Below are 71,838 nucleotides of genomic sequence, written 5' to 3'. Positions count from 1 at the left end.
GTGTGCGAACTGCTTGACTTGGGATACAAAGGCAATTTCTGGACCTTTGAGAAGAAGGTGGTGGGTGGAACCTACACCAAATGCAGGCTAGACAGGGCTCTGGTAAATGCGGAATGGCTGGCTAAGTATCCTCTCGCATCGGTGGCGCACCTAACGGAGGTTACCTCAGATCACTCACCATTGCTGCTTGAGCTGGGTGGCAGGAATGCCGAGTGTGTCCATCGACCCTTCAAGTATGAGGTAATGTGGGAGACTCATGAAAACTTTCACGACATGATCTCTACGGGGTGGGGAGCTGGCCCTCCCTATACTACGGTCGAAGAGCTTCGCGACAAGCTGCATGGTCTAGCAAAAGACCTAGGTGGTTGGAATCGTGACACTTTTGGGAGTGTTCGCAGAGAAATAAAGAAGCTTAAGCTGAGTCTCGAGGAGCTCAAGAATGACCCCTCCAGAGTTGGCCTGTCACATGCACAGCTAAAGATTAACGAACGATTAATAGAGATGTACCACAGGGAGGAGATTATGTGGCGACAACGAGCCAGGGCTGACTGGCTATCGAGTGGGGACCAAAACAAAAAGTTTTTCCATATGAGAGCTAGCCTCCGACGCAAAGATAATATGATCAAGGCGCTGCAAAACTCCTTAGGGGTGGAGATTTCTGATCCGGAGGAGCTGAAGAGCCTTGCAACTGATTTCTACCAGTCTTTATACCTTTGTGAAGGTGTGTATAACATGAATGCGGTGTTGGACCATGTGCAGCGCAAGGTGACAGCAGAGATGAATGCAAGTCTATGTGGGCCATACACTAAAGAGGATGTTAAAAATCCCTACTCCAGATGTTCCCTACAAAAGCCCCGGGGCCTGACGGTTTTCCTGCCCATTTTTATCAACGCCATTGGGAAGTATGTGGGGATGAAGTCACAAATATTGATCTCAGAATTGTGATAGGTGTGGAGAGTCCAGAGTCTATCAATGATACGGTATTGGTTTTGATTCCCAAGGTAACGAACCCCCACGATTCTTGCTCAGTTTAGGCCCATAAGCTTATGTAATCTCCTGTACAATATTGCCTCTAAGGTCATCGCGAACAGGCCAAAAGTCATGATTCCAGGAATTATCTCTGAGGAACAGTCCGCCTTTGTCCCTGGGAGGCTCATCACAAACAATATTATTTGTGCTTATGAATGTTTGCACTTTATGAAGCGGTCGAGAGCAAAATCCAATAGCTATTGTGCACTGAAGCTTGACATGATGAAGGCGTATGATAGATTGGAGTGGGCTTATCTAAAGGGAATGATGATCAAATTGGGTTTTGACCAACAGTGGATTGATATTGTCATGGTATGGTCTCATCATTTTCGTTTTCAGTTTGCTTCAATGGAGAAAAATTAGAAGCTTTCAAACCAACTCGAGGTACCCGGTAGGGAGACCCTATCCCCCCTACTTATTCTTGATCGCAGTAGAGGGCCTTTCGTGCCTCCTCAAATCAAGTTCTCATTCATCTCTAACAGGTATTCAGATGGCTCCTACGGCTCCAATCGTTAACCATCTCTTGTTTGTAGATGATAGCCTGCTGCTCTTCAAGGCTAGTGAGGAGGGATCAACCTTGGTGTCAAACCTACTTGATACCTATTGCAATGCTTCTGGACAGAGGATAAACAATGAGAAATCTTTGATTTTCTTCAGCAGGGGATGTCCGCCGCAGATGAGAGAAACTGTCAAGAACAACCTGCAGGTACACAATGAGTCTCTTAGCGAACGCTATCTTGGCATGCCCACTGACGTTGGCCTCAGGCTGTGGTGATTTGTATCCGGAAGGCGCAGCGGTGACGGATCGTCCGCTCTTTATGGAGCTAACGCTGTTGGCATTTGTTTATTTTTTATTTTTTTGGGCTTGATGTGCTGTTTGCCTTAGTAATGATCTCTGTATGGTGTTGGTTGCTTTGTATACAAAGCGGGGAAAACCCTTTTTTGGTACATCGGGCCGAACTACGACATCAAGCTGCCGGTGTGAAAAATGGTGCAATTCTTCATCGACTTTTTCGACACGACACAACATCGACACACCGTCCCTACAAGGGATGCCTCAAGCGACGGATCATCATCGAAACGCCGCCGCAACGTCAACGCCGACACTTCATCACCAAGGTCTTCATCAACATGGTCTTTATCAATATCTTCACCAACACACCGCCTCCGTCTCGTACACATGATGGAGACGTAGCGTCCTCTAACAGATTTTTCTGCAAGACCCGTCACGACGACGGCAATGAACACGTCATCCATGGTGGCACGACTGCATTGACATGGCGTCACTACAGTGATGACCCTACATGGCCACACGGTTTCGGCAAAACTGATGTATGCTCGATGGGTTTCCTCCGGTCCTGACAAAACCGTTGGACTCATCGTCGTTGGCACCCCCTGGCATCCATTAGGTACATCGTCCACGTCTGCAGCTCCGTCATGGCACATCTTTTTGCGCCTTCGGCTTTGTGCGGCTTCATCATCCATGACGATCACATATCGACCACGACTACATCATCATGATCAGCTACCTCGACATCGACATTAGTGTCTACGTCTACAACAACTCATCGGCAACAACTCTAGTCAACAGTGTATGCGTCGCCACTAGCGTCCACGCCACTTCGCTGTGACTGCGGGAGGGAATAGAGGAGAAAGCGGGAAGGCTCCCGAAGGGGACGCAGACACCGTCCTATGTGCCGACCCATCAAAGACACAATTGATGATGGCGCTGCAAAGAGGACGACATAAATATAAGACTTCAAATTCAGTCGCAATCGTCCGCTTTACTCCCGTTACGATCGAGGGGGAATGTTAGAATATAATAGAAGTGACCATACTATCGTCCCCATAATCAATATATGACTTGCCCTCTACTTCAAGTCTTTCTCCCCTCACGTGTATCCGATATATATCCCTACAAGAGTTAGATCAATATAACACAATGACATAATATTCAACCATCTATATTTTCCACAATGCGGTCACGTGGCTTGCGGAGAACGAGGCCTACGAAACACAAAGATCAGTCGGACGATTTGACCACTTTCCCATCCACAAACCCGATTCAGAAGTTCCTGTGGGCCGATTCAGAAGGAGAAAACAACGCCGCATCAGAACCTACTGAGCATCGTTAAAACATGATATTTGATCAACATGTTGCCTCCTAAGTAAGTTGCCTCCGTTGAAGAAATGAGTTCCAACAAGAGAAACTGGGTTTCTGAACCAAACAAGTTGCCCCGCTGGTTCTCCGTACGCCATCGCCCATGTCCTGCGCCCACTTGCACTTGCACTTTCACTTGCACCTGACTTCGATAGGACCCAAGCTACCTTCGCACGGCCATATGGTTCCTTGGGGGATCGAACGGCAGGCTACCCAGGAGCTAGCAGAAGGAGGACCTGCCCTTGCTATTGAGTAAATAGGCAATTTTCCGAATAGATTAATCCATGAAATAATTACTAACATGGCATTGACTAGGTTCATGACATGTTGATCACGGAGTATACTAGCAAGTACTACACATATAGCAGAAACATCTACGCATACAGGCAGTACTACTAGTGCACACAGAAACAGGAGAGAGATAAACATATCATACCCTCCGATCGGCCAATTGGCCGTAGCAGTAGCGGTGGCGGCGGCAGCATCCTCTGCCGCCTTCTTCTCGGCTTCGGCCTTCTCGCGGACGAGACGGTCAGCTTTGCTTGGTGAAGACATGGCGATGACGAGGGCGACGCGGACGTAGACGAAGCAGACGGACGGAGGCGAGCAGAAGGCGGCAGAGGATGCTGCCGCCGCCACCGCTGCTGCTACGGCCAATTGGCCGATCGGAGGGTATGATATGTTTACCTCTCTCCTGTTTTTGTCTGCACTAGTAGTACTGCCTGTATGCGTAGATGTTTCTGCTATATGTGTAGTACTTGCTAGTATACTCCGTGATCAGTATGTCATGAACCTAGTCAATGCCATGTTAGTAATTATTTCATGGATTAATCTACTCGAAAAATTGCCTATTTACTCAACAATCCAAAAACATAATTTGTGTAGGAATTTTTCGAGTAATGGTTTTGCTGCTGCACTGAAACCGGATAAGTTTACCGGTACTTTTTTCAAGCGTTGGCAAACGAGAACCACCTTATGGCTCACGGCTATGAACGTGTTCTAGGTAGCCGGTGTCACTCCTACGGAAACTATCACTCCTGAACAGGAGAAGATGTTTAAGGAGGCCACCGTCCTATTCCTTGGAGCAGTTATTAGCGTGATCGGAGATAAGCTGGTTGATGCATATTTACATATGCATGTTGCCAAGGACTTGTGGGAGGCGCTCGAATCTAAATTCGGGGCCACCGATGCTGGGAGTGAGATGTATGTTATGGAGCAGTTCCACGATTACAAGATGGTTGACAACCGTTCTTTATTGGAACAGGCTCATGAGATAATATGCATAGCTAAAGAACTTGAGGTTCTTAAGTGCAATTTGCCGGGCAAGTTTGTCGAGGGCTGTATAATTGCTAAGCTCCCTAATTCCTGGAGGAACTTTGCTACTACTCTGAAACATCACAGGCATGAGTTCTCAGTAGAGGACATCATCGGCCATCTGAGTGTTGAGCAGAACTCGAGAGCAAAGGACTCCAATGGAAAAGAGGTGGAAAGCTCTTCTGCTGCCAATATGGTACATCAGAGGAACCTCAATTCCCACAAGCCCAAGGGAAAGAATTCTGTCCAACAGAATACCGACTTCAAGAAGAAGGGAAAGAAGCCCTTCAAGAAGAATAAGAAGGGAGATGGCTGCTATACTTGTGGTTCAGAGGAACATTGGGCGAACAAGTGCCCAAACAAGTACAAGAAGCCGCCGCAGGACTCCAAGTCTGTCAATATGATTGTGGGCAACAATGAAAGTGGTGCATCTGGGTACGGTAATTTACTTACTGTATTTACAGTTTGTCAGTCCACCGATTGGTGGGTGGACACGGGTGCAAATATTCATGTGTGTGCTGACTTATCATTGTTCTCTTCTTATCAGGCCACCGGTAGCGGGTCCGTATTGATGGGGAATGGCATGAGTGCTTCTGTTCTTGGTGTTGGCATGGTCGATCTGAAGTTTACTTCGGGAAGGATCGTGCAGCTGAAGAACGTGCAACATGTCCCCGCCATCAAGAAGAACCTCGTTAGTGGCTCCCTTCTGTGTAGAGAAGGGTTTAAGTTGGTATTCGAGTCTAATAAAGTAGTAGTTACGAAATATGGACTTTTCGTTGGAAAAGATTATGAGTGCAGAGGTCTGTTCCGCCTTTCTCTTGCAGATTTTTGTAATAAAGTCGTGAACAATATTCATTCGAGTGTTAATGAATCTGAAGTTTGGCATTCACGTCTTTGTCACATAAGTTTCGGTGTTATGTCGCGGCTAGCAAAACTGAATTTAATCCCAACTTTCACTTTAGCCAAAGGTTCTAAGTGTCATTCGTGTGTGCAAGCAAAGCAACCTCGCAAGCCTCACAAGGCTGCAGAGGAGAGACACTTGGCACCATTAGAACTCATACATTCTGATCTTTGTGAGATGAATGGTCTGTTGACTAAAGGTGGAAAGAAATACTTCATGACATTGATAGATGATTCCACTAGATTTTGCTATGTGTATCTGTTAAATACTAAAGATGAGGCTCTACACTACTTTAAAATCTATAAGGCAGAAGTTGAGAATCAACTTGAAAATAAAATTAAACGAGTCCGATCTGATCGTGGTGGAGAGTAATTCTCAAACGAATTTGATTCATTTTGTGTGGAACATGACATTATTCATGAGAGGACGCCTCCCTATTCACCCCAATCAAACGGGTTTGCCGAGCGAAAAAACCGTACTCTAACTGATTTGGTTAACGCCATGTTAGATACATCAGGTTTATCCAAGGCATGGTGGGGGAGGCTATATTGACCGTGTGTCATGTCCTGAATAAAGTTCCTACAAAAGATAATGAGGTCACTCCCTACGAGGAGTGGTCGAAGAGAAGGACGACACTCTCGTACTTACGTACTTGGGGCTGCTTGGCGAAAGTCAATGTACCGATCCCCAAGAAGCGTAAGCTTGGACCAAAGACTGTGGACTGCGTTAATTTGGGATACGCTAAGAATAGCGTAGGCTATAGATTTCTAGTAGTGAAATCTGAGGTACCTGACATGAAGGTCGGTACAATAATGGAGTCGAGGGATGCTACATTCTTTGAGGATATATTTCCCATGAGAGATATGCAAAGCACTTCTAGACAGGAATCTGAGATAACTCCTGAGCCTGCCATTCCTATGGAATACTATGAACAAACACATGATGACAATCCTGAGGAGGATGACGAGGAAGCCTGTGGTAGGGGCAAGAGACAAAGTACTGCAAAGACCTTTGGTGATGATTTCTTCGTATACCTCGTGGATGATAATCCCACTTCTATTTCAGAAGCGTATGCTTCTCCAGATGCTGATTACTGGAAAGCTGCAGTCTGTAGCGAGATGGATTCCATCATGGCTAATGGGACATGGGAAATCACTGATCGTCCCTATGGTTGCAAACCATTGGGATGCAAGTGGGTGTTCAAAAAGAAGCTTAGGCCCGATGGTACGATTGAAAAGTACAAGGCTAGGCTTGTTGCCAAGGGCTATGCCCAGAAAGAAGAAGAAGATTTCTTCGATACTTATTCACCTGTGGCTAGACTAACCACCATTCGAGTACTACTCTCATTGGCGGCCTCTCATGGTCTTCTCGTTCATCAAATGGACGTTAAGACAGTTTTCCTGAATGGAGAGCTAAATGAGGAAATCTATATGCAACAGCCAGATGGCTTTGTGATAGAAGGTCAGGAAGGAAAGGTGTGTAAGTTGTTGAAATCTTTATATGGTCTGAGACAAGCACCTAACCAATGGCATGAGAAGTTTAATACAACTCTGACATCTGTTGGCTTCGTTGTTAATGAAGCTGACAAATGTGTATACTATCGCCATGGTGGGGGCGAAGGAGTTATATTGTGCTTGTATGTTGATGACATACTTATATTTGGAACCAACCTCAAAGTAATTGAGGAGGTTAAGTCTTTTCTGTCTCAAAACATTGAGATGAAGGACCTTGGGGTGGCTGATGTTATCTTGAACATCAAGCTATTGAGAGATGATGAGGGTGGGATTACACTTCTGCGATCCCACTATGTTGAGAAGATTTTGAGTCGCTTGGATATTCAGACTGCAAAATTTCTCAAACACCATATGATCCTAGTGTGCTTATTCGAAAGTTTAAAGGCACAGCTATAGATCAATTGAGATTCTCTCAAATTATCGGTTCGCTTATGTACCTAGCTAGCGCAACGAGGCCTAACATCGCGTTTGCTGTGAGCAAACTTAGCCGGTTTGTTGCAAATCCGGGCGATGTTCATTGGCGTGCTGTTGAAAGAATTATGCGCTACTTGAAAGGTACTGTCAACCACGGGCTTCACTATACGGGATTCCCATCGGTACTTGAAGGGTATAGTGATGCGAATTGGATCTCTGATGCTGATGAGATGAAGGCCACTACTGGGTATATGTTTACTCTTGGGGGTGGTGTTGTTTCCTAGAAGTCTTGCAAGCAAACGATCTTAACGAGATCGACAATGGAAGCAGAATTAACAGCATTAGACACATCTGGTGTCGAAGCAGAATTTCTTCGAGATCTTTTGATGGACTTACCTGTGGTTGAGAAGCCGGTTCCGGCTATCCTTATGAACTGCGATAATCAAACAGTTATTGTTAAAGTGAAGAGTTCAAAGGACAATATGAAGTCCAACAAACATATAAGAATGAGATTGAAGTCTGTCAGACGTTTGAGAAACTCCGGAGTGATAGCGTTGGATTACATCCAAACGGCTAAGAATCTGGCAGATCCCTTTACTAAAGGGCTATCACGTGTTGTGATAGACGGTGCATCGAGGGAGATGGGTATGAGACCCACATGAGTTGCCATGGCAGTAACCCAACCTATATGATCGGAGATCCCGTGAAGTAAGACCTGGGAAAACAAGCCAGTGGTGAACTGAGGAGAGTAACTTTACTAACCCACTCCGTTGGAGATGCAATACTCTCGGATACTGTATGGTAGGATGACTACTGTCTTAATGTGGTCTAAAGCTTATATGTAAGCAAGATGCTATCCTACAGAGCGATCTTTGGAGGAACACACCTATATGAGCTTGACTGCTGGTCACAGTCTATGAGATTTGGGTGATCTCTAGTAAACTCATGAATAGGCCAGGATTGTGACTAATATGCTCCACCTGAGGGGTCACCTTCGGCGGCCTAGTACTAGTAAGACTTGTGGTGAAGCTCCTTTACGCCAAACTGACAATTCAAGGCATAGTCCATTGTTCAGTTGTAAAGGGGTGTAGCTACTTGCTCTAGGTGAAGCTCAACCTTAACAAGTCATCACTGAAATGCTGGTATATTAAAACAGTGATTGGAACGAGAGAACACGATGTGCCCTTGAGATCTGGTGGGGGATTGTTGAAATTGGCAATGGGCTTTAGGCCCATTAGAGAATTTCAGAAAAATCTCCAAGGGCCCATGTAGGTGGTGGCATGACAAGGTGGTGGGAAGTTTAGTCCCACCCCGCTAGTGGAGGAGAAGTTGGACCCCTTTATAAGGGTTTCTCTTCCACATGCTATTGGAGAGTGAGAAGAGAAGGTGCCCTCGCGCACTCCTCCTCCGTCGCCCGCCTCGCCACGCCACGCCTCGCCTCGCCTCGCCACGACGCGCCGCGGGAATGAGCCGAGTCGAGCTCATACCTACGCGGTTATTTTTGCCGGTCAGGAACGGAGAATACGTAACGGACACGACACGATCCGAGACGTCGGATCGTGGGCTCGTCTACGTCCGCGTCGCCCTCGTCATCGCCATCGCCATGTCTTCACCAAGCGAAGCTGACCGTCTCGTCCGCGAGAAGGCCGAAGCCGAGAAGAAGGCGGCAGAGTGGGCTCGTCTACGTCCGCGTCGTCCTCGTCATCGCCATGTCTTCACCAAGCGAAGCTGACCGTCTCGTCCGCGAGAAGGCCGAAGCCGAGAAGAAGGCGGCAGAGGATGCTGCCGCCGCCACCGCTGCTGCTACGGCCAATTGGCCGATCGGAGGGTATGATATGTTTATCTCTCTCTTGTTTCTGTCTGCACTAGTAGTACTGCCTGTATGCGTAGATGTTTCTGCTATATGTGTAGTACTTGCTAGCATACTCCGTGATCAACATGTTATGAACCTAGTCAATGCCATGTTAGTAATTATTTCATGGATTAATCTACTCGGAAAATTGCCTATTTACTCAACACTTGCCCTCATTTTTCTTCCTTTCATGGGGTATATACCATATACGCCGTGACACTGGTTGATGTGGAGTATTGACACACAATCCTTCCATCCATTCGCTCGTGCACACCTTGTGCTCAATTAATTTACATTGCGCACAGCTAGGGAGAGGGCATCTCGCTCGCTCGATGATGATGATGATACAAATAAACACACAAAGTACGTGCAGCTACACGTTGATCCACGACGTACAAGTACACATGCATATCTCGTCCGATGGACAGACGGATGGCTGCTAAACACATTTAACTTCCGGGGGCGAAGTTGGTGGCGAAGGCCCACGCGTTGTTGTTCACTGGGTCGGCGATGTGGTCGAAGAGGTTCTCAACCGGTCCCTTTCCGGTGACGATGGCCTGCACGAAGAAGCCGAACATGGAGAACATGGCGAGGCGGCCGTTCTTGAGCTCCTTGACCTTGAGCTCGGCGGCTGTGTCGGGGTCGTCGGCGAGGCCAAGTGGGTCGAAGGCGCCACCCGGGTAGATGATGTCGAGGCCCTCACCGAGGGGTCCGCCACCAACACGGTAGCCCTCGATGAAGCCCATGAGCACCACCTGGCATGCCCAGATGGCGAGGATGCTCTGCGCGTGCACCAGGTTGGGGTTGCCCAGGTAGTCGAGGCCGCCCTCGGAGAAGATCTGCGCGCCGGCCTTGAACCAGACAGCCTCGCCGAACTTGATGCCGTTCTTGGACAGGATCTCGGGGAACACGCACCCGAGGGCTCCGAGCATCGCCCACCGCGAGTGGATCACCTCCAGCTCCCTGTTCTTGGCGAAGGTCTCTGGGTCAGCCGACAATCCCGCGGTGTCCCACCCGTAGTCGCCGGGGAACTCGCCGGTCAGGTACGACGGGGTCTGCTCGGAGAACGGGCCCAGGTACTTGGGACGGTCAGGGCCGTACCTACACATTCATCCATCCATCCATGAGCAAGGTGTGCATTAGTCGAATGACACGACGTATGCTCGGGGGCAGAGTCAGGGAGAAGAGAAGCATGCATGGGGAATACTCCTACTAGTAGCACGTACCAGATGCTCTGGGGCGCGCTCTTGACGGTCCGGCGCATGGTGATGCGGCCGCCGAAGTCGCCGACGCTGCGGACGAGGTCATCGCGCCGCGGGGCGGTGCCGAGGAAGCTGGTCGTCTGGTGCAGCGCCGACGCGGCCATTTCGCTGGTGGCTGGGGCTGCCTGCGAGCTCAGTGAGATCAACTGGAGGATGGTGTGTGTGTGTGTGTGTTTGGGTGGAGATGTCCGGTGCGCGAGGTGGATCTTTATACGGCGGCTGAGGTGCGCCGGGCGCAACTGGTGGATGCGGGGCGCGACACGTCCGCGCCACCCCATTGGCCGCCGTGATGCCTCCGGATATGGGTCGGCATCCGGCGTCCCCGGCGTGGCCACTCGCCGGCCGCCACCTGGGGGCACACCGGATTTGCTCACCCACGGAAACTAAATCAGAGAATACACACTCTTCCGTACACTAGTAATCGTGTACTAGCAATGCACGTGTTGTCTGATAGAGCAAAATTCAAATACTAAAATCATAAGAGCTTTAGAGCATAAAACTTGTCCACTCACTGAAAAATAAATTCATACTCCTACTATACATGACATCAAGGACATCTAAGGCTAAGGACATATTCTAGAAAGTCCAGTACTTACAAGTTACAAGTGGTAATCTCATCTCCTCTTGCTTTTGGAGAAAATTAGTTTCCGAACCACCCTTTCAATCCAAATAGCATGTTGTGTGTTGTCGCTACATGATCATAAAAAACATCATCTGTAATACTCTAGTACAACTTGAATTGATTTATTATTTCCGTCTAGAAACTCAAGTGTTTTTTCATCGCGGTTACACAAGGATTGGTGCAAATAAAGGACCAAAGAGACTTTCTTTCGACGGCCAAAAGAACATGGTCTTGCTTATTATGTTTCAAAATTGACTATTGATATATAAATGTATTCTTGATAATCAAAATATAAAACAAGAAACTTTTTGATTGAATTGTTCATCACAAGAGCTAGGATTAACCCTGGAGCGTCATACAACGAAACAGATACAAGTTGGATAGCTGATCTAAACAATAAATATCTATTACACCATCGACTAACAAAAACAAATAAAAACTCCAAAAGCTAGCCACCATTGACTTGTGTCATGGATTTGGTCCTCGAAGAGATATGCCCATGCATGATGATCAGAGTTTTGCACCAAGTTAAGACAATCTGATGCTATGATCACCTTCTTCTACTGATCTTACTGCAAGACTATTCCTTGTATATCTATCCATTTACTAATGCCTAGTCTGATTCCAGTTGACAAGTGGGTCGTAGTTGAGAAAAAATGCCTAGTCTGATTCCAGTTGACAAGTGGGTCGTAGTTGAGAAAAAGGACGGATGGACGTGTTGGTGGTGCCTAGCGACCGGGGCGACCCGGGCGACTCAGGAGACGCCGGAACCACCATCGAAGAGGGGGAGATCAGGCGAACCACATCGCCGTCCGATCTGGGGATCCTTGCGAGTGAACTATCTTCTGCGGGGAAGGAGCAGCGGCTTCAGATCTCGCCGACGGTGCAGGTCAACAACCGCATCAAATGGAAGGCTTCATTTTCAGAGGTTGGCAAAACAGTTTGAAGGAAGGTATGATAGTTTTCCACCCGGATTCAAGATGGATGACACTCAGGGACGAGGAGGACGACATTCTCGCTGGTCGTCATCTTCAAGAGGGAGAGCTGATCAGGGAAGGTGCACATTTTCTAGTCGGCGTTTATTCTGTCATTTGTGTTTCTCACATTTTGCAGGGTATACCGATAAATCAAGAAGATTTGCAGCCAATTGATGTGTCCTCGGATGAGGAAGAGAGATGCAAACCGAGACAAAACCCACCTAGGGTTGGGGGGAGGTTCTGGGTACTTGCAGGAGAGGACGACGACGAGGAGGAGCAGCCATCACCGCATGAACCGCAGGAATTGCAGGACCGATGGCTGCCAGAAGATCCTAAAATATCTGTCAAACCTGCTTTGATGAAGAGACGGGTCGATCAACAGAAGAAGTCAGGTATGATTAAGCCTTGGAAAGGTCCATTGCCCAAGATATCTTTGGAACCATTGAGGATTTTAGATTTCATCCCCTCGGAGTCCTGGACTACCGTTCTGCATAGGAAGAACAAGAAGAGCAGAGCAGGGACGGTGCAGCCGCCGGCGGCCGTCGAGGAGCTGACGATCCATGAAAACCGTAACGCTCGTTTGAACTACCTGATTGGACAAAGCGGGCCTTATGATAGTAATCCAGAGATGGGCTCATTAGAACTTGGGTGTATGGCCCAGGTAGAGTCTCAATTCGATAATGCTGGATCGGTTGCGCTGGCGTCGGTTCATGCGGGATCGGTGTCGGATTCTAAGGACCTGGCTATCGATGGGTATAGGGCCCAGGTGGTAATACCTGTTGTAGACTCGGCCACGTTGGACAGTGCTATTAGTGGGTATAAGGCCCAGGACCTAGCTCTTTCGACAGGCAATATCGTGCAGAGGATTACGCTGGGCGGCGTAGATCCAATCGCGGTGCCTTCTCCCCTTGACGACATCCCATGCACCACGTCGACTGTCTCTAGGGTTCTTCGGCGGCTCAACCACGGCTTCCCGCCCTTGGGAACAGGCCGTGCAACTCGGGTGCCGCCCCTTCCGACTGGAGATACGGTTATGGCGGGCAGGGGGGGCTACCAAACAGCCGCCGGCAATGCAGCCTAGACCGCCGGGACAAGGGGACAGAGCAACACCAGTACCGGTTCCGCAGGTCGCGAGAAGCTCTCATGCTGCTGCGCAGGCGGGGAGACAGCCCGGGGCAGCCGGTCAGGTGGGGGAGCCACCGGAGCATCGGTCTCAGCAACGAGGACGTTGGGGCACTGATGGAGGTAACATGTATGGGGACGGTCAATTCCGCGGCTCATCATCATATGGTGGTGGGCGAGGTCATGCGCCAATGAACAATATGACTGCTAACCAGGGTTTTACGGCACCACCAGGCAAGTTTGTGCCGGGGACGTCGGGTCCTTCGTATCACAAGAGAGGTGCCTTTCGACAGAATTGGGCGGGCAGAGGGGGGTGGTAGAAAGCCGAGGCCTCCTATGCCTGCTCAAGAGGCGGTGACAGAGATTGCTGAGGCCGCTAGGGAGTCTGTGCCAGAGCCAGTGAATGAGGCGGCTCATCCTGGACTAGCTGATCAGAATCCTACGGTGGCAAAAGGAGATGGGGGGGACAGACCCTCCAAGTGGGCTCGCAAGAAAGAGAAGATGGTGTGTTACCGTTGCAGTGAGGCGGGACACTTTGTGTCTGAATGCAAGGCGGAGCTATGTGTGTATTGTCTTAAGCCTACGCATGGTTTCGCTAAATGCCCTCTCACGATTGGACCTATGCCGGTTGTGACCATTTATGGTGTTTCGAGTCAAGAATTGATGTTCTTTGAGTCGCCAGCGGTGACGGCGACACTTCATACACCAGATGCTGGATTCACGGGTACGGTGACGGTAACTCGGGGGAGCTTGATTGTGGAGCAGGTGGTGCAACAGCTCAAGGAGCTTGTATCATCGACCTTCAGGTGGGAACCGGTTTTGATTTTAGATAATGTCTTTAAGGTCGTTTTTCCTACTAAGGAGGATTTGGCTCGTCTGCTTAAGTTCGGTATGTGCAGAGTGGCTAGCACAAGCTGCGTGCTTGAATTTGATGCCTTGAAGTGTGAGGAGCCCAAGGGTGTCCCTCTACCTCAGATTTGGGTACACTTTGCTGGAGCTCCTTCCAGGGCTATGAATGATTTTAGAGTTGTATGGAGTTTGGGTTCGCTTATTGGCAAAACAGAAGAGGTGGATATGGTGTTCACTAGAGCCAAAGGCATTGCGAGGATGCTGGTGAGTGTGCTAGATATTCAGCTTATTCCAGATGACGTTATTTGGACATATGAAGGGATGTGTTACACTCTCCAATTGGAAATCGAGAGCCCTACTCTTTTTGATGCAACGGACATAGATAAAGATACCAATATGGCTGATGGGGATGATGCGGATGGTGCCAAGGATAATGCGGATACTGCAAATGATTCAGGGCCTAAGTTCTCTTCTCAGAACAATGCACAATCGCCATCTACTCAGTCTAGGCAATACTCAGGCACGGGTACAAAACAATTGGTCTCTGCTTCCGATCTCGCCTTGCGGTTTGGTTCTTTCGAGCCTGCATCTGCGCCGGCAAAATTTAGGTCGGCGTGCATGGACACCTACTCGCGGGCGAGACAGCCGAGGTTTATGGGGAAAAATCCTCGGAGCAACATTGGTATTCTGCAGTCTACTAATAAGTTGCAACCAGTTTCCCTGGAAACGTCTTTGACGGAAGCAAAGTTGGTTGGTAACTAACATGGGCGCTTTCATTCGGCTTTGGAGGCTGAACCTGTTCGCTCTTCTGGTGGGATCATGGCTAATCAGGTGCTTCAGAACCTTCATGCTGTTAACTTGCCGAGAGGTGCGATACAGCCGGAGTCTACCATGGCGCAGCTAGCTGCTGCACCGGTTGTTACCATGGCGGCAGCGGACGGGCCACTAGCGGCAGATTCGAACAGCTATCTGGGCTGAAACACGATCTCAAAAAAGCCAGAAACTGTTGGAAATATGCCCTAGAGGCAATAATAAATTAGTTATTATTATATTTCTTAGTTCATGATAATCGTTTATTATCCATGCTATAATTGTATTGATTGGAAACACAATACTTGTGTGGATACATAGACAAAACACTGTCCCTAGTAAGCCTCTAGTTGACTAGCTCGTTGATCAAAGATGGTCAAGGTTTCCTGGCCATAGGCAAGTGTTGTCACTTGATAACGGGATCACATCATTAGGAGAATCATGTGATGGACTAGACCCAAACTAATAGACGTAGCATGTTGATCGTGTCATTTTGTTGCTACTGTTTTCTGCGTGTCAAGTATTTGTTCCTATGACCATGAGATCATATAACTCACGGACACCGGAGGAATGCTTTGTGTGTATCAAACGTCGCAACGTAACTGGGTGACTATAAAGATGCTCTACAGGTATCTCCGAAGGTGTTCGTTGAGTTAGTATGGATCGAGACTGGGATTTGTCACTCCGTGTGACGGAGAGGTATCTCGGGGCCCATTCGGTAATACAACATCACACACAAGCCTTGCAAGCAATGTGACTTAGTGTAAGTTGCGGGATCTTGTATTACGGAACGAGTAAAGAGACTTGCCGGTAAACGAGATTGAAATAGGTATGCGGATACTAACGATCGAATCTCGGGCAAGTAGCATACCGAAGGACAAAGGGGATTATATGAATCCTTGGCACTGAGGTTCAAACGATAAGATCTTCGTAGAATATGTAGGATCCAATATGGGCATCCAGGTCCCGCTATTGGATATTGGCCGAGGAGTCTCTCGGGTCATGTCTACATAGTTCTCGAACCCGCAGGGTCTGCACACTTAAGGTTCGACGTTGTTTTATGCGTATTTGAGTTATATGGTTGGTTACCGTTGTTCGGAGTCCCGGATGAGATCACGGACATCACGAGGGTTTCCGAAATGGTCCGGAAACGAAGATTGATATATAGGATGACCTCATTTGATTACCGGAAGGTTTTCGGAGTTACCGGGAATGTACCGGGAATGACGAATGGGTTCCGGGAGTTCACCGGGGGGGCAACCCACCCCGGGGAAGCCCATAGGCCTTGAGGGTGGCACACCAGCCCTTAGTGGGCTGGTGGGACAGCCCAAAAGGACTCTATGCGCCAAGGAGAAGAAAATCAAGAGAGAAAGAAAAAAAAAAAGGAGGAGGTGGGAAGGAAGGGGGACTCCCTCCCACCAAACCTAGTCCAACTCGGTTTGGGGGGGAGAGTCCTCCCCCTTGGACTAGGCCGACCCCCTTGGGGCTCCTTGAGCCCCAAGGCAAGGTCCCCTCCCTCCCACCTATATATACGAAGGTTTTAGGGCTGATTTGAGACGACTTTTCCACGGCAGCCCGACCACATACCTCCACGGTTTTTCCTCTAGATCGCGTTTCTGCGGAGCTCGAGCGGAGCCCTGCTGAGACAAGGTCATCACCAACCTCCGGAACGCCGTCACGCTGCCGAAGAACTCTTCTACCTCTCCGTCTCTCTTGCTGGATCAAGAAGGCCGAGATCATCGTCGAGCTGTACGTGTGCTGAACGCGGAGGTGCCGTCCGTTCGGTACTAGATCGTGGGACTGATCGCGGGATTGTTCGCGGGGCGGATCGAGGGACGTGAGGACGTTCCACTACATCAACCGCGTTCACTAACGCTTCTGCTGTACGATCTACAAGGGTACGTAGATCACTCATCCCCTCTCGTAGATGGACATCACCATGATAGGTCTTCGTGCGCGTAGGAAAATTTTTGTTTCCCATGCGAAGTTTCCCAACAGAAACATGAAGCTAATATTATGCTTATTCGAACAGCTATCTGGGCTGAAGATTAACTTTCATAAAAGTGAACTCTTCTGTTTTGGAGACACGCAAAAACAGAACAACTCACTTACAACCAACTTTTTGGGTGTGAGGGTGGTACGTTACCATTTACGTACTTAGGGATACCTATTCACTACCGAAAGTTAACTATCAAGGAATGGAAGTGTATCGAGGATCGGTTTGAGAAAAAATTGAGCTGAAGGGCAAGCTACTATCCTATGGAGGACGTTTGGTTTTAGTTAACTCAGTGTTGACGAGCATGCCAATGTTTCTTCTATCCTTCTTTGAAGTACCAGTTGGGGTGCGAAAAAGGTTGGATTTTTACCGATCCCGATTCTTCTGGCAATGTGATGAGATCAAGACCAAATATAGGCTGGCTAAATGGGATATTATTTGTAGGCCAAAGGATCAGGGAGGTTTGGGGATTGAAAATTTAGAGGTGAAGAACAGGTGTCTGCTCAGCAAGTGGTTGTTGAGACTCTCAGTGGAAGCTCAAGGTATGTGGATACAACTACTTAAGAGCAAGTATCTACAGCAAAAAACCTTAGCCCAGGTCACCATGAGACCTGGTGATTCACCTTTTTGGGAAGGCCTAATGAGGACAAAAACGGCATTTTTAACAGGACTAAATTCATCATAGGCAATGGTGAATCTACTAGATTCTGGGGGGATACTTGGCTAGGTGACGAACCACTATCTCTTCAGTATCCGCAGCTGTATAATATTGCCCAGCGCAGACAGACGTCCGTTGCGGCAGTGTTAAGTGAGACTCCTCTCAACATTCAGTTTCGCAGATCCCTAATTGGCAATAGATGGGTTACATGGTTACATCTAGTCAGAAAGTTAATGGATGTTAGTGTTTCTGATGATCCTGATTGTATTATTTGGAGGCTGACCTCCAATGGTACATTCTCGATCAAATCAATGTATGACCATTGTATTGATAATTCAATTATCCCAAAATCAAGGCATATTTGGAAGGTCAAAGTTCCCCTTAAGATAAAAATCTTTTTGTGGTTTCTTCACAAAGGAGTTGTTTTAACTAAGGATAACTTGGCCAAGCGAAATTGGAAAGGAAACCAACGATGTAGCTTTTGTCAGTCGCCTGAATCAATTAAACACCTCTTTCTGGACTGCCCTATGGCTAAAATCTTATGGCGCTCTATACATATCACTTTTAACATTTCGCCGCCTACTAGCATTCACATGTTATTTGGGACATGGCTGGATGAGGTTAATGTTTCTTTCGCCAAACTATTTAGAGTTGGAATATCTGCACTTTTGTGGGCTATATGGAATTGTAGAAATGACCTTGTTTTTAACAGACAACAATGTATCAACTTTTTGCAGGTCACCTTCAGGGCTACCGCCTTTGGTCCTTACTCACTCCTGTGGTAACCAGGGAGCCTTTGGTTACTGGGTGTGCCCGATGAGAGATGGTAGCTCAGGCTATCTTCAACCGATTTGGATGGCGTCATGCTGATAGAATAGGGATTTAGTCAACTACGCCTATTTTTTCCATCGGTTTTGGCGTTAATCGCCATGTAATTTATTTTCGCAGCTTTTCGGTCTACTTTGTACTTTGTGTCGAACTGTTACTGTACTTAATAAATGGCTGCATGCATCCCTCGATGCAGAGGCCGGGGCAATGCCTCCTTTTCGGAAAAAAACTAATGCCTAGTCTGTAATTTCAGACATGAAACATGTCCAATGCCTAAATATACATTTCTTTGTTCAATCAGATATCCAATCAAGAACTAGTGAACTGAACTTTGTGTTGTCATGGTAGCAAAACATTAACCTAAATGCTTACAAGCACACATATGAAAGATAAACAAGAATAGAAGAATAAAGTACCATAGTATTCCCTCCAATTCATGCATAATTCTTATCAGGAAATTTGAATTAAAACCACGGCAAGAATTATGGAAAGGACAGAGTAGAGATGTATTGTCCTCCCATCTATAACGACAAGAGCCAGAATCAACGATGTTATAACCCCCCTCTCCCCTCTTCAATGTTTGGACGTTGACATATTCCCTTATGTTTGGCATTCATTTTGGAAACGTCACACTTTAAAATACAACTTCACATTATGTAAGCTATATGTGAACCAAGATCAAGATTCAAAAAGGTGTATGCTAGATTTGTAACAAACCATTCACCTTTAATTATATCCGGCAAATATTTAGTTCATACGATTACCTTGCTTGAAGAAAAGCTTGCAAATTTAAGACCTGCTAGTGCTATCCACTCTTTCTTGTCTTCACATAGACAAAATTCATTTCAGAAACATGAAATATCTTTATAAAGATACAGTCATTAGTATCAAAAGCTTGCAGACGAAACTCTATAGAACTCCTGAATGTATTCTATAGCGAACATATGCTGCAACACAACACTGACTAATCTAAAGACCAATGTTGGCATACAAGATGGGTGCAGCTCTCTAAAAATTTCAACGTCAACCTGTCAAAAGTCTAAATTATTACTTCTCTGTTAAGGTGCACGCCATACTCATGTACTTTTTTATTCAGAATTTCTACTTATTGTTATTCAGAAGTCATTATCCAGAATTCCTACGTATTTTTATTAATAAGTAAAGATAACAAACAATGTTGTTTATTTGTCATTAATAATTAAAGATAAGAAAAAAAACATGTACACACTGCAGATATAACCAAACTAATGCAATAAGACAATGTATGGGACATACCAATATTTCAAGTCTTGTAAGACCACAACAAGAGAGCAATCAGTCTAAGATTGATACTTCATGAGAACTACTGGGGAGGGACTCGGGAGTGCTATAAACTAACTTCATTATGCTCCTTCCTGTGAGGATTGCTTTTATATGCTAAGAGAGACCCTTGTCTCTTACTAACACAAAGTTTAAGCTCAACTCATCCTAGAGAGAAAAGTGAAGTATAACCGTTAGGCTGCAATATAGATGCAGATATATCTCATTCTCACATAAACAGGAATTATGTGCACCATGAGCACAAAAAAAGTTTTCATGATAAAGACGACCTTATGTTTCTATACAGAAAATACGCATAAAAAGGATACATGAGCATGCATTTCACAATGAGGCAAACTCTTACATCACGTTTCTGTTCACGAAATTTTCAGATGTACAAAGTCGGTCATTGATCTTACTACCATTTACACTTCCAAGTGTCCGTCTGTTATTCTCCACATAGAGCATTATAAGAAGGATAACAAATTCGATAAGTATGAGCTGAAGTGTTACAACTGGAAGTAAATAAAACATTAATGGAGATGTACTGGCTTGTTTTACGCTTTGAAGAACATATTTGTTGAAGCAGGCATGACTCCTTAAAAACTGTACTTACCTTTTACCTGAACTTGATAGTATATTTTTATCAATATTAATGTGTTTTAAATCTGGATAGTCTCATCTAATGCTGGTTTCCGAATGTGATATGAATTGGTAGTGAAGCTGCAACAATAAAGAGTAAAATAGATTTAATGGTTTTAGTAGAGGGACTTCATAAAATATTTCTTTCTTCCGTGTAGTAGAGTCCAAGCTTTATACCAACGCGATTACAATTTGCATAATTACTTGCTTCCATGTAGTACAGTAGGGCATCTTAAGATCACTGACCAATATCGTTCATGTACACATGGAGTTTTTGCAAGAAAAATATCAAGTGGTTATAGAACTCAAAATACAAATATCTCCATGAGAGACTCATCCATTCTTCACCATAATTGGAGTTTTTTTAAGTTTTTTTAATAACTTTTGGATGCTGAAAGGATTAAGCCATCCTATTGTTAAGGCCTCTAGGGCATTTATATTTGGTCTCAGTTAAGAAGAGTAGTCCAAAATAATGCGCCATTGATGAATTCAAGATGTAATTATGCTAATTTAGAATTTCAAAAGAGAAGCAACGTAGTAACTGGTAAGCAGTTTTCCAGGTTCACATATGATAATAGTTAACGATGTTGTGAGGAATGAATAACTACTCAATAATCCTGATTCATGATTTCTTACTTATCACTACATTATTATGGAAAATCTAATGTAAAGTATTTTTCCTTTCAACATAGTTAATGATGCTGCAAAACTTAATGATACTTATCACTCAGGCTATATTACAATTATTCTCGTCATCTCACTCATCAGTATCTCAACTAATATATCGACATGGGAAAACTGGAAACCGGAATACTTTGGCCTTACCTTCTGAATGTTGAACTCCCAAATTCTACATTCTTGTCTTCAGACCCCTGTGTCTTCTGAATCTGTAGGGAATCATAATGGCCAAAACCATGATACAGAACTTGTATTGTATCTTCTTTACCATATTCTTGGCCATATTCAGTGATAGTTATTAAACCACCCACATCTTCATCACGCATGTACACAGTTATTGGCATCCTGTGTAAACAAAGTGATTAATGGTTTTTTCTTACTTCATGGACTCTACAGCTTAAGCGCGTGTTAACCAAGTACTGAGCATACATCACATCAAGAAGGAACCGTTTCTTTGCATTAACATGAGAACTTCTTAGCTATGTAGTTTTAACTGTCACCGGAATTTAGCCAACTTCACTGAATGCTGTGTACTCAATCTATTTTGAACAATTCCTAGGAAACAAATATTTTGAACATTGTCCCTACTGGTATCTGTACTTTGTAAATGATTTCACATAAACATAGTAGGAAGAGTCAACTCTTTGCATTAAGCTATTTAGCTCCACGGATATAGATATTAGCTAACAAAACATATGTAAGCCTTCATATTTCGTTGTTGGCAACCCCCTTGGTATCCATGAAGAAGAATGCATAACAGGTCCAGTTACTTACTGCAGAACATGTGAAGCCATGAAAAGTTCTGGCTCACCACCCCACACATGTGGCTGCCTAATCTGGGAAACGTATGTATCAAAATAGCCCTCAACAAACCTGTCAATCGTTGATTCAAGGAAATGCGACAGTTCAAAACATATCAATTATAATTATCCACCCATTTTAAAACCAGAAGAGCAAACATAACAGTAAGAATGTGCATCTACTAACCATTCGGTCTCTTCCCGTCTAGTGACAAATTCATCGGCAACCTGTACAATGATGGATGTGTATAGAAGATTTAGAGAATGAAAGTCAATAGTAGATTTAGAGAACAAAATACCTAGAAACATTCCAGACATACCATTGACCTCAATTCATCAGCTAGCTTTCTGTGAAGATCTTCCTATTACCAGACACACGCCCCATGAACCATGGGGTGGAATAGGCATCTCCCATCTCCTGGAATGCCTGGCAAATCCAGATAAAACAGTCACAAGCAGTAGCTTAATGACATGCTTACATATCCACATAATATAAATATTATAAAGGCACTCTATTTTTTAACAAAAGCAATTATTAAGCCTAACACAACTGCATTTCTCACCGCTGAGAGAATAATCCGTGTAGACTTTCTTCCCGTGAGAAGTTGATGCTGAAGTTTCTGCACAGTTGGTCTTTCTGTCCATAGGCATCTCAGCTTTTGCGATCCCTCAAACTGAAAAAGACAAAGCAGAGTCCACCGGGGGTAGCTCCTATCTTTTGATGCACACCTCTCCATTTTCAACCAATACCCGAAATTCTGTCGGATGAAAGTACGTCGAGCTTTTCACTTAGACTGCCCTCTCTGGTTGATAATCCGCTACGCAATCGTCGGCCCACTAAGCTGACGAAGTACTTCAGACTCTGTGCTTCAGATGATCTTGTGTTCTTGTTACGAGAAGAATCGACTAAGCCCAATGTGATCTGAGAACGGCTAGACTGCTGTCGGGAGCACTTCCATAAGACCATACTCTGCGTGGGTCCTCCTTGAAACTGGTTGGAATGCGCAGACATAGGCAGATCGCCGTGAACAGATTGCAGGTGAATAGAGACGCATCCAGTTCAGATAGTATCAGATTTCAGGTGAGGAGCTCCAGCAGGAGCATGCCCAGGGAGTAGACGCCAACTCCGGGGGCGGTAGTCGCCGGCAACCGCGTGGACGGACGACGTCGGCGTGTAGGTGGGGTACAGGTGGCGCCGCCCCTCACCTTCTCGTCCTCCGCTGCGCTAGAAACGAAGCAGATAAGATACAATGTGGGTTGAATACCTCGAGGGGACGGAGCCGCTGCGGCCGAGTGGATCGACGGGGCGGCGGAGGCCGAGGCCGCGGGAGGCGGACGGGAATGGGTGGGGGGAAGCGGGGACTCACGCGGCACCGACGGAGATGGGGACGGGGGCGAGCGGACGGCACCGGCGCGGGAGCAGGCGACACCGGCGTGGGCAGGTCGAGGCGGGCGCAGGCGGCACCGGCGGCTGCGGCGAGGCGGGGGAGGCCGGCGGGCCGAGCACCTGAGTTCGCGAGAGTGGGAGGCGTGGGAGCGGTTCCCAGTATGGAGAGTAGGGGTTTCGCTAGGAAGAGGTTTCGTTAGAAATTAGCGGAGGGTTTCGTTAACGAAAGGATCAATTTCGTTAACGATGTTTTGACCATTGATGACAGAATTAAACGGTGAGAGGGGGAGTTGGATCTGCCTCTTCGTTCTTTTTTAGTGGTAGTAGATAGACATGATCGTTCCTTCGCTAATGTGCCCATGTCTCATGAGGAAAAGCACACTAGTTTCTTTCGCGAAAGAAAACACACACCGGTTTGCAAGGTTTACTTTAAACAATAGATGCAAACACAGGCTAGCCGAAACTTAGAGCAACTTCAACGGGGTGATCCATTTCGTCCGTCGCCGTCCGTTTGGATCCGCGTAACGCGCGACCTAAACGGACGCACGTCTCTTTTTTGTCCGTCTGTCGATCCATTTACGGAGTCTGCTAGAGACGCTCTAACAGCAGAGGAGGAGCTCCTCCCTTTGGTCTTAAAAAAATACAGGTTGTGCCAAGAGTAGTGTGTGCGTGTCTGATCCAACGCTCCACGGGACGTTGCGCGCGAGGGAACATCAGTTCCATATCATTTCTGTTATTTATTGATTTACATTACTATAGTTTTTTCTTATAGAACAATAATCCAGATCTTGAAGTCGGTTGCTGTGCTAAAGCCTGAAGTTAATAACTGGACCTTCTTTTACAAGTGTGCGTTACAAGTGTGGAGTGTGATTTTTTTTATAATAATGCTAGACCTACAAAGACTTACAAAGGTTTACTTAGCCTTTCAAACTAATTCTTCTCTCCCCCTGATTTTCAGTGAAGGTGGGGCCATCATCCCTCAATTACCAATCACAATCTTACACATCAGTTTGTACGTAAAATCTTTAAATAAGCCTTTGTAGATGTAGCATTACTCCTTTTTTTAAAGGGACCCTGTACATTAAAACGATAGTCTTCCGTGAAAATAAAATAAAATAGAACGATACTCTTCCATCAAAAAATAAATAAAAATAGAACGATAGTCCTTACGTGACCCTTCTTGTGCATGATATTCAACACTAACTCAACTAAGTATTGAACAACGAGCACTGCCATGTGGACACGTTTATTTCTTAGGATCACATAACCAGTTGACATAAGTATTATCAGGACCAGAAATGATACATTAATTTTGGATATGGGAGGACGTTGCGGTGTTTTGGTGGTGGTGGGTGGGTGGAGGGCAGGATTTCCTTATATAACATCCTGGAATATGACCTTACTGATGTGGCTATCAATTGTCTCAGGTGAGCAATGTGTAACGTAGCAGAAGCTCTTCACCACGTGGAGAAATGTTTGCCTGCTCAATTTGTTGATACCGTTACTCCCTTCAAGAACGCGCTGTGTGATCTCCTGCATCTCCGAATCCACCTGATTGTCCAAATCTTGGATATTCCCATTCTGTTTGAATGATTAAACCGTTATTTTCCCTGATTGTGGAACCACACACAACAAAAACATATGTATAGCAGGAGATAATGCATGTGCAAACACACCTGGACAAGAACCCTTGCAGAAAGTTTATCGCAGATGGAAGAAGTGAGCTGCTCTAGCCGAGAATACTCCGATAGGTTATCATTTTCAGCAATTCGAGCATGCCGCCCTGAGATGATCTCAATCGCGCGAACCAGCAACAGTGCAGTGTCCCCATCCCATGAAACCTGGCTATCCTTCCCATCGCATGCCATGAGCCATTGCTTCCACTACAGTTAGAAAAAAAAAGATGGAACCATTATCACTACATTTAGCATCACACCAGACATGTTTGAGCTAGTGTTGTAAGAAGCTTCTACGCCTTACAGCTTTACGAAGACTGTCGGAATTAGAGTTGCCAAATGCTACGAGGTCGATAAGCCGATCAAGATTCTCCCTTGAATTTTTTGCTCCGCTACATGAACGCACGAGCATGTTAACTTTGACCGATAAGGCTTCACCATAATCAGAAATAAGAAGCTAGGTACCCAATGCGTCGGAAGTAAGAAGAGGCGACATCCACAAGCACCAAAGTGCGAGACCAACCAAGACGCTCTGCTACTCGTTCTGGTTCAAAGATGTTTGCTGATGCTAAGAAGTAAGCTGTCAGCAAGCTCTTCGTCGGAGGTCCACCATACTTCTGTAGATTATTCCTAGAATACCACCTGTATAGGAATCACTTTCGAGTAAGAAGCTAATTATTTTTGCTTGGTTAGTAAACCTGAGGACATACTCTTTCATGCCATGCAACTCAAGTCGGCAGAGTACTTGGAATCTGTTGAAATCAACTTTGGCCATCTTGAGATACAGGTCGTTGCAGAAGAGGGTCATCCTGAAAAATTCAAAATTAGGCTCAAGGATAATAAAACGTTTTGCGAGGACTAGCCTGTGGCTCGATAGTTTGTTGTGGCGGTGGCCTCTCAGCCCTCCCAAGTTCGATCCATGGGGCCTTTCATGGAGTCAGATGGTTTCAGAAGTTTCTCAAGATGTGTCGTGTGTGTATAGGTTGTAGATCTTGGTAAACGCATAGTGCAGTAGTGTGTGCGTCTGTGACTGCGGTGTGTGTGTTGTGCGTATGTTCAGTTCCTATATATGTATATCCATGTAACCCAGCAAAGAGGAAGGTGGTGAGGGAGTGGGTGGCTGGGACCAAAGTGAATTTTGGATGTGTGCAAGAGACAAAATTGGATCCAACATCAACAAAACCATGGTTTTGAAATGTTTGGGGCCGTGCTTTGACGGCTTCGTGTATTTGCCTGCTTTGGAAACTCAAGCTGATGCACTCGCAATAAAATTTCTAGAGGAGATGCGGGCAAGAAGACTGCTTTGTCTAGACCCTGGTTGCTCATTGGGAACTTCAACATGATCCTCTGGGTGTCCGAGAAAAATAACTTGAATACTCAGCGCGGCATGATGAACATGATTACTAGGAGCTTTGTAGATGATCATCGGCTCAAGAAGATCTATATGCTTGAGATGCTACACGTAGAGTAATGAGAGGAATGCTCCCACTTTAAGCAAGATTGACCGGACGTGAATACTAATATGTACCATGCCGTGGATCCTGTCAATCTTGGCTAAAGTGGGAGTGGATACTAATCTGTTCATGTGTGTGTTTTTTTTTTTTTTTTGAAAAGGAGGATGACCCCCGGCCTCTGCATCTGGAAGATGCATGCGGCCATTTTTTTGATTATTCTCGAGGATCTTACAAAGTAGTACAACAATATGTCTGAATCCGCCATTTTGGCAACATCTGCCGCTACTCCTATCCATATGATAAAGGGGTGCAAGCTGGACCAAATACTCAGACCTCTCACCTAAGCCTAACATCTAAAGCCGGAGACCCTGACCGAGCCACATACCGGGTCCGGGGCGCAAACCGGTCCGACGCACTCACATGTGTCGTCGCCGTCATCTTCTATTGGTCCATCTTCAGATCAGATTGAGGTACCAGCCTTGGCAGGTGCCTCCGCCATCGACGCCATCATGACGCCAAACGACGACCTCCACCTACGCGAGTCCATCTCCAAGCAACGGACGGAGATCCATGCTAGGATAGGGTCGCACCACCGTCGTCGCCCACCACCCACAAGCGCCACCCAGCCCCAAGGTTCCAAAGCGGCGCCTTCAAGAAGGGAACGACGCCGTGAGCGCCACCGCCGCCCAACAAAGTTAAGGCTTTCGCCCGGGAGACCTAGGGGAAGGGGAAGTGAGGGGATCAGTCCATACCGACGCCTTCAAGGAGGGGAACGGCGCCCTCAGGCGTCGCCGTCGATGCGGCCGGCCATGGTCGACCAGGGATTTCGCCCGAACTAGATCCCCACCACCAGCAGCACCTCCTGTACAAAACCGGCAATCCAAGGAAGCGCGGCCCGACCAGGCTGGCCCGCACGCCGAACAGGGAAGGAGGGGAGGCGCTAGATCGCGCGCACCGGCAACCGCAAAAGCCGCCGCCGGACGCCAGCGACCACCGGATCCCGCCGCCCGCGCGGCCGAGACGCCGGATCCACCTCCCGCACGGCTGCTAGCCTGTCGTGCCTCGCCAATGAAGCCGCCGCTCCAGATCCGGGACTCCACATGCAGAGGCAGGGCAGCCTAGGCCCCGCTGCCACCATCCTTGACGCCCCGGGCTTGCCCGGCGGCTGCCTCAGGCGGCGGCGAGGAAGGGAGGGGGAGGGGGAGGCGGAGGGGGAGGCGGCTAGGGTTGGGAGGGAGGGAGGGAGGGAGGGAGACGTGGGTGAGAGTCAGGAAGGGAGGGGGAGCCTCTGTTCATGGGTGCTAAGTGGCAAGAAAGATTCATGCAAGGAAAGAGAGAGGAGTACTTCTGAAGATGGACATATCTCGAGCTTTCCACCCCCTACTTTGCGAATTTTTGTTTGAAGTACTTAGTCAAAAGGGTTTTGTGGGAGGTTTGATTGAAGTGGATGGCAATTGCTTTGTCTTCGGCTAGCACCAAAGTCTTGGCGAACGGGGTTTCCGGAAGGAAGATTGCATATGTGCATGGACTGCATCAGGGGGATGCGACATTGGCACTTTCCCGTGTAAATATCTAGCGCTCTAGCTTGCGATCAATCCCCTGACTGAGAAGAGAACTAGTGGTAGCCGATGTTGGATCAAGTGCAATCTATCATTCTTTCCTGGCAGCAGGGCCTCATACAAAGGCATGGGCAGTTTGTCCTAGTAAATAGTGTCATTGCAGCTAGACCTGTACAGCACCTTCTGGTCATGGATGAACAAATGGCCGAGAGCTTTGTTTTGAGCCGACGTGGATGAGATAAATCGAAGTAAATTACTGGTGGCATGGGGCAATGTGCACAAGCCCAAAAGGTATGGATTGCTCTTCGGGTTAGATGGGACGGTGGGAGTGGCTGAGGAGAACTGAGTAGGACCAGTCATGGAAAGGGCTTCTACTACCAAGGGGGTTTTCGACATACATGAGGGTGGAGTGTACTTGATGTACTTGTAAACTTGGATGGAGGCACTCTTTGTCTTTCTTCTTTAATATATGATATGCACACTCGTGCACATTCGAGAGAAAAAAATGCCAAGGAGGTTTTCAACATACCAAGGACACCTTATAATCATATTATTGTATAATTTCCGCTACCTTTCATAAAAATCAATGTTTTAAATAGCGGGCTATGACAAATAGCGGCAGGCCTCAAAATCAGCTATAGCGGGCTATAGCTGCATATTTTTACATGATATCATTTAACGGCCCCTGCTGAAAAGGCTATAACAAGGCTATATAGCCGGCTATTTAAAACTATGATAAAAATAAGGTACGTGATCTGCGTAGTTTCGAAAAAATTTATCCCCGTTGTTGCACATGTTGATTTAATTTGCTAGGTACGCGATCTGCGTAGTTTCAAAAATAATTATCCCCGTTGTTGCACATTTTGATTTAATTTGCTAGCTATAAATAACTCGTTGGTAATAAAAGGCACCGTAACGAGGTGGAGAATCCCTAAATGCTTTGCACTGGAAACAAATAGTGCTGGACTTGATAAAACTAATTTGGTGTTGTAGATATTGCACATTTTTGTATGAACTTTGTCAAATTTATAATATTTTTGATTAAAGACAAAACTCGAACTTCAATTATTTTCAAATAATAAGGAATACATTGTAAGGTTACCTATGGAGGACCTTCCCAATCCACACATCAGCACTGCCTCCATATTGCTCCAAGTACATCCTTGTTTCAACTCGTGGCAAGCTTGCTTTCCATGGGTAATCCAGTGCGTACTCAACCTGTTACTGAAGTATATAAGACGAGATGCAATTGCTAATTTTCTGCCAGCTGAGAACAAAATTAGATATCTGCAGGAATGTACCTCGCCTCGGATGTCCTTTGCGATTGCCCACTTGTCCTTGAGCTTGTTTGAGGCTCTTCTCTCTTCGAGGAACCTGCGACAATAGACCTCAGCCCGCCCAATGACAGCATCATCGCTGGGAAATGCAAACTGGGATGCCCGGTAAGTGTTGTACATGGGGGTGACAGAAGATGGGTTTGACTCCCCTCGCAGACAGAAGAACTTCCCATCCTTCTCAAAGTTCTTAAAAACACCTGTCCATATGCACTTTTGTTAAACCTCTCATGTATGTACATGCATATACCTTAAGTATTAGGGAATGCTAGTTATTACATGGTTTGACATGGTAACCATGAAGACGGAGAAGTCGAAAGCCCATTGCTGTGTCATCAATATCCTTCACTGGACAGTTCTTTGTATGAGCCAATCCTTCTTGAGTCCAGTGCCTGTTCAAGTTTTTGCATATATTACATATAGACATATCTGGTATTGTATTTGCCACAAGTACATTGAGGCATGGCACCTCAGTTTACTGTTCAGGCTGAAGAGGAGGGTTAATAGAACTCCCTCCTTCCCGAATTACTTGTCGCTTAAATGGATGTATTCAAAAGTATTTTTAATTAGTTCTAAATACATCTATTTTTATCCATTTCTGCGACAAATAATTCAGGATGAAGGGAGTATAATGTATGGAAATAGGTAGCATATGCAAAAAACCTTAAAATTAATCTATATGACAAAACATGTTTGAGCACCCACACAAATAAAAATTGCAGTGATGTTGGTCCCTTTATATATGAGTTTTCTTTTGCAAAAATCTATACATATAAAAATCAAATGCACTGACGTTTTCATAGTTTGTTACCATTGTATTAAGTACCCATTGTATAGAGAAAAACTCAGATATACAAACTATCATAGCTTCCGTGGCGTTCTTTGTTTTACCAAATAGCATAGACTTGGAAATAACTGCAAACCCCTATGCATGTCTACCCTCCCATTACATTCTAATTTCCATCAACTTGTATCTTAATATTATGAATTATTGCAATACATGATCTCACATTAATAAATCATATTGAATGGCAGAGATATATGCTTCCCAATGTTGTGGAGTTTCTAAAGATATAACCTTGCTAGTTGAATGGTTAGTGGTGAATAGAAAGTGCCCTTTCATTGTCAGATAAACATATAATTTGGTTATGGATGTTCAAATAAGTACTATATGTTACCTGTGGGCAAACTCTAAGCAGCCCTCAATTTCGCTTACGAAGTGCCTGGATATGCCTAGTCGCATCAAGCGGTCAACCGCCCACAAGTGCTCATACACATCCAAGGGGTAGATACAGGGCACTGAAATGCAATGAAGGTACAAGTAAACAAAGCTAATTAGAAAGGAAAGGTATTGGTATTGGACATTTAGTATGTTCCTTTTTGTAGAAAAATTGTGCATCCAAAGTTTAATGACTCCACTACTACAACACATGAGTTGAAATAATATATGCAGTTGGAAAATGGACGGACTAGGGTTGCATGCCTTGTGAAATTCTATGAGAAAAAAACTAAATGAACTTTTTATTGCTTGTTTGAAATATTCATAGATATTATGCACTAATGGAGAGAGAAGTGCCTAGCTAGACAAGGCAAAAATTCATGTGCTCACAACTCATGTTTGTATCCCAAAAAAAATCCTATTGGTTTAGCTTTCCCTTAGGATATTTGTAGGAATACTAAAGCTTCATTTATTTGCTTCAATAGCATGAAGAGAATTTTTTTTCCATTGAATTCAAAATCCTCAAATTTTATTTGTTCTTTAGTCCAATTCAACTGGGCCCTAAGTCTTCGATTGGATGGTCCTGACATATACAAACAGAAGTAATAAAGCAATATTGTTCTAGGTGTCTATTCTTGTTGACCGATTTTACCTACAGTAGAAATAAAACAAACATTTGATATTAAACAATTATATATTGTACACATACGCATATTCCCATAAATCCTTATGAATGTTGGTTTCAACGGGATCGGCATCCTTTATGTAAAAAAGTGTACATTTTTGTTGACTTATTTTGCTAGTAAACATATCATGTGCAAATGGAACAAATACTGAATCCCGTAAGACATAGACACATAATGAATTCCTAAAAATAGTGTTAGTAAAAAAATGTGTATTTGAACCTATGGTAATTTCAAGAGTAAACTAGATGTACTTTGCAAGAAACAAAAACGATAATTAAACTATGGAATTATGTCCAGAACATAGTGTGAAGTGTGTTCCTTTGATGCTCCTATAATAACACCTGGCTTTGTAAAATATAGTTTTCGGCTGGATAATCTCCAACCCTATTGTTCCCTAACAGAACTTAGTTTTATTATTCTGAATACCATCCATATAAAATGTGACTTTCTAAGTTCAAATTTTTGTCTTCATACAATCCATTTATAAAAACACCAACAAACTAGTACAATCATTTTATGAAGATCTTAAAACTTGTGCATGTGACTCGACAAATTATATATATATTCTTTCTGCCTACCTGCGCCAGCAAAATTTTCTATGATTCCATCAAGGAATTCAAGGCATTTCTTGTCGCCTGTATGCTCTAGAGCAAAAGCTGTGGCAGAAGGTGACGAATGAAAGGATCCATCCAAACACCGGAGTTTAAGCAGCTTTTGCCAGTCCAAGTTTACCATTCCCTCTATGCTGTGAAGTAGAGTCGTTGGTGTTTCATGCAGTATGTCCGTAGGAATCCTAAAATTGATAAAGTCAGTTGACTAATTGATTATAAATACACTCCTAAACCTACAAAAGAAAAGAGGGAAATGTTTTGTACTCCATAATGCAACAGGTGCAAATGATGTTGACATTTTACAATTGTCAATGCACACTGATTTTAAGTAGATTACAAATATAAATCTGTGAAACAAATCCAGCCACATTATTCGTATATAGTTGTTGTATGTACTATCACATCTGTTTTCTTGCGATTAAAGACATTGCCTTATGAATGGAGTAATAATATCTTGCTATAAACAAGTGTATATACCGGCAAAAACTAGAAAGGAGCAATGTCCTCTTACGCCCACCTCTACCATCATAGCATGTTGTGCCTACCATTGTTTTTCCTGTTGGCAGACATTTATATTTGTCACTGGCTTAATTTCTTATCTGGCTTACTTAGCAATAGTGGTGGCAGAGGCAATAGAACACATGGATGGGCTCCAGTAGTGCAAACCTTGATTAGAATCTGCTATTTCACATTTCCCGAGGGTCAGGTACCGTACAAATGAAGGCACTTGGCTGCTTTTGAACTATATATATTATGATGTTTTTTCATCAATGTTATACACACCAGGTGAGTTTATGTTCTATTCAATTCACCTAGTTTCCTTTAGTTTTTAGTACCTTTTTTTGTTACAGACCTGTGATGCAGAAATTTATGAAAAGTAATAAAATCTGAAGTTATCCTTTGTCAAACAGAAAAACATAACAAAATTCTAGTAAATTAGTATAAAAAGTCACAACTTAATTCCTAAACATCTTCTGTAGTACTCCCTCCCTAAACAAATATAAAAGTGTTTAGATCACTACTTTAGTTATCTAAACGCTCATATATTTCTTTAGGATGGAGTAATTGGTTGGCTGAACATATAACTGTGTAGTAAGCCCTTGCTTCTCATGCACAACCTCAGTTCCTAATTATAAGATATTTTGGATATTTAGATATGGGTTAAATATGGAGTGAAATGAATGAACAGACACACTAAAACGTGTCTATATACATCCGAATCGGAATAATGGTAAACCATCTTATAATTAGGAATGGAGGGAGTATAGTAGTAAATACTGAAATACGCCCTCCATTTCTAAATATTTCTTTTTAGAGGCTTCACTAGGGGACAACATACAAAAACATATAGACAAACTTTAGAGTATATATTCACTCATTTTGCTACATATGTAGTCCCATAATGAAATCTCTAAAAAATACTTATATTTAGGAACGGAGAGAGTAATAGATGGGTGACAACCTAGAGTTTTCAGGAGTTCAAAATGAAGAACCTTTAAGTGTAAATTCATTTGTTGTTTGTTGGCTTGATTAACATTTTCAGGACTTCAAAATAAAGTAAAATGGATAGATTCAGAGAGAACCATACTTAGCGAGCTTTAAGTTTCTCTTGGCATATATTGCTTGCAGTGCAGGGTCATCATAAGGGATATCCAGATCTAGGTCCTTGGCCATATCTAGAAGTGAGGGGAAGGCAATCTCAAAGCCGACTAGCATCCAATCATCATCCTCGCCAGCCAACCTCGACATATTTTGTCGGATAAACAACAAACCTATAACAAAAACATACTATTTATACTTTAGGCAGTTAATATCTCATCCACACTGAGATGAATATAACGTAAACATTTTGTTCCGGTTGAAAGAAATTTCCAGTGATATACCTCTCTTGCAGTTGTCAGTGTAAATATTCCAAGACGTCAATGCCACAACACATGCTAGGGTGTTGATGATCCGGTCTCTGACCATAAAAAAGGCACCATCACCCCATGAACCATCTGGAAGCTGATTCTGGACGATCCATTCAATGGTCGATGGGAATTGTGGCCCATCTCCTCCGTCTAGGTTCTTGACAAGTGACACCATGGCTGTATCATAAGGAGACACACTAATCTCGCCCCCGCTCATTGACCTCAGTGCTCCTCTGATGGATTCAATCATGTGTGGCATCTCATCAAGGTCATCCTTGAGGTAAATTTTATCATTTTAACCAGAGTTAATTATGTAAACCAATTTGTGCACAAAATATAAGTCCACCCAACTTGAGTTAGTGATACACATATAAATACGCACCTTGTGTTTTCTAAACCCATCAACTGGTAGTTCGTGTGTTTCTGCCTCGTGGTCCAAAAATGTGCTATTTAGCACGCACCCTAAAAACCAGGCATCTCAAGTGAATAAATAATAAGTACAAGAAATATATGCGGTTCTAGTCGTGCTCTTGTCTTAGCCTTTTCGATGTGCAAGGGCCAGCAGCCCTCCCAGATCCGACAAATTATTTTCAGTATGATACATATAAATAATTTTTCACGTGAACAGTTAAGTGTTACTCCATCCGTTTTTAAATATAAGTCTTTTTAAAGATTTCATTAGGGAACTATATGAAGCAAACTGAGTGAATCTACACTCCAAAGTATGTCTATATACATTCGTATGTAGTTTCCAAGTGAATCTTTAAAAAAATACTTATATGTAAGAACGGAGGGAGTACAATTTTTCTTTGGCGTGGTTACAAAATATGCCATAATAAACTTATCAAAGCGGCCTGGGTCGGGGCCCCTAGTTACAAGATACGTAAGTCATGGTTACCTCGTAGTCCCGGACGTGAGCGTAAGCCTAGGTGCAGAAAGGTTCGGTCCCGTGGCTCAGCCTTCAGCTGGCCGAGCAACCGAACTTGTGGCTGTACAGCAGCGAACAACCGCATCCTTGCAGCCGTTGTTTTCTTGTGAGAGATGATGGGTTGATGGGTTCCTCCTCCCACCTCCATATTTATAGAAGAAAAGACCGAGCTGGCTGGTCATGCTTGCTAACTCGGGACAAATAAGCCGTGTCAAGTATTAGCAAAGTATCGCGAAATACCATCCGATTGGAAGCAATGCATTTGAGTTTACTATGGCAAACGCACAGTAATTTTGGGTTGACACAAGACTTCTAGTCTATACCTAATAATAAAGCGGCTATTGCTTCCGTCGGAAAACCCACCGCGATATTTTTATAAGAAAGCCCCTGTAATTTTTGTTATTCAACCCGCGCTTCATCATTTATCTGCAACGCAAAACGAAAAAACGATTCGCTGCAAAAATTATACCCGTACGCATCGCCTCCTCCCGTCGACCCTGGGTCACCCTGGCCTGTGCCCAGGCCGCCGCCACACCACTCGCCGCCGCGGCCGACCTCAACTGCCACCGCTGTTGATCTCAACCCACCCACCTCCGCGGCCGTACCTCTCCCCGCTCACTGCCCCTGTTGTGGCGCTCGAGCGCATCGCGTCGACCCTGGTCCACCCTGGCCTGTGCCCAGGCCGCTGCCACACCACTCGCCGCCGCGGCCGACCTCAACCACCATTGTTGTCGATCTCAACCCACCCGCCTCCGCGGCCGTACCTCTGCCCGCTTGCTGCCCCCGTTTCGATGCTCGAGCACAGCTTCTGGATCAAATCAACGCGACAGCTACAGTGACCGGGGATGATGCGTCTGCTCGATGCAAAACGGCGGCGGCGCGCGAATAAGGTGCGGCGGAGCGAAGTACTTGCAGGTTGAGGCGGGCCTTCATGGCTCACACGGGGAACTCCGAGGTTATGGCGCGGCAAAGGCGACTCCTTATGGCCAGATAGAGGCGCCTAACCCTTGCTCCCCTCATCGTATCCCCTCCTCCGGCAGGAACTCATCATCTGGTGAGATCCCCTCCCCATGCCTCCAACCGTGTGCCAAGCACCGGCAAGAAATTTTGTTTTATGGGGATTTGTTTGCTGACGAATGAATGTATTGAATGTAAGATTGTATTGTTGTAGAGACAGAGAATGGAACACCACCTGCAGTTTGTCATCTGATCCCACATTCTCTATCCCATGAGTAAAATAAGATAACAGTCCATTGATCAATTCATGTAGCCTCTTTGTTTTGCTTTGCTTGTCCCGCTCAATTTCTCATCATGTTGGAATTAACAATGAACGGGTTGATTTTTCAACAAAATAGGATAGGACTGACTACATTAGTTAGTTAGCTTATTATTTTAATAAATCAAAATGATTATAAAAAAATTAAAAGCGTGTGGTATTTTTTCTCCCGTTGCAACGCACGGGCCCTTTTGCTAGTAGTATGTAAAATGGGCTAACTAGCTCAAAACATAAGATCATTTTTTCTTCACAAACACTCATCCCTATGAGCATCATCGAAAGACTGAGCCGGTACGTCTTGAGATTGATGAAGCCATCGCAGACGCCTAGCTATCAACATAAATGTCGCCTTTCGCAGTGAGAAAATATTCCGTCTTTATGAGTCCCTGAAGCGTGAAACCTGAAGTTTCATCTCTGATAGGTTGGGGGTATAATTTCCCTTCTAACTATGTAGCCACACGTTGGTTCTTCATGATTTTCTAAATTTGGATTCTTAAAAAAGTAGATGGTCATAAATTATTGGTCTGTTAACACATGTTCACAAGATGCTCCGGGGGAGCGAAAAGTAATTTTTTTAATCCATTGCTGTAGCTGCTCAAAGGTCGAGTTGTCACCAATATACGAGCAGGAAGAGCGAGCAGGTGGGAAACTGCAACTCCAATAAACTTAACTAATATTTAGAGAACCTTGATTTCAACCAAAGAAATAATGTATCCATTTTGTTAGCTAACCATAGGGGTTTTGGTATTATTCCGAGCTGTCCATCACAAGCTCGAAATAATTAGTATAGCATAGAGCTGTCATGTTAACTCACATAAAGTTGTAGTTACTGTTACTGTTAGATTTTATGGGCTTTAACCCACTGAAATACAATGAATGTTATCGAGTTGATATATGCATTAATTAGTTTTAGAAATAGCTGGCCCGTGTGACCGTATGGGTTGATCACTATTTGGACTTAATCGAAATGCTGCCAGATATCAGTATCCTGAGTTTCATTTTCATACTCATTTTAATTAAACATAAATATTATCCACTTGAGTAAATGTTGAACTCATTTGACGTCACAAGCTCTATTCTATCCTGTAATTAAAACTCCATATCTAATGCGCAAAGTCTACCTAATCTCAATACCCAACAAGATCATTTGGCATCTAACAAAGGATCGTATCCGCATAAATCGTAACGAATCAAGCAGATTGTCCTTAATAAGTGTTTAATAAATAGTGCCTACGTATATACTAGACACTATTCTTCAACTGGAGACAGAGTTGGAAGCCGAATGTCAAGAGGCTTCAGTATGGAGAGTGATGAAGATCCTATTTTGTCTGGTCTTGGCATATATATGCAGCCAATCTAATTTGCAGTAGTTGTCCAGGGAGTACTAGTTGTTGAAAGCGCTACGTACATCCTCAACCACCTATACACAGAGACAAACAAACCGAAGAGTTAAATATGTCTTGACTAAGACTAAACTATCCATGTCGATCGTAAAGCACAATATGCTTACACACTGCGTTTGGATGTCTTCATTGGAGCTCAGGAAATGGATTTGGTAATCATCTGGCGTCAATACGGATGTTTGGCTTCATCGCAAAAAAAAAAAAACGGACGTTTGGCTGCACACTGAATTCGTATTGGAAACGAAAATGCAATTCAGGTCCGTTTTGGCTCCCGTGAAAATCTTCCTCCCATGTTTCGGAGGGGTAGCGCTCCGAATTGGCCCGAAATCGTCTCTCCCGCAAAACATACAGGTTGGGGCCCGAACAGAAAAAGAAAAAGAAGTGACGGGATGCGAGACCTAGCAGCGACAGGGAGGAGGCGGCGGCGAGACCTAGTAGCCAGGTGGCCGCGGCGACCACCACGGCGACCGGCGGCGACCGCTCCCTTCTTCCCTGACTCTTCTCCCATCGGTTCCCTTGCCCTTGTTCGCCCTCTACCACACCCCGCCATGGTGTTCGGCGACGGACCAAGACTGACACACCCCGCCGTCGGCTCCTCCCTCCGACCGACGTCACAGGCCCGGCACGCCCTCCGCCCTCCGAATCTTCTTGTCAAATTCCAAAGTTTGTCATAGCCTGGATCTTCTTGTCAAATTCCAAAGTTTGTCATCCAAACATGATCTGGAATTGAAATCTCAGAGGCATTTCAAGGGCCAATTCATGGGACAACCAAACAGGTGAATTTGTATTCCTGCCATTTCAGTTCCCTCCACTGATTTGGAATTTAGACCAATTCAATACGGAGCTCTCCAATGGAGACATCCAAACGCGGTATTACAAATTTTTAAATGGGAGTTAAACGTAGAAACCTCCACACTGAAGGAGGGTTTGCAGAAGGAACATTTCTACGATTTTTTTGGAGAAAAAGAAAACACCATGTCTACGTTTTTTGTGTAAACCACTAATCTGCGAATTAGAGCGCTTTGAGCACGTTTATGACATCTTGGTCCTGCTCGTGAAGAGCTGACTTGGCAAAAAAATGCCACTTGGGCACTTTGATTTGTCTTCTCTAGTGACCCCCCCCCCCCCCACCCGATCCCTGTTCAAGTCGACGCCGCCCTCGACTCCCTCGGTGCCAGCCTCTGCCGCAGCCAGTGCCCACCAGCGGCCTCGGTGGCCATCTCACCCAGTCGCCTCCACCAGTCACCCCCTCAACTTCCCTTCCTAATTTATGATTGGAAAGTACCCCCACGCCATCGACACTGGGTGGAGGTGTAGGTTTCGAACGACAACCGAGGGCCTCAAGATCTCGGGCATGTAAGAGGGGCTAGACGGGGCCATGGCTGGGCTCATCCACTGCAGCCCACTAGATCGAGAGAGGGCGCGGTGGTGGCTTTCGAGGACCATCCGTCATGTCGGGTGTAATGGGGCTTGACGGAGCCTTGACTGGCATCAGTGGATGTGGTGTGTCGTTCCTCTCCGCCACCACCAAGCATCCCAAATTGAGTTGCTTCCCCACGGTGGCCAATGCACGAGTCGATGACCATGCCCTCGTCTCTGGTGGGGATGGCGACAACTTCTCGTGCGGAATCGTCCCCATGTTCGAGCTCCACCCTGCGAGCCAATGAAGAAGGTGTGGTGTGTCATGGATCCCACCGGGGAGAGAGAGAGAGAGAGAGAGAGAGAGAGAGAGAGAGAGAGACAATTCAAACGTCAAAGCGTCAAAATTGCAATTTTTATGCAACGCGAGCCTGTCCAGCAACCCCTATATGTCAAAAAGTTATCAACCGATCTAAAAGCATGATTAATGTCACTTGCTAGGTCATTACCCGTAGACATAATGTTTCTTGCCAAAACATCGTAAAGTGGTTCTTTCTGCATACTCGTCCTTCAATGTGGTGGTTTTCTGCATTTAATAACTCTTTTAAATATGGCAGAATGGTAAAGCTAGACAAGGGACATGTGTAGCTAGTGCACATAATACCAATTAGCGGCAACACCTAATAATGTTTCTCATGACTTGACACGACAACCAAGCAAAGATGCTTGGAAGTTTTGAGTGGTGTAATATCAATAGGCATGTGATAGATATGTTTAACTTGTCTTAACATAAAAATTGTCCACTTAAATAAATAGTGCACTCATTTGCTGATACTTGCTCTACTATCTAGTAATTAAAACTTCATATCTAATGCACAAAGTCTACTTAATCTCAATACCTAACACATGATCCTTTGGCATCACAAAGGATCCAATGCGCATACATCGTAATGAATCAAGCATTTTGTTCTTAATAAGTGTTTTTGTTTTGCGGGTGTCCGTAATAAGGACTCGTTTGGTAATCCACCAGCTCCTTAAAATTTAAGAATCTACAGAGCATTTGTGCAGCCGCTACGCGAATTTTAACTACAGCTCCGTTCGCTCCGGGAGCAGAGCCGCAGAGTGGAGGGACTCCGATCCGGGCCTAAGGCCCCGATTGGATTGGCGTTTCACAGCGCCATACACCTGTAAAAATTATACAGACCTAAATCCATCGCTTTTTTACAGACGAAAATCAACTAAGACCTATATAATACCCCTGTAAAATATTTACAGGTGTATAAAAATACACCGATGCCAAACGGGGCCTAAGTGTTTAATAATAGTGCCTGTACGGGAGGCACTAGTCTATAATTTCAGTCTGTAGGCAGAGTTGGGAGCTGATGCCAAGAGGCTTCATTATGGAGAGTGATGAAGATCCAATTTCGTCTGGTCTTGGCATATGCGACCAACCTAATTAACTTGTAGTTGGTCAGGTACTAAACTAGAATAGTACGTAGTAGTAGTTGAAAGTGGTATAGACATCCTCAACCATCTATACACAGAGACAGACAAACCAAAGAGTTGAGAAGACTCCATGTATGTCTTGATTAAGACTAAACTACATGTCTTTGTCGTAAAGCATAAGATGCTTAAAAGTTTATAAATGGTGCTCCCACTGTAAACTTTTATAAGACGTTCTAGGTCACAAGATGCTTATAATTAAGACGTTCCGTAAGACCTATTAAGTTTACATAGGTAGTAGAATGATAAGGCTAGACAAGGGACAGAATAGCAACTCTAGCCGATCCTCTTAAAAATAAAGGAGTAAACCGTCGGGTTAGCCTTAGTGAAGTAAATTTATTCCATTAAGTTTCGATCATTTCTAGCCAATCCTCTAAACTTAACAGAGTATAACTTACTTTTGGCTTATGCAAGTTTTTTCAAACATATGCGTCTCCACGACGAATGGGGACAACTGACAACACCAGCAACACTGGTGAGCACATCGGACATCGTACCTCCGCCTGCACTAACCGAGGTTGACGCCGGCGTCCTCAGGCGTCCGCCGATGTGCTGGTGCTGGAGCTGACGTTGCTCGTGAATCCATGTCCCTACTGAAAAGCGTGCGCATGGTGTATTCAGGGCGTATTTAGACAGCCATGGTCATCGCCTGCTAGCGAGCTCACGCCTGGCTTTTTCTTGTCTGTGTATGCATTGACATAGTTCATCTCGACCGCATGCGTTGAACACGCACCTCAAGTGCTATATCTGCGGCTGAAGCACATGTCGTACACCGGCGTGGTTTCCGGCGAGTGGCAGCCCGTGGTGGCTAGAGCGGTGGCAGTCCCAGGCTGAGCCGCGGCGGGTGTCTTTGGAGCGAAAAAGAATCGGACGGAAGAGCAAGTTTTTTACTCCTCTAACCGGTTTAGGAGTATGGCTAGATGCCAGTTAGAGGATCCGCTAGAGTTGCTCTAATAATACTACCAAACAGCAACAACCAAAAACTAGCATTTCTCAAGACTTGACTCGACGACAGCCAAGCAACTTGCCCACAAGCAATTTGAGAACAATTAAAAGATGCTTGGAAGTTATGAGTGGTGTTCTGTAATGTCAGTATAGAACTGCATGTGGCGTGTGGCATGTGGCCGGAGGAAACCCTCGTTTTCGAAGAAAAAAAATTGTGGCATGTGGCGTGTGATGTGAATATGTGATAGATAGGTGCAATAACTAACAGCACAATCATCCGCGTCTCTCTTCCGGTATTCTTTCCCATGTCGACGACAAAGGTAACTGGGTGCAGCTCCGTCCTCCCAGGGACGGCACTGCCGGTGCGGAAGTCCTGCTGGAACCATCAGCGAAAAGCCCCTCTTCGCCTGAGCTTCAGCAAAGGCGCTATGGCTGTGCACGCCTCCAGGCTTCTTTCCACGCAAGCACGCTGCCGTGAGTTCTTCTGTCCTACTCCTCTCCTCCACTGGGCTTGTGTGAGGACTCAGAGGATTTCTTCTTGCAGCGGTAAGCAGACCCAGCTTTAATTTGCTTGGATGGGTTTCATTGTATGACTTGTGTTATGTAGGATATGCATGTCCTTTCTGTTCTTGGGAACTTCAATGTTTTGGGATATCTACTTTACAATTTACATAGGACAGATGGATGAAGCACATTTTATCCTATACGACTTGTGTTAGTGGTGTCAGGAGTATTATGCCGCATTTGATCTCGAAAGAATCAAGAGATTTGAGGATTTTCATTTTACGGAACATGAGATTCATGATGTCTCCTTCGCTGTCCCTAAGATTACGGTTAGGAAGACGATGATGACCAAGAAACAGTTAGCTCTCTACCGACAATTAGCTCTTACTGAAAGGCGTCCAGTTTTATCACGCGCAGAGCACGAACTAGCTTGGATGCCTTTTTTCTCCTGGACTATGTAACCTAGTTAAAGGGGGTGAGATTATTACGTGTAGCATAATTCGTATCAAAGTCGGCAATATCTTTTTTAGGACAGTGTACAGAAGCACACCTCTTCATCTCTTTCACGCAGCTGGAGCTGGACGAAAGGACGATAGTTAACTGATTTGATATTTGTTGTGTGCCCTGGAGTTACATCATCTATAGTGTTCACATAACTGATGTGCCTCAGAATTACATCATCTATAGTTTTCACACAACTGATGTGCTAATTGATTTCAGTCATCGAACAGCATATGTTGAAACGAGGCTGGAAGGACAAACAAATTCAAGATCGACAAATGTGGTATGAACCCTCCATATTTTGCCAGGTTGAATGATTTAAGGCTCCTGTCATGATACTCTTCTCTCAATAATAAATTAAATATGAAATAGGAACGTGCGACTAGGATCAAGAAGCAGCTTCAGAAGCCTGAATTTTTGCCATCTTCATATGACACGGCATGGGTGGCTATGGTGCCATTGGCGGGTCATCTTAAGACGCCATACTTCCCTCAATGCGTTGAATGGATATTGCAAAACCAGCATGGCGATGGATCTTGGGGTATCACTGAATATGACTTATCAGCCGACAAGAATGTTATGTTATCTACATTGGCATGTGTTATCGCACTTAAGAAATGGAAAGTTGGCCCGGAGCACATAACTAGAGGTACAAACTAGGGATGCCTTTACTCATGGAGTATTGTTTACTCTCTTTTATTTTCCAGAACTGCAAGGTCTTGATGAGATGAAAATGACCCTGGGCAGGACTAAATTTTATTGGAAGAAATTTCTCAACTGTTATCGATGAGAAAATTGACGCTCCTACTGGCTTCAATATCATATTTCCTGGTATGGTTCAACTTGCCATTGAGATGGGTTTGGAATTTTCAGTTACAGAAAGTAGTGTCCGTGGGATTCTTCGCCGCAAGGAAATGGAAATGGAAAGGTTTGTCAATGACAATTCAAGCATCAACATTGTGTTTATGAATTATTTAAACTTGTTTGGTAACCATTCTAAAGTTACCTCATGTGGGGATTTTCCCCAACAATTGCAGGTTTAAAAATAATGTAATTTGTTTCCCCCCATTTGTACTTTAGGGGCATCTCTTTGCAAAGCACAAGTGAACCGGTTATGTGAATATGAAATTTGTCTGCTACGTCTCTTATATTCCAAAAAATGCTAAGAGGCAGCTTCACTTTCAGAATATTCTTTATATAAAAATAGTTTGAAGGAAAGAGTTGTCGTCTCATACTGTCATACATACTGCTTCTTTCCTAGTACCAATTAAGATAGGTTGACTTTTACAGCGCTTTATTAGAAGTCCTTGTGTTCATTTTATACAGGCTTGCGAAGGATAAATCTTATGGAAAAGAAGCATATATGGCTTTTGTTGCTGAAGGGTTGGGAAACTTGGTGGACTGGAATGAAGTTATGAAATTCCAGAGAAATAATGGATCATTTTTCAATTCTCCTTCCACAACTGCTGCTATCCTTGTTCACAACTACGATGAGAAAGCCCTCCAGTACCTAAATTTGCTTGTCACTAAATTTGGTAGTAGTGCAGGTGAGTACATCTACCTGCCGTTATGAAGCACCTTAGGGGTGTAGACTCTAGCGAAATGCTTAATGTGCCACTGTAACTTTGCAGTACCAACAATGTACCCACAAAATATACATTGTCAGCTATCAATTGTGGATACACTCGAAAAAATTGGAATATCTCGATACTTTTCAACAGAGATAAAGGACATCCTCGACATGACATACAGGTAACGGCCATGAGTGAGGATTTGATGTCTATTTTGAATAGCTTGTAGATCTTATTGTGTCATCTTTGCAGTTACTGGTTACAAAGAGACGAGGAAATCAGGTTGGATTTGGAAACATGTGCAATGGCGTTTCGCCTTTTACAGATGAACGGATATGATGTTTCCTCAGGTACTTCGTTGAATCCCTGCTATATTATTTTATATTTTATCTTGATTTAACTGATTATTATAATCCGATGCAGATGAGTTGTCACATGTTGCTAAAGCCTCCACTTTCAGTAGCTCACTTCAAGGATATTTACATGATACCAAATGTATATTGGAGCTTTACAAAGCTTCCGAAGTTAACTTCTCAGAAGATGAACTGATCCTAGGTTACTGGCCGAGGAAATTATTGACCAAAAACTTGTGCTCTGATGGGATGCAAAGTATATCGCTCTCTGAAGAGGTGCTTTTAAGTGTAAATTAATGGCAGCTTTATTAGTTGGTTCTTTGCTAACTAAGGATACACACAGCTATTCCAGTGGACAATTATGTTGAAGTTAAATTATGTGCTTTTGGTAATTTCAGGTCGAGCATGCTCTTAAATTTCCCTTTTATGCCACCGTGGAACCAGTAGAACACAAGAGGAACATTCAGAATCTCGATACCAGGGTTCCTCGGATGCTGAAGAGGAAAAACTTGTAAGTCTTCATTTGTAAGTAAAATAGTCTTTGAAATCATTTTAATAAACATGCTAGAGAAAAATTCAACCATTTTGAGAATCAGGCCACATCGCGTCAATCAAGATCTTCTAGCTCTGGCAATTGACGATTTCCGTATTTCACAATCTATTTACCAGGAAGAACTTCATCACCTTGAAAGGTAATATGGCAATGGCTATTGCTTGCTTACTTGTCTTGTTAAAAACTTATTACAAATTTTATTGCAACAGTTGGGCGAAAGAGAACAAGCTGGACCAACTACAATATGTACGGAAGATACTGACGACTAGCTATCTCTCTGCTGTTGCCGCCATATCACCACATGAACTTTCTGTTGCTCGTGTTGCGTGTGCCAAAACTATTTTTCTCACAATTATTTTTGATGACTTGTTTGATGTTGCTGGATCAAAAGGAGAACTGGAGAGCCTCATAGGATTAGTTGAGAGGTAAATCCATTATCTTGATATTTTGGCCTTTGATCACTTTCTGAAGTAGTGGTACTGTCTTATGCATTGCCAATTAATAATCCATCATCCTCCCTTTCTCGACAATGATTTTCTTAGGTGGGATGAGCCTCACAAAGATGAGGAATTCTTTTCTGAGCGAGTAAAAATTGCATTTTTTGCTCTCTATAGAACAGTGAATCAGCTTGGATCAATGGCATCTATAGTACAAAACTGTGATGTTACAAAGCACCTGGTTGAACAAGTAAGTTCACGCATGTGTGATACACTATTATGAATTGCAGCGTTCAGTATTGACAGGCAGCTGATACTCTTTTGTAGTGGCTACACTTACTAAGGTCTGAGATGACCGAGGCAGAGTGGAGGAGGAGCCAACATGCTCCAACAGTTGAAGAATACATGACACCTGCAGCTGTCACATTCGCACTAGGCCCAATTATCCTCACATCACAGTATTTTATTGGAGAGAAACTCTCAGAGCATGTCGCCAAAAGTCAAGATTACAACGAGTTGCTTAGGCTAGTGAGCAGGTGTGGCCGTTTCATGAACGATAACAGAACCTCTGAGGTAATTGATTAATTCCATTTCTGAAAAGAAAAGTATCCCTAGTAATGAGGATACAAAATCTAACCTCGTAAATGGTTAATTTCTGACAAATGAAATGATGTTGTGCTGCATGCAGAGGGACGGCAGAGATGGTAACCTGAATTGTGTTGTACTGCTTGCTCTTCACAGTGGTGGTTCTATGTCCATAGAAGCGGCTGAACAGGAGATACATAATTCTATGGTTTCATGTACAAGAGACCTGCTAAGATCGGTTCTTAGAGAAGACAGTGTAGTTCCTAGGCCATGCAGGGAAATGTTCTGGAGGTTTTGCAAGACAAGCCACTTGTTCTACTTCCGTAGTGATGAATTCACCTCACCAAGGGAAATTGTTGGAGCATTGAATGCTGTAATTCACGAGCCACTGAAGCTCCAAGCTAGCCGTCCATCTTTGGTTGCTCGACCCGAATAGCCAATGCCGGATTACATGAATCTCGTCCTACTCATATTCATATATATCAATCATCATGAACCAAGATCTGGGTTGCTTATTACATGTTGGTGGCTTTTCCCACTACCTCAACTGCATGTAGCTCTACTGCTCTAATGAAGCATGCAGTTTGTCTCCAAAGATGGGAGAGATCAAAAAAATAAAACAAGCATAGACAACCATTTCCCCGATGTTGATAATTAAGAGCTAGAGCTACGTGCAGAAGGGGGCCTAACTTGGGTATTCAAGAATTCAACAATCTGTAGTATTAGATTTCGAGGGAAAAGCGGCGCAATGTGTCCATTGGTCTTCAAAACCCTTGCAGCAGCACCAGCAAGAGATAAACCATAGATCCTGATATTTATCAGTACTCATCACATCTGGGCGCATTAATTACGATTGGAATGCAAAATTGTATGATCAAACAATGGTTAGGGGGGTGGGGGGTTGTGAATTCTCAGTTTGACAACTTCCAAACCAACTTCTCAGCGGATAGCAACACGAGCATTTAAATATCTAGCACTGAAGATCTGATAGACATAATGTTTATGGAGAAAGCGTACCTTAGTTTCAGAATTCCGGTGTGTACACAGTTAAATCTGCTAGACATTTTCCCCTATGAGGCTATGAGCTGCAAAATACTTCCTGATGAACACCGGGGCCATTATTCAAACGGTGCTGCATTTTTTATACAGATAAGTCAAATATTAATATCCAATGCAATACATATATACCAAATCGAAAATTCGAAATCCCGTCAGGGGTCCGAGGAGTGAGATGGAACGAGGGAGGAGGCGCAAACCGAACCGAACCCGCCGGAAGGGGCGGGATGAGATCGCCGCCACGCTCTTGACAACATGCGCCGCATGCACGCACGAATGCAATGGGAGGATATGGCGACGTCGGCGCCCTGCGCGATGAGGGCGAGGCGGCACGACGGCGGCCTTGTCGGCGTCGAAGCGGGAGACGAGGAGCGCCGGCACGGCGGCGGCGTCGTGAGATCTGCCCATCCGCCCCACCAATCGCGAGGGCTCCGCACCGCTCGCCTGCAGGCTCCATCCCGAACTACCCCGGATCTCACCGGCCGCGACGGCGAGGATCTCGGCGGCCGCCGCGTTTGGCGTTGGACCGTTGGAGAATCGAGATGAAAAGCACGGTGTGAAGACGCACTATTCACTAATTTCTGGTCCGCGGCGGCACCGGTGTTCTTTTCCATCGAATTTTAATAAGTGCGGCCTCATTTTTTTTCAGTCGGGTGCGGACATCGTACCAGTCCGTTCGATGGCACCTGGTCGGCAGCAACGCAAGGCGTGTTCATAACGTGCGGTGTAGCATTGGGACCGTCATCGCATATTCTAGTTCCTCTCTTCCGAACCAACGACACTTGTCCGGTGTCACTGACGGTTCCTCGCCCAAATCCGTTGCGCCGTCCAAATCTCGTCATAAAATCGTCTGTGGAGCGGTGCCCTATCGTCGGTGTGGGGTGAATCGCTGGTGGTCAGGGAGGGGAGCGATAGTCGCACGACACTGTTAGACACATTGTATAGGATACGGTTGTTAGTTGATGTATCTTAAACCGATTCTATCTTCTCTCCGATCTCCCTTATCCCATGTAACCTCTTGATAGATCTTGCCTTGTACTCCAAGATATTTGTGATATAAATACATTGCGGCCCAAGACAAAGGGTTCTACGCTTCATCACATGGTCATCAGAGCCCTTCCTCTCGACGCCTAGCTACCGAGAAGAGAAATTGCTCCATTGGTCGTAGAGAGAGTCGACGATGACAGACCCCGCGCTCCCCACCATTGCATCCACCCAAATCACATCCGCCGCGCCCTCATCCTCCTCCAACACCTCGCTCTCTCTCGGTCCACCTCCATCAGAGAAGCTCACCAGGACGAACTTTCTTCTTTGGAAGGCCGTCGTGCTACCCCAGATCAAGGAAGCACAGATGGAACACTTCCTCGACGCCGCAAGCCCGGCGCCTCCCGCCACCATCTCCATCACCAAGGATGGGAAGGAAGAGCAGGTCTTCAACTACGCCAGATCAATCTGGTATGCGCAGCAACAGCAGGTACAAGGATACCTCATGGGATCTTTCTCTCGAGAGGTTCTCGCGCAAGTGGCGATGCTTCAGACGCCGGCCGAGGTATGGACTTCCATCCACGCCATGTTTGCTGCACAAACACAAGCCCAAAAGATCAACACCAGGATGGCCCTCACCAATCTGCAAAAAGGTAATCTAACCATGGCAGAATATCTTGGAAAGATCAAAACCCTCACCGATGAAGTTGCCTGCGCCGGTGCACCGCTCGGAGATGCTGAGATCATCTCTCACGTCATCGCCGGCCTCGACATCGACTACAATCCCGTGATCTCCGCCTTGGCCGCACGGGTCGAATCGGTCACGGTCCAGGAGATCTATAGCCAGCTTCTGAGCTTCGACGCCCGGCTCAGTATGCTGCAGGGATCCAATCTACGTCAATCTTCTGTCAACGCCGCCTCCCGCGGACGTGGCCGTGGGCGTGGACAGCAAGGGCGCGGACGCGGAAGCGGCGGTGGAGGACGCGCCGGACACCAGGGCCAGACTCGCCCTGGTAGTGGTGGTGACCGCGACGGCGGTGATCGCAGCGGTAGCTACAACGGCGGCGGCTACAACAACAATCGCCGACCAAGGTGCCAACTTTGCAAGAAACCGGGCCACGAAGTCATTGACTGCTGGCACCGGTATGATGAGGACTACACGCCCGAAACACGCCAAGCTGCTGCCGCCACACGAGTGTTGGGGAACGTCGCATGGGAAACAAAAAATTTCCTACGCGCACGAAGACCTATCATGGTGATGTCCATCTACGAGAGGGGATGAGTGATCTACGTACCCTTGTAGACCGTACAGCAGAAGCGTTAGAGAACGCGGTTGATGTAGTGGAACGTCCTCACGTCCCTCGATCCGCCCCGCGAACAATCCCGCGATCAGTCCCACGATCTAGTACCGAACAGACGGCACCTCCGCGTTCAGCACACGTACAGCTCGACGATGATCTCGGCCTTCTTGATCCAGCAAGAGAGACGAAGAGGTAGAAGAGTTCTCCGGCAGCGTGACGGCGCTCCGGAGGTTGGTGATGACCTTGTCTCAGCAGGGCTCCGCCCGAGCTCCGCAGAAACGCGATCTAGAGGAAAAACCGTGGAGGTATGTGGTCGGGCTGCCGTGGAAAAATCGTCTCAAATCAGCCCTAAAACCTCCGTATATATAGGTGGGAGGGAGGGGGCCTTGCCTTGGGTCTCAAGGAGCCCCAAGGGGGTCGGCCGAGTCCAAGGGGGAGGACTCTCCCCCCCAAACCGAGTTGGACTAGGTTTGGTGGGAGGGAGTCCCCCTTCCTTCCCACCTCCTCCTTTTTTTTTCTTTCTCTCTTGATTTTCTTCTCCTTGGCGCATAGGGCACTTGTGGGCTGTCCCACCAGCCCACTAAGGGCTGGTGTGTCTCCCCCAAGGCCTATGGGCTTCCCCGGGGTGGGTTGCCCCCCCGGTGAACTCCCGGAACCCATTCGTCATCCCCAGTACATTCCCGGTAACTCCGAAAACCTTCCGGTAATCAAATGAGGTCATCCTATATATCAATCTTCGTTTCCGGACCATTCCGGAAACCCTCGTGACGTCCGTGATCTCATCCGGGACTCCGAACAACATTCGGTAACCAACCATATAACTCAAATACGCATAAAACAACGTCGAACCTTAAGTGTGCAGACCCTGCGGGTTCGAGAACTATGTAGACATGACCCGAGAGACTCCTCGGTCAATATCCAATAGCGGGACCTGGATGCCCATATTGGATCCTACATATTCTACGAAGATCTTATCGTTTGAACCTCAGTGCCAAGGATTCGTATAATCCCGTATGTCATTCCCTTTGTCCTTCGGTATGTTACTTGCTCGAGATTCGATCGTCAGTATCCGCATACCTATTTCAATCTCGTTTACCGGCAAGTCTCTTTACTCGTTCCGTAATACAAGATCCCGCAACTTACACTAAGTTACATTGCTTGCAAGGCTTGTGTGTGATGTTGTATTACCGAGTGGGCCCCGAGATACCTCTCCGTCACACGGAGTGACAAATCCCAGTCTTGATCCATACTAACTCAATTAACACCTTCGGAGATACCTGTAGAGCATCTTTATAGTCACCCAGTTACGTTGCGATGTTTGATACACACAAAGCATTCCTCCGGTGTCAGTGAGTTATATGATCTCATGGTCATAGGAATAAATACTTGACACGCAGAAAACAGTAGCAACAAAATGACACGATCAACATGCTACGTCTATTAGTTTGGGTCTAGTCCATCACATGATTCTCCTAATGATGTGATCCCGTTATCAAGTAACAACACTTGCTTATGGCCAGGAAACCTTGGCCATCTTTGATCAACGAGCTAGTCAACTAGAGGCTTACTAGGGACAGTGTTTTGTCTATGTATCCACACAAGTATTGTGTTTCCAATCAATACAATTATAGCATGGATAATAAACGATTATCATGAACTAAGAAATATAATATTAACTAATTTATTATTGCCTCTAGGGCATATTTCCAACAGTCTCCCACTTGCACTAGAGTCAATAATCTAGTTCACATCACCATGTGATTCCAACGAATCCAACACCCATATAGTTATGGGGTCTGATCACGTCTTGCTCGTGAGAGAGGTTCTAGTCAATGGTTCTGAAACTTTCAGATCCGTGCTTTCTTTACAAATCTTTATGTCATCTTATAGATGCTGCTACTACGTGCTATTCGGAAATGCTCCAAATATCTACTCTACTATACGAATCCGTTTCACTACTCATAGTTATTCGGATTAGTGTCAAAGCTTGCATTGACGTAACCCTTTACGACAAACTCTTTAACCACCTCCATAATCGAGAAAAATTCCTTAGTCCATTAGTTACTAAGGATAAATTTCGACCGCTGCTAGTGATTCAATCATGGATCACTCTTTGTACCTCTCAACATACTTTGAGTCAAGGCACACATCCGGTGCGGTACACAGCATGGCATACTTTAGATTCTACGGCTAAGGCATAGAAGACGACCTTCGTCTATTCTCTTTATTCTGCCGGGGTCGGGTTTTGAGTCTTACTCAAATTCACACCTCACAACGCAACCAAGAACTCCTTCTTTGCTGATCTATTTTGAACTCCTTCAAAAACTTGTCAAGGCATGCATCTTGTTGAAACTTCCATTAAGCGCTTTCGATCTATCTCCACAGATCTTTGATGCTCAACGTTCAAGTAGCTCAATCCAGGTATTCCTTTGAAAACTCCTTTCAAACAACCTTGTATGTTTTACAGAAATTCTACATTACTTCTGATCCACAATATGTCAACCACATATACTTATCAGAAATTCTATAGTGCTCCCACTCACTTCTTTGGAAATACAAGTTTCTCATAAACCTTGTACAAACCCAAAATCTTTGATCATCTCATCAAAGTGTATATTCCAACTCCGAGATGCTTGCACCAGTCCATTGAAGGATCACTGGAGCTTGCATACTTGCTAGTATCTTTAGGATCGACAAAACCTTCTGGTTGTATCACATACAATGTTTGCTCAAGGAAACCGTCGAGAAAACAATGTTTTGACATCCTACGTGCAATATTTCATAAATAATGCATCAACAACTAACATAATTCTAACAGACCTTTAGCATCGCTACGAGTGAGAAAGTCTCATCATAGTCAACTGTTTGATCTTGTCGAAAACATCTTTGCGACAAGTCGAGCTTTTCTTAATAGTGACTTATCACCATCATCGTCTGTCTTCTTTTAAAGATCCATTTTTACTCAATAGTCCTATGACCATCAAGTAGTTCTACCAAAGTCTACACTTTGTTTTCACACATGGATCCTCTCTCGGATTTCATGGCTTCCAGCCATTTGTCGGAATCTGGGCCCACCATCGCTTTCTCTATAACTCGTAGGTTCACTGTTGCTCAACAACATGACCTCCAAGACAGGGTTACCGTACTACTCTGCAGCAGTACGCGACCTTGTCGACTTACGAGGTTTGTAGTAACTTGATTCGAAGCTTAATGATCATCATCATCAACTTCCACTTCAATTGGTGTAGGCGCCACATGAACAACTTCCTGCGCCCTGCTACACTGGTTGAAGTGATGGTTCAGTAACCTCATCAAGTTCTACCACCCTCCCACTCAATTCTTTCGAGAGAAACCTTTCCTCGAGAAAGGATCCGTTTCTAGAAACAAACATTTTACTTTTTGATCTGAGATAGGAGATGTACCCAACTGTTTTGGATATCCTATGAAGATGCATTTATCCGCTTTGGGTTCGAGCTTATCAGACTGAAACTTTTTCACATAAGTGTCTAAACCCCAAACTTTCAAGAAACGACAGTTTAGATTTCTCTAAACCTCAGTCTATACTGTGTCATCTCAACGGAAATACGCGGTGCCCTATTTAAAGTGAGTGCGGTTGTCTCTAATGCATAACCCATAAACGATAGTGGTAATTCGATAAGAGACATCATAGTATGCACCATACCAAATAGTGCGTGGTTATGACGTTCAGACACATCATCACACCATGATGTTCCAGGTGGCATGAACTGCGAAACAATTTCCACATTGTCTTAACTGCGTACCAAAACTCGTAACTCAGATATTCATTTCTATGATCATATCGTAGACAGTTTATCCTCTTGTTACGACGAACTTCACTCTGAAACGGATTTGAACTTTTCAACATTTCAGACTTGTGATTCATTAAGTAAATACTCTTGTATCTACTCAAATCGTCAGTGAAGCAAGAATATAATGATATCCACTGCGTGCCTCAGTACCCATTGGACTGCATACATCAAAATGTATCACTTCCAACACGTTACTATCTCATTTCATCTCAATGAAAACAAGGCCTTGCTCATGTGGTATGGTTTGCATGTCACTAGTGATTCGAAATCAGGTGAGTACAAAGATCCATCAGTATGGAGCCTCTTCATGCAATTTATACTAACATGACTCAAGCGGCAGTGCCACAAGTAAGTGGTACTATCATCATTAACTCGTATCTTTTTGGCACCAATATTATGAACATGTGTAACACTACGATCGAGATTCAATAAACCATTGAAGGTGATTATTCAAGAAAATAGAGTAACCATTATTCTCTTTAAATGAATAATCGTATTGCAATAAACACGATCCAATCATGTTCTTGCTTAACGCAAGCACCAAATAACAATTATTTAGGTTTAACACCAATTCCGATGGTAGAGGGAGCGTGCGACGTTTGATCATATCAACCTTGGAAACACTTCCAACACGTATCGTCACCTCGCCTTTAGCTAGTCTCCGTTTATGCCGTAGCTTTCATTTCGTGTTACCAATCACTTAGCAACCGAACCGGTATCCAATACCCTCATGCTACTAGGAGTACTAGTAAAGTACACATCAACATCATGTATATCTAATATACTTCTCTTGACTTTTGCCAGCCTTCTTATCTACCAAGTATCTAGAGTTGCTCCGCCTCAGTTACTGTTCCCCTCATTACAGAAGCACTTAGTCTCGGGTTTGGGTTTTATCTTGGGTCTCTTCATTAGTGCAGCAACTGTTTTGCCGTTTCACGAAGTATCCCTTCTAGCCCTTGCCTTTCTTGAAACTTAGTGGTTTTACAAACCATCAACTATTGATGCTCCTTCTTGATTTCTACTTTCGTAGTGTCAAACATCGCGAATCACTCAAGGATCATTGTATGTATCCTTGATATGTTATAGTTCATCACGAAGCTCTCATAGCTTCGTGGCAGTGACTTTGGAGAACTATCACTATCTCATCTGGAAGATTAACTCCCAATTGATTCAAGTGATTTGTCGTACTCAGACAATCTGAGCACACTCTCAACGATTGAGCTTTTCTCCTTTATTTTGTGGGCAATGAATCTTGTTGGAGGTCTCGTACCTCTTAACAAGGGCACAAGCATGAAATCAAAATTTCATCTCTTTAGAACATCACTTATGTTCCGTGACGTTTTAGAACGTTTTCGGCGCCTTGCTTCTAAGCCATTAAGTATTTTGCACTGAACTATTGTGTAGTCATCAGCAACATGTATGTCGGATGTTCATAGCATCCACAGACGACGCTCGAGGTGCAGCACACCGAGTGGTGCATTAAGGACATAAGCCTTCTGCGTAGCAACGAGGACAATCCTCGGTTTTACAGACTCAGTCTGCAAAGTTTGCTACTATCAATTTTCAACTAAATTTTCTCTAGGATCATATAAAAAACAGTAGAGCTATAGCGCAAGCTACATCGTAATTCGCAAAGACCATTAGACTATGTTCATGACAATTAGTTCAATTAATCATATTACTTAAGAACTCCCACTCAAAAAGTACATCTCTCTAGTCATTTGAGTGGTACATGATCCAAATCCACTATCTCAAGTCCGATCATCACGTGAGTCGAGAATAGTTTCAGTGGTAAGCATCTCTATGCTAATCATATCAACTATACGATTCATGCTCGACCTTTCGGTCTCATGTGTTCCAAGGCCATGTCTGCACATGCTAGGCTCGTCAAGCTTAACCCGAGTGTTTCGCGTGCGCAACTGTTTTGCACCCGTTGTATGTGAACGTTGAGTCTATCACACCCGATCATCACGTGGTGTCTCGAAACGACGAACTGTAGCAACGGTGCGCAGTCGGGGAGAACACAATTTCGTCTTGAAATTTTAGTGAGAGATCACCTCATAATGCTACCGTCGTTCTAAGCAAAATAAGGTGCATAAAAGGATTAACATCACATGCAATTCATAAGTGACATGATATGGCCATCATCACGTGCTTCTTGATCTCCATCACCAAAGCACCGGCACGATCTTCTTGTCACCGGCGTCACACCATGATCTCCATCATCATGATCTCCATCAACGTGTCGCCATCGGGGTTGTCGTGCTACTCATGCTATTACTACTAAAGCTACGTCCTAGCAAAACAGTAAACGCATTTGCAAGCACAAACGTTAGTTATAAAGACAACCCCATGGCTCCTGCCGGTTGCTGTACCATCGACGTGCATGTCGATATTAACTATTACTACATGATCATCTCATACATCCAATATATCACATCACATCGTTGGCCATATCACATCACAAGCATACCCTGCAAAAACAAGTTAGACGTCCTCTAATTTTGTTGTTGCATGTTTTACGTGGTGACCAGGGGTATCTAGTAGGATCGCATCTTACTTACGCAAACACCACAACGGAGATATATGAGTTGCTATTTAACCTCATCCAAGGACCTCCTCGGTCAAATCCGATTCAACAAAAGTTGGAGAAACCGACACTTGCCAGTCATCTTTGAGCAAAGGGGGTTACTCGTAACGATGAAACCAGTCTCTTGTAAGCGTACGAGTAATGTCGGTCCAAGCCGCTTCAATCCAACAATACCAACGGAATCAAGAGAAGACTAAGGAGGGCAGCAAAACGCACATCACCGCCCACAAAAACTTTTGTGTTCTACTCGAGAAGACATCTACGCATGAACCTAGCTCATGATGCCACTGTTGGGGAACGTCGCATGGGAAACAAAAATTTTCCTACGCGCACGAAGACCTATCATGGTGATGTCCATCTACGAGAGGGGATGAGTGATCTACGTACCCTTGTAGACCGTACAGCAGAAGCGTTAGAGAACGCGGTTGATGTAGTGGAACGTCCTCACGTCCCTCGATCCGCCCCGCGAACAATCCCGCGATCAGTCCCACGATCTAGTACCGAACGGACGGCACCTCCGCGTTCAGCACACGTACAGCTCGACGATGATCTCGGCCTTCTTGATCCAGCAAGAGAGACGAAGAGGTAGAAGAGTTCTCCGGCAGCGTGACGGCGCTCCGGAGGTTGGTGATGACCTTGTCTCAGCAAGGCTCCGCCCGAGCTCCGCAGAAACGCGATCTAGAGGAAAAACCGTGGAGGTATGTGGTCGGGCTGCCGTGGAAAAATCGTCTCAAATCAGCCCTAAAACCTCCGTATATATAGGTGGGAGGGAGGGGGCCTTGCCTTGGGGCTCAAGGAGCCCCAAGGGGGTCGGCCGAGTCCAAGGGGGAGGACTCTCCCCCCAAACCGAGTTGGACTAGGTTTGGTGGGAGGGAGTCCCCCTTCCTTCCCACCTCCTCCTTTTTTTTCTTTCTCTCTTGATTTTCTTCTCCTTGGCGCATAGGGCACTTGTGGGCTGTCCCACCAGCCCACTAAGGGCTGGTGTGTCTCCCCCAAGGCCTATGGGCTTCCCCGGGGTGGGTTGCCCCCCCCCCCGGTGAACTCCCGGAACCCATTCGTCATCCCCGGTACATTCCCGGTAACTCCGAAAACCTTCCGGTAATCAAATGAGGTCATCCTATATATCAATCTTCGTTTCCGGACCATTCCGGAAACCCTCGTGACGTCCGTGATCTCATCCGGGACTCCGAACAACATTCGGTAACCAACCATATAACTCAAATACGCATAAAACAACGTCGAACCTTAAGTGTGCAGACCCTGCGGGTTCGAGAACTATGTAGACATGACCCGAGAGACTCCTCGGTCAATATCCAATAGCGGGACCTGGATGCCCATATTGGATCCTACATATTCTACGAAGATCTTATCGTTTGAACCTCAGTGCCAAGGATTCGTATAATCCCGTATGTCATTCCCTTTGTCCTTCGGTATGTTACTTGCTCGAGATTCGATCGTCAGTATCCGCATACCTATTTCAATCTCGTTTACCGGCAAGTCTCTTTACTCGTTCCGTAATACAAGATCCCGCAACTTACACTAAGTTACATTGCTTGCAAGGCTTGTGTGTGATGTTGTATTACCGAGTGGGCCCCGAGATACCTCTCCGTCACACGGAGTGACAAATCCCAGTCTTGATCCATACTAACTCAACTAACACCTTCGAAGATACCTGTAGAGCATCTTTATAGTCACCCAGTTACGTTGCGACGTTTGATACACACAAAGCATTCCTCCGGTGTCAGTGAGTTATATGATCTCATGGTCATAGGAATAAATACTTGACACGCAGAAAACAGTAGCAACAAAATGACACGATCAACATGCTACGTCTATTAGTTTGGGTCTAGTCCATCACATGATTCTCCTAATGATGTGATCCCGTTATCAAGTAACAACACTTGCTTATGGCCAGGAAACCTTGGCCATCTTTGATCAACGAGCTAGTCAACTAGAGGCTTACTAGGGACAGTGTTTTGTCTATGTATCCACACAAGTATTGTGTTTCCAATCAATACAATTATAGCATGGATAATAAACGATTATCATGAACTAAGAAATATAATAATAACTAATTTATTATTGCCTCTAGGGCATATTTCCAACAATGAGAACACGGTGGAGCCGATGGTGAGACGGTTTGGTACGCCGACTCCGGCGCCACAGATCACGTCACAAATGAGCTAGAGAAGCTGGCTCTCCGGGAGAGGTACCACGGCAACGATCAGATTCACACCGCAAGTGGTGGAGGTATGGATATTCTTCACATTGGGCAATCCTCTATTAATTCCCCTAGACTCAAACGTGACCTTGTTCTTAAAGATGTTCTCCATGTTCCACAAGCCGATAAGAACCTAGCTTCCATGTCACGTTTGACATCCGACAACAATATCTTTTTTGAAACTCATCCTACCTATTTTTTCATTAAGGATCGGGCAATGAGGGAACTCATCCATCGCGGTAGATGCATTGGAGGACTATACCCCATCACATCAAGAGTCTTTAATCGACAGCATCGTCGCCAAGTTTACTCCACCACCAAGCCGTCACTAGCCAGATGGCACCAGAGATTAGGGCATCCTTCCTCAAATATAGTTAAGCAAGTAGTCAATAAAGGCAATCTTGCATTGTGAAATAGTTCCAATACAGAGTCTGTTTGTGAAGCTTGTCAATGTGCCAAGAGTCACCAACTTCCCTATCCTTTGTCAAATAGTGTGTCTCTTGCTCCTTTAGAGCTTATTTTCAGTGATGTATGGGGTCATGCAAGAGATTCTTTTGGTAGAAAGAAATATTATGTCAGTTTCATCGATGATTATAGCTAGTTCACATGGATCTATTTGCTCAAAAACAAATCTGAAGTTTTTTCTGTCTTTCAAGAATTCCAAACACTTGTGGAGAGACAATTTGATAAAAAGATACTTGCAGTCCAAAGTGACTGGGGAGGAGAGTATGAAAAACTTAACTCCTTCTTTCGTAGCATTGGGATTATTCACCATGTCTCTTGTCCCCATGCTCATCAACAAAATGGCTTGGCCGAACGAAAACACCGTCATATTGTTGAAGTTGGCCTATCCCTTCTAGCTCACGCATCCATGCCACTTAAATATTGGGATGAGGCCTTTATCACAGCCACATACCTGATCAATCGTTTGCCTAGTCGAGTCATTGGCAACACTACTCCATTAGAACGTTTGTTTCATCAAAAACCAGACTACAGTTCTCTCAAAATCTTTGGGTGTGCATGTTACCCAAATCTTCGTCCCTATAACCATCATAAACTAGAGTTTCGATCCACCCAATGTGTGTTCCTTGGTTATAGTAATCTCCATAAAGGCTACAAGTGTCTACACATCTCATCCGGTCGTATTTATATTTCGCGTGATGTTATCTTTGATGAAACAATGTTTCCCTTTGCCAAACTCCATCCTAATGCGGAAGCTCTTTTGCGTGCCGAAATCTCCCTCCTTTCCGAGCCTATTCCATCTTCCAGTCACGGGGGTGAATTAATTAGGACTAATCCTGTGGAAAATATCTTTGAATCTGCTGAAACTGACGCTGAAAATGCAGCTACAGGGCGTTATTTCATGTCTCCAGATGCAGCCAAATCCGTCGCGGAACTCCAAGCAGATCTTTTGGCTGCTGCAGCTCCTGTCGGCGGGCGATCCGAGGCTTCCAGGCTACCCGACGCGGAGCCCCAGGCGGATTCTCCCGCGCCACCCGCCAGCACCCGACGTGCAGTGCCCACCCGCGTCAGCGCCGCGCCAACCGCCCGCAACCGCGTGGCCGACAGCGCCCCACCTGCGGGGTCCACCTGCCTCGGCGGCCTCCCCGCGCCAACTGTCAGCTTCGATGCGCCAACGTCCGCGCTAACCACCTGCGTCAGCAGGTCCGAGGAGGATCCTCCCCCGCCAACCGACAGCGCCCCACGTGCAGCGCCCAACCGCGTTAGCGCCGCCCTCGACGAGATCCCAGGCGTGGCACCCATTGGCTCCACCAACAGTGGGCCGCCTTCTGGTCCTGTTGCTGTGGGGGCCAGCCTGACCGCCTTGCCTGGATCCTCTGCGGCTGACCTCTCTGTGAACAGATCTGCCGCAACTACACCCCCTCCTCGCCATACACGGTCTCGGTCAGGTATTGTCAAGGACAAGAAATATACAGACGGTACAGTCAGGTATGACACACAAAACGTGCTTTCCTCACAAGTACTGGTGAACAAATAACCTTGCATGATGCCCTTGCTCACAAGGAGTGGAAGAAAGCCATGGATGTTGAGTATGATGCATTAATACAAAATAAAACGTGGCGGTTAGTCTCACCAAAGCAAGGTGCAAATGTGATAGATTGCAAATGGGTATATAAAATCAAAAAAAGAGCTGATGGTAGTATAGACAGATACAAAGTTAGACTGGTTGCAAAAGGGTTTAAACAAAGGTTTGGTATTGATTATGAGGATACTTTCAGCCCTGTTATTAAATCAGCCACCATTCGACTTGTACTGTCTATTGCTATTTCCAAAGGTTGGAGCCTACGACAGCTAGACGTCCAGAACGCGTTTCTTCATGGTGTTCTTGAGGAAGAAGTGTTCATGCGGCAACCACCAGGGTATGAAAATAAGAACACACCACATCATGTCTGCAAATTGGATAAAGCTTTGTATGGGTTGAAGCAGGCCCCAAGAGCCTGGTATTCCAGGTTAAGTACACAGTTACAAAAACTTGGATTCACACCATCAAAGGCAGATACCTCCTTATTCTTCTACAGTAAGAACAATGTTACTATATTTGTTCTTGTCTATGTTGATGATATAATTGTTGCTAGCTCTAGTCCAGATGCTACAACTTGTTTGCTTAAAGATTTAAAGCTAGAGTTTGCTCTCAAGGATCTAGGAGATCTTCACTACTTTCTTGGAATCGAGGTAAAGAAGGTAAAAGATGGTATCCTTCTTACAAAAGATAGGTACACTACTGATATTCTCAAAAGAATAGGTATGGAAAAATGTAAGCCAGTTAGTACACCTATCTCTACCTCAGAAAAACTCACCATTGAGAGTGGAGAAGCACTTGGGCCAGAGGATGCAACAAACTATAGGAGTATTGTAGGTGCATTGCAGTATTTGACTCTCACACGACCTGATATTTCATACTCTGTTAACAAAGTATGTCAATATTTACATGCTCCTACTACTTCTCATTGGACAGCAGTAAAAAGAATTTTGAGGTATCTCAAGTTTACAGAAGGCCTTGGTCTTCAAATTGTAAAATCTCCATCTATGCTTGTGTCAGCCTACTCTGATGCAGACTGGGCAGGATGTGCTGATGAAAGAAGATCAACAGGTGGTTTTGCTGTATTTCTAGGAACAAATCTTGTGTCATGGAGTGCAAGGAAGCAAGCAACCGTCTCAAGGTCTAGTACCGAGGCTGAGTATAAGGCTTTAGCAAATGCAACAACTGAGGTAATGTGGATTCAGACTTTGCTACATGAACTTGGAATCAAAGTACCTCAGGCTGCCAGGTTATGGTGTGACAATCTTGGTGCAACCTATCTCTCAGCTAATCCTGTTTTTCATGCAAGAACAAAAAATATTGAGGTTGATTTCCACTTTGTCAGAGAAAGAGTAACACGCAAATTGCTTGATATAAGGTTTATTCCAACAGGTGATCAACTTGCTGATGGTTCACCAAACCTCTCACAATGAAGAGGCTAGAGGATTTTAAGTACAATCTCAACCTTGCTAAATAGGGTTTAGATTGAGGGGGAGTGTTAGACACATTATATAGGATACGGTTGTTAGTTGATGTATCTTAAACCGATTCTATCTCCTCTCCGATCTCCCTTATCCTATGTAACCTCTTGATAGATCTTGCCTTGTACTCCAAGATATTTGTGATATAAATACATTGCGGCCCGAGAAAAAGGGTTCTACGCTTCATCACAGACACGGCCCGATGACCGCGTGCAGCGGCTATCGCACGCAAGCTCGACGACCAAGCGGGGAGCGACGCCGCCCAAATCGTTGCGCAGGGAGGGAGTGAACCGCCGATGCGGGTAATCGGGGCTGGGAGCGGCACTCGCAGGGAGGGGGCCAGGTGACCGCGTGCAGTGGCTCTTGCACGCGAGTGTAACGACCAAGATGCGGTCCTTTCCGACCTGGGGGTCGAGGCCCCCGAATAGGAAAGAAACGCATCTAAGCATTTCGCAAGCAAGTAACATAGCACAAATAATAATACAAGTAGACAATTCGGGATTCAACTGTCTTCTTATTAATAAATCGGAGTACATCACATATACAATCAAGGTAGTTCCGCTACGGACTACAAAACATGGAAATGCTATGCTACCCTGCCTGCAGGCCCACGATCACGACTACGCCTCAGTCCTCTGGATAGTTCACGTAGAGGCGGTCTGTCTCCTCATCGTACTGCCACGCCAGTTGGGTGCCGTCGGGATCATCTGTCTCTGGAGTACCTGTACCTGCTGGGAGTTTCGGAGGAATCCGTGAGCCACGGGGACTCAGCAATCGAAGACCTTGGTGCCAGAACTAGTCATGTTATTAGGTAGGGTAGGGGTGAAGTGTATCAGGCTGCAGCATCCTATGCTTGATTAAGTGGCTAACTCACGCAAAGTAGAAGTGAAGGTGGTTTACACTAGCGGTCGGGATTACTTGATCACTAAGTGATCCTGAACACCTACCTACGTCACTCATAACCCCACCGTGTTCCCGATCGAAGAGAGATCTTTGAAGGGACAGTCACGGTTACGCTCACAGTTGGCAATTTTATTAGTTTATGTTTAAGTTCTCTAATACCGGATGTTAACAAAATATTCCAAGTTGCCACATAACGGCGGGCACGGCTTTCCGAAAGATTAGACCCTGCAGGGGTGCTCCAACTAGTCCATCACAAACGAACACATGCCGCAAAGGCATCCTCTATCACGAATCTCATGATCTCGTCGGATTCCTTAGAGGAAACCCTCAACTCTGGGGAGAACCAAAGCTTCACTGGGATTCCTATACATAAGATTGTTGGAAATATGCCCTAGAGGCAATAATAAATTAGTTATTATTATATTTCTTAGTTCATGATAATCGTTTATTATCCATGCCATAATTGTATTGATTGGAAAGACAATACTTGTGTGGATACATAGACAAAACACTGTCCCTAGTAAGCCTCTAGTTGACTAGCTCGTTGATCAAAGATGGTCAAGGTTTCCTGGCCATAGGCAAGTGTTGTCACTTGATAATGGGATCACATCATTAGGAGAATCATGTGATGGACTAGACCCAAACTAATAGACGTAGCATGTTGATCGTGTCATTTTGTTGCTACTGTTTTCTGCGTGTCAAGTATTTGTTCCTATGACCATGAGATCATATAACTCACGGAAACCGGAGAAATGCTTTGTGTGTATCAAACGTCGCAACGTAACTGGGTGACTATAAAGATGGTCTACAGGTATCTCCGAAGGTGTTCGTTGAGTTAGTATGGATCGAGACTGGGATTTGTCACTCCGTGTGACGGAGAGGTATCTCGGGGCCCACTCGGTAATACAACATCACACACAAGCCTTGCAAGCAATGTGACTTAGTGTAAGTTGCGGGATCTTGTATTACGGAACGAGTAAAGAGACTTGCCGGTAAACGAGATTGAAATAGGTATACGGATACTGACGATCGAATCTCGGGCAAGTAACATACCGAAGGACAAAGGGAATGACATACGGGATTATATGAATCCTTGGCACTGAGGTTCAAACGATAAAGATCTTCGTAGAATATGTAGGATCCAATATGGGCATCCAGGTCCCGCTATTGGATATTGACCGAGGAGTCTCTCGGGTCATGTATACATAGTTCTCGAACCCGCAGGGTCTGCACACTTAAGGTTCAACGATGTTTTATGCATATTTGAGTTATATGGTTGGTTACCGAATGTTGTTCGGAGTCCCGGATGGGATCACGGACGTCACGAGGGTTTCCGGAATGGTCCGGAGACGAAGACTGATATATAGGATGACCTCATTTGGTTACCGGAAAGTTTTCGGGCATTACCGGAAAAGTTTTGGGCTCATTGGTAGTGTACCGGGAGTGCCGGGAGGGGTGACGGGGACCATCGAGAGGGGTGTCACGCCCCAAGGGGTCTCATGGGCTATGGGAAGAGATAAACCAGCCCCTAGTGGACTGGAATAAGTTCCCACTAAGGCCCATAAGGTTTGAGAAGGAAAAAACACAAGGTGGAAAGAGTTTCCAAGTGGGAAGGTGGAATCCTACTCCAAGTAGGATTGGAGTAGGACTCCTCCACCTCAAATTTTGGCCAAACCTTGAGGGTTTGAGGCTGCCTCCTCCCCTCCCTCCCTCCTATATATACTGAGGTATTAGGGCTGATTTGAGACAACTTTGCCACGGCAGCCCGACCACATATCTCCACGGTTTTACCTCTAGATCGCGTTTCTGCGGAGCTCGGGCGGAGCCCTGCTGAGACGAGAACATCACCAACCTCCGGAGCGCCGTCACGCTGCCGGAGAACTCTTCTACCCCTCCGTCTCTCTTGCTGGATCAAGAAGGCCGAGATCATCGTCGAGCTGTACGTGTGCTGAACGCGGAGGTGCCGTCCGTTTGGCACTAGATCGTGGGACTGATCGCGGGACGGTTCGCGGGCGGATCGAGGGACGTGAGGACGTTCCACTACATCAACCGCGTTCACTAACGCTTCTGCTGTACGGTCTACAAGGGTACGTAGATCACACATCCCCTCTCGTAGATGGACATCACCATGATAGGTCTTCGTGCGCGTAGGAAAATTTTTGTTTCCCATGCGACGTTCCCCAACAGTGGCATCATGAGCTAGGTTCATGCGTAGATGTCTTCTCGAGTAGAACACAAAAGTTTTTGTGGGCGGTGATGTGCGATTTGCTGCCCACCTTAGTCTTTTCTTGATTCCGCGGTATTGTTGGATCGAAGCGGCTCGAACCGACATTACTCGTACGCTTACGAGAGACTGGTTTCATCGCTACGAGTAACTCCGTTGCTCAAAGATGACTGGCGGGTGTCAAGTTTCTCCAACTTTAGTTGAATCGGAATTGACCGGGAGGTCCTTGGATGAGGTTAAATAGCAACTCATATATCTCCGTTGTGGTGTTTGCGTAAGTAAGATGCGATCCTACTAGATACCCATGGTCACCACATAAAACATGCAACAACAAAATTAGAGGACGTCTAACTTGTTTTTGCAGGGTATGCTTGTGATGTGATATGGCCAATGATGTGATGTGATATATTGGATGTATGAGATGATCATGTTGTAATAGATAATATCGACTTGCACGTCGATGGTACGGCAACCGGCAGGAGCCATAGGGTTGTCTTTATAACTAACGTTTGTGCTTGCAGATGCGTTTACTATTTTGCTAGGATGTAGCTTTAGTAGTAATAGCATGAGTAGCACGACAACCCCGATGGCGACACGTTGATGGAGATCATGATGATGGAGATCATGGTGTGACGCCAGTGACAAGAAGATCGTGCCGGTGCTTTGGTGATGGAGATCAAGAAGCACATGATGATGGCCATATCATGTCACTTATGAATTGCATGTGATGTTAATCCTTTTATGCACCTTATTTTGCTTAGAACGATGGTAGCATTATGAGGTGATCTCTCACTAAAATTTCAAGACGAAATTGTGTTCTCCCCGACTGTGCACCGTTGCGACAGTTCTTTGTTTCGAGACACCACGTGATGATCGGGTGTGATAGACTCAACGTTCACATACAACGGGTGCAAAACAGTTGCACACGCGGAACACTCGGGTTAAGCTTGACGAGCCTAGCATGTGCAGACATGGCCTCGGAACACATGAGACCGAAAGGTCGAGCATGAATCGTATAGTTGATATGATTAGCATAGAAATGCTTACCACTGAAACTATTCTCGACTCACGTGATGATCGGACTTGAGATAGTGGATTTGGATCATGTACCACTCAAATGACTAGAGAGATGTACTTTTTGAGTGGGAGTTCTTAAGTAATATGATTAATTGAACTAATTGTCATGAACATAGTCTAATGGTCTTTGCAAATTACGATGTAGCTTGCGCTATAGCTCTACTGTTTTTATATGTTCCTAGAGAAAATTTAGTTGAAAGTTGATAGTAGCGAACTTTGCAGGCTAAGTCTGTAAAACCGAGGATTGTCCTCGTTGCTGCACAGAAGGCTTATGTCCTTAATGCACCACTCGGTGTGCTGCACCTCCAGCATCGTCTGTGGATGTTGTGAACATCCGACATACACGTTTCTGATGACTACACGATAGTTCAGTACAAAATACTTAATGGCTTAGAAGCAAGGCGCCGAAAACGTTGTAAAACGTCACGGAACATAAGTGATGTTCTAAAGAGATGAAATTGTGATTTCATGCTTGTGCCCTTGTTAAGAGGTACGAGACCTCCAACAAGATTCTTTGTCCACAAAGTAAAGGAGAAAAGCTCAATCGTTGAGCGTGTGCTCAGATTGTCTGAGTACGACAATGACTTGAATCAAGTGGGAGTTAATCTTCCAGATGAGATAGTGATTGTTCTCCAAAGTCATTGCCACCAAGCTATGAGAGCTTCGTAATGAACTATAACATATCAAGGATAGATACAATGATCCTTGAGTGATTCGCGATGTTATGACACTGCGAAAGTAGAAATCAAAGGGGAGCATCAATAGTTGATGGTTTGTAAAACCACTAAGTTTCAAGAAAGGCAAGGGCTAGAAGGGATACTTCGTGAAACGGCAAAACAGTTGCTGCACTAATGAAGAAACCCAAGATTAAACCCAAACCCGAGACTAAGTGCTTCTATAATGAGGGGAACAGTCACTGAGGCGGAGCAACTCTAGATACTTGGTAGATAAGAAGCTGGCAAAAGTCGAAAGAAGTATATTTGATATACATAATGTTGATGTGTACTTTACTAGTACTCCTAGTAGCATGAGGGTATTGGATACCGGTTCGGTTGCTAAGTCATTAGTGACACGAAATGAAGGCTACAACATAAACGGAGACTAGCTAAAGGCGAGGTGACGATACGTGTTGGAATTGTTTCCAAGGTAGATATGATCAAACGTCGCACGCTCCCTCTACCATCGGGATTGGTGTTAAACCTAAATAATTGTTATTTGGTGCTTGCGTTAAGCATGAACATGATTGGATCGTGTTTATTGCAATACGATTATTCATTTAAAGAGAATAATGGTTACTCTATTTTCTTGAATAATCACCTTCAATGGTTTATTGAATCTCGATCGTAGTGTTACACATGTTCATAATATTGGAGCCAAAAGATACGAGTTAATGATGATAGTACCACTTACTTGTGGCACTGCCGCTTGAGTCATGTTAGTATAAATTGCATGAAGAGGCTCCATGCTGATGGATCTTTGTACTCACCTGATTTCGAATCACTAGTGACATGCAAATCATACCACATGAGCAAGGCCCTGTTTTCATTGAGATGAAATAAGATAGTAACTTGTTGGAAGTGATACATTTTGATGTATGCAGTCCAATGGGTGCTGAGGCACGCAGTGGATATCATTATGTTCTTACTTCACTGACGACTTGAGTAGATACATGAGTATTTACTTAATGAATCACAAGTCTGAAATATTGAAAAGTTCAATTCCGTTTCAGAGTGAAGTTCGTCGTAACAAGAGGATAAACTGTCTACGATATGATCATGGAAATGAATATCTGAGTTACGAGTTTTGGTACACAGTTATGACAATGTGGAAATTGTTTCGCAGTTCATGCCACCTAGAACATCATAGTGTGATGATGTGTCTGAACGTCATAGCCACACACTATTTGGTATGGTGCATGCTATGAAGTCTCTTATCGAATTACCACTATCGTTTATGGGTTATGCATTAGAGACAACCGCATTCACTTTAAATAGGGCACCGCGTATTTCCGTTGAGATGACACGGTATAGACTGAGGTTTAGAGAAATCTAAACTGTCGTTTCTTGAAAGTTTGGGGCTTCGACACTTATGTGAAAAGGTTTCAGTCTGATAAGCTCGAACCCAAAGAGGATAAATGCATCTTCATAGGATATCCAAAACAGTTGGGTACATCTCCTATCTCAGATCAAAAAGCAAAATGTTTGTTTCTAGAAACGGATCCTTTCTCGAGGAAAGGTTTCTCTCGAAAGAATTGAGTGGGAGGGTGGTAGAACTTGATGAGGTTACTGAACCATCACTTCAACCAGTGTAGCAGGGCGCAGGAAGTTGTTCCTGTGGCGCCTACACCAGTTGATGTGAAAGCTGATGATGGTGATCATCGAGCATCGGATCAAGTTACTACAAGCCTCGTAGGTTGACAAGGTCGCGTACTACTGCAGAGTGGTACGGTGACCCTGTCTTGGAGGTCATGTTGTTGAGCAACAATGAACCTACGAGTTATGGAGAAAGCAACGGTGGGCCCGGATTCCGACAAATGGCTGGAAGCCATGAAATCCGAGAGGGGATCCATGTATGAAAACAAAGTGTGGACTTTAGAAGAACTACTTGATGGTCATAGGACTATTGAGTAAAGATGGATCTTTAAAAGGAAACAGACGATGATGGTGATAAGTCACTATTAAGAAAAGCTCGACTTGTCGCAAAGATGTTTCCGACAAGATCAAACAGTTGACTATGATGAGACTTTCTCACTCGTAGCGATGCTAAAAGTCTGTTAGAATTATGTTAGTAGTTGCTGCATTATTTATGAAATATTGCACATAGGATGTCAAAACATTGTTTCCTCGACGGTTTCCTTGAGCAAACATTGTATGTGATACAACCAGAAGGTTTTGTCGATCCTAAAGATACTAACAAGTATGCAAGCTCCAGCGATCCTTCAATGGACTGGTGCAAGCATCTCGGAGTTGGAATATACACTTTGATGAGGTGATCAAAGATTTTGGGTTTGTACAAGGTTTATGAGAAACTTGTATTTCCAAAGAAGTGAGTGGGAGCACTATAGAATTTCTGATAAGTATATGTGGTTGACATATTGTGGATCAGAAGTAATGTAGAATTTCTGTAAAGCATACAAGGTTGTTTGAAAGGAGTTTTTCAAAGGAATACCTGGATTGCGCTACTTGAACGTTGAGCATCAAAGATCTATGGAGATAGATCAAAAGCGCTTAATAGAAGTTTCAACAAGATGCATGCCTTGACAAGTTTTTGAAAGAGTTCAAAATAGATCGGCAAAGAAGGAGTTCTTGGTTGCGTTGTGAGGTGTGAATTTGAGTAAGACTCAAAACCCGACCCCGGCAGAATAAAGAGAATAGACGAAGGTCGTCTTCTATGCCTTAGACGTAGACTCTAAAGTATGCCATGCTGAGTACCGCACCTGATGTGTGCCTTGGAGCAAGTCTGTTAAGAGGTACACAGAGTGATCCAGGATTGAATCACTGATCAGCGGTCAAAGTATCCTTAGTAACTAAATAGACTAAGGAATTTTTCTCGATTATGGAGGTGGTTAAAGAGTTCGTCGTAAAGGGTTACGTCGATGTAAGCTTTGACACTAATTTGAATAACTATGAGTAGTGAAACGGATTCGTATAGTAGAGTAGATATTTGGAGCATTTCCGAATAGCACGTCGTAGCAGCATCTATAAGATGACATAAAGATTTGTAAAGAACGCACGGATCTGAAAGTTTCAAAACCGTTGACTAAATCCTCTCTCACGAGCAAGATGTGATCAGACCCCAGAACTATATGGGTGTTGGATTCGTTCGAATCACATGGTGATGTGAACTAGATTATTGACTCTAGTGCAAGTGGGAGACTGTTGGAAATATGCCCTAGAGGCAATAATAAATTAGTTATTATTATATTTCTTAGTTCATGATAACCGTTTATTATCCATGCCATAATTGTATTGATTGGAAACACAATACTTGTGTGGATACATAGACAAAGCACTGTCCCTAGTAAGCCTCTAGTTGACTAGCTCGTTGATCAAAGATGGTCAAGGTTTCCTGGCCATAGGCAAGTGTTGTCACTTGATAACGGGATCACATCATTAGGAGAATCATGTGATGGACTAGACCCAAACTAATAGACGTAGCATGTTGATCGTGTCATTTTGTTGCTACTGTTTTCTGCGTGTCAAGTATTTGTTCCTATGACCATGAGATCATATAACTCACGGAATCCGGAGGAATGCTTTGTGTGTATCAAACGTCGCAACGTAACTGGGTGACTATAAAGATGGTCTACAGGTATCTCCGAAGGTGTTCGTTGAGTTAGTATGGATCGAGACTGGGATTTGTCACTCCGTGTGACGGAGAGGTATCTCGGGGCCCACTCGGTAATACAACATCACACACAAGCCTTGCAAGCAATGTGACTTAGTGTATGGTCTACAAGGGTACGTAGATCACACATCCCCTCTCGTAGATGGACATCACCATGATAGGTCTTCGTGCGCGTACGAATTTTTTTGTTTCCCATGCGACGTTCCCCAACAGTGGCATCATGAGCTAGGTTCATGCGTAGATGTCTTCTCGAGTAGAACACAAAAGTTTTTGTGGGCGGTGATGTGCGATTTGCTGCCCACCTTAGTCTTTTCTTGATTCCGCGGTATTGTTGGATCGAAGCGGCTCGGACCGACATTACTCGTACGCTTACGAGAGACTGGTTTCATTGCTACGAGTAACTCCGTTGCTCAAAGATGACTGGCGGGTGTCAAGTTTCTCCAACTTTAGTTGAATCGGAATTGACCGGGAGGTCCTTGGATGAGGTTAAATAGCAACTCATATATCTCCGTTGTGGTGTTTGCGTAAGTAAGATGTGATCCTACTAGATACCCATGGTCACCACATAAAACATGCAACAACAAAATTAGAGGACGTCTAACTTGTTTTTGCAGGGTATGCTTGTGATGTGATATGGCCAATGATGTGATGTGATATATTGGATGTATGAGATGATCATGTTGTAATAGATAATATCGACTTGCACGTCGATGGTACGGCAACCGGCAGGAGCCATAGGGTTGTCTTTATAACTAACGTTTGTGCTTGCAGATGCGTTTACTATTTTGCTAGGATGTAGCTTTAGTAGTAATAGCATGAGTAGCACGACAACCCCGATGGCGACACGTTGATGGAGATCATGATGATGGAGATCATGGTGTGACGCCAGTGACAAGAAGATCGTGCCGGTGCTTTGGTGATGGAGATCAAGAAGCACATGATGATGGCCATATCATGTCACTTATGAATTGCATGTGATGTTAATCCTTTTATGCACCTTATTTTGCTTAGAACGATGGTAGCATTATGAGGTGATCTCTCACTAAAATTTCAAGAAGAAATTGTGTTCTCCCCGACTGTGCACCGTTGCGACAGTTCTTCGTTTCAAGACACCACGTGATGATCGGGTGTGATAGACTCAACGTTCACATACAACGGGTGCAAAACAGTTGCACACGCGGAACACTCGGGTTAAGCTTGACGAGCCTAGCATGTGCAGACATGGCCTCGGAACACATGAGACCGAAAGGTCGAGCATGAATCGTATAGTTGATATGATTAGCATAGAAATGCTTACCACTGAAACTATTCTCGACTCACGTGATGATCGGACTTGAGATAGTGGATTTGGATCATGTACCACTCAAATGACTAGAGAGATGTACTTTTTGAGTGGGAGTTCTTAAGTAATATGATTAATTGAACTAATTGTCATGAACATAGTCTAATGGTCTTTGCAAATTACGATGTAGCTTGCGCTATAGCTATACTGTTTTTATATGTTCCTAGAGAAAATTTAGTTGAAAGTTGATAGTAGCGAACTTTGCAGGCTATGTCTGTAAAACCGAGGATTGTCCTCGTTGCTGCACAGAAGGCTTATGTCCTTAATGCACCACTCGGTGTGCTGCACCTCGAGCATCGTCTGTGGATGCTGTGAACATCCGACATACACGTTTCTGATGACTACACGATAGTTCAGTACAAAATACTTAATGGCTTAGAAGCAAGGCGCCGAAAACGTTGTAAAACGTCACGGAACATAAGTGATGTTCTAAAGAGATGAAATTGTGATTTCATGCTTGTGCCCTTGTTAAGAGGTACGAGACCTCCAACAAGATTCTTTGTCCACAAAGTAAAGGAGAAAAGCTCAATCGTTGAGCGTGTGCTCAGATTGTCTGAGTACGACAATGACTTGAATCAAGTGGGAGTTAATCTTCCAGATGAGATAGTGATTGTTCTCCAAAGTCACTGCCACCAAGCTATGAGAGCTTCGTAATGAACTATAACATATCAAGGATAGATACAATGATCCTTGAGTGATTCGCGATGTTATGACACTGCGAAAGTAGAAATCAAAGGGGAGCATCAATAGTTGATGGTTTGTAAAACCACTAAGTTTCAAGAAAGGCAAGGGCTAGAAGGGATACTTCGTGAAACGGCAAAACAGTTGCTGCACTAATGAAGAAACCCAAGATTAAACCCAAACCCGAGACTAAGTGCTTCTGTAATGAGGGGAACAGTCACTGAGGCGGAGCAACTCTAGATACTTGGTAGATAAGAAGCTGGCAAAAGTCGAAAGAA

General features: G+C 44.8%; 4 protein-coding genes and 1 non-coding gene across 5 annotated transcripts; 2 read left to right on the top strand and 3 right to left on the bottom strand.

Moving 5' to 3' along the window:
* Window positions 1-9,421: 9,421 nt before the first annotated feature.
* On the bottom strand, window positions 9,422-10,740 carry LOC123400105 (chlorophyll a-b binding protein, chloroplastic). The gene is made up of 2 exons (XM_045094515.1): window positions 10,412-10,740; window positions 9,422-10,286 (listed from the first exon to the last, which is right to left on the bottom strand). The coding sequence occupies exons 1-2, from the start codon at window positions 10,723-10,725 to the stop codon at window positions 9,635-9,637; spliced, it is 966 nt and encodes a 321-aa protein (XP_044950450.1). The 5' UTR covers window positions 10,726-10,740; the 3' UTR covers window positions 9,422-9,634.
* Window positions 10,741-19,867: 9,127 nt separating this feature from the next.
* Window positions 19,868-23,174, bottom strand: LOC123397497 (OVARIAN TUMOR DOMAIN-containing deubiquitinating enzyme 4-like). The gene is given in 7 exon segments (XM_045092026.1): window positions 19,868-20,053; window positions 21,076-21,273; window positions 21,703-21,801; window positions 21,916-21,956; window positions 22,049-22,155; window positions 22,292-22,948; window positions 23,096-23,174. Coding segments are annotated over 6 exon segments (618 nt in total). The 5' UTR covers window positions 22,380-22,948; window positions 23,096-23,174; the 3' UTR covers window positions 19,868-19,968.
* An 842-nt stretch (window positions 23,175-24,016) lies between these two features.
* LOC123397545 (syn-copalyl diphosphate synthase, chloroplastic-like) lies at window positions 24,017-34,600 on the bottom strand. The gene is made up of 14 exons (XM_045092073.1): window positions 34,463-34,600; window positions 33,947-34,026; window positions 33,538-33,838; window positions 33,243-33,426; window positions 31,622-31,836; window positions 30,317-30,437; window positions 29,418-29,530; window positions 29,106-29,338; window positions 28,907-29,022; window positions 25,502-25,600; window positions 25,257-25,433; window positions 25,096-25,183; window positions 24,792-24,998; window positions 24,017-24,696 (listed from the first exon to the last, which is right to left on the bottom strand). The coding sequence occupies exons 1-14, from the start codon at window positions 34,575-34,577 to the stop codon at window positions 24,490-24,492; spliced, it is 2,256 nt and encodes a 751-aa protein (XP_044948008.1). The 5' UTR covers window positions 34,578-34,600; the 3' UTR covers window positions 24,017-24,489.
* Window positions 34,601-41,233: 6,633 nt separating this feature from the next.
* LOC123397496 (ent-kaur-16-ene synthase, chloroplastic-like) lies at window positions 41,234-46,118 on the top strand. The gene is made up of 14 exons (XM_045092025.1): window positions 41,234-41,524; window positions 42,214-42,266; window positions 42,356-42,632; window positions 42,731-42,911; window positions 43,310-43,530; window positions 43,615-43,735; window positions 43,807-43,904; window positions 43,978-44,183; window positions 44,306-44,418; window positions 44,504-44,599; window positions 44,670-44,885; window positions 45,003-45,147; window positions 45,225-45,470; window positions 45,586-46,118. Exons 1-14 carry the CDS (start codon window positions 41,284-41,286, stop codon window positions 45,916-45,918), a joined length of 2,547 nt encoding a protein of 848 aa, XP_044947960.1. The 5' UTR covers window positions 41,234-41,283; the 3' UTR covers window positions 45,919-46,118.
* A 2,128-nt stretch (window positions 46,119-48,246) lies between these two features.
* Window positions 48,247-48,385, top strand: LOC123400552. The gene has a single exon (XR_006610785.1). It is a non-coding gene; the product is annotated as a small nucleolar RNA Z247 (small nucleolar RNA).
* The last annotated feature ends 23,453 nt before the right edge of the window (window positions 48,386-71,838 follow it).

This window comes from Hordeum vulgare, chromosome 5H, assembly GCF_904849725.1.
Source record: "Hordeum vulgare subsp. vulgare chromosome 5H, MorexV3_pseudomolecules_assembly, whole genome shotgun sequence".
Taxonomy (NCBI): domain Eukaryota; kingdom Viridiplantae; phylum Streptophyta; class Magnoliopsida; order Poales; family Poaceae; genus Hordeum; species Hordeum vulgare.
The sequence above is the reverse complement of the archived record's forward strand: the minus strand, read 5'-3'. Positions and strand labels throughout refer to the sequence as shown.

Excerpts from the sequence above, each read along its gene's own strand:
- LOC123400105 (XM_045094515.1), bottom strand. The coding sequence starts at position 10,725 with ATGGGGTGGCGCGGACGTGTCGCGCCCCGCATCCACCAGTTGCGCCCG. Across the intron at positions 10,287-10,411 it reads AGCGCGCCCCAGAGCATCTG|GTACGGCCCTGACCGTCCCA; the intron begins GTACGTGCTACT and ends ATGAATGTGTAG.
- LOC123397545 (XM_045092073.1), bottom strand. The coding sequence starts at position 34,577 with ATGCGGTTGTTCGCTGCTGTACAGCCACAAGTTCGGTTGCTCGGCCAG. Across the intron at positions 29,531-30,316 it reads TGCTTAGAGTTTGCCCACAG|GCACTGGACTCAAGAAGGAT; the intron begins GTAACATATAGT and ends AAACTTGAACAG. Across the intron at positions 25,434-25,501 it reads GAGTTGCATGGCATGAAAGA|GTGGTATTCTAGGAATAATC; the intron begins GTATGTCCTCAG and ends ATTCCTATACAG.
- LOC123397496 (XM_045092025.1), top strand. The coding sequence starts at position 41,284 with ATGTCGACGACAAAGGTAACTGGGTGCAGCTCCGTCCTCCCAGGGACG. Across the intron at positions 41,525-42,213 it reads GAGGATTTCTTCTTGCAGCG|CATATGTTGAAACGAGGCTG; the intron begins GTAAGCAGACCC and ends GTCATCGAACAG. Across the intron at positions 43,736-43,806 it reads ATCCTCGACATGACATACAG|TTACTGGTTACAAAGAGACG; the intron begins GTAACGGCCATG and ends TCATCTTTGCAG.